This window comes from Fundulus heteroclitus, chromosome 20 (genome assembly GCF_011125445.2).
Source record: "Fundulus heteroclitus isolate FHET01 chromosome 20, MU-UCD_Fhet_4.1, whole genome shotgun sequence".
NCBI lineage: Eukaryota > Metazoa > Chordata > Actinopteri > Cyprinodontiformes > Fundulidae > Fundulus > Fundulus heteroclitus.
The window spans coordinates 35,737,251-35,792,243 of NC_046380.1; the positions used below are offsets into that span (position 1 = coordinate 35,737,251).

The window sequence follows — 54,993 nt, forward strand, 5'->3', positions numbered from 1 at the left end:
GTTGGGCCTGTAAGTTTAGGTGGTCAGCCTTGTCTTGGTAGGTTTACGGTTTCAATTTATGGATGATGGATTGAACAGTTCTCCGTGAAATGTTCAAAGCTTGGGAAATCTGTTTATAGCCTAAGCCTGCTTTAAACTTCTCCACAGCTTTATCCCTGACCTGCCTGCTGTGTTCCTTGGACTTCATGATGCTGTTTACTCCCCAATATTCTCTTATCCAACTTCTGAGGTCGTCACAGAGCAGCTGTATTTGTATTGAGATTAGATTACACACTGGTTCACTCTGTTCAGTCATTAACAATCATCTGGCAACGTCTGAAGGCAACTGGTTGCACTCAGAGAAATAATTTTCTTTCTACTTCACAATTGTATACCACTTTGTGTTGGTCTTTCAGATAAGATTCCAAATAAAAAATACGTTTGTAGTTGTAATAAGACAAAAGATGGAGAAAATTCAACGGGTATGAATACTTTTGCAGGTACAGTAACATAACTTAAAAAATAAAATGTAATTTTCATCCACATGCACATCTGTGAGTGTTTCTCTTTGAGCTGTTATGACAGTAGTGTCAGACATCCTTCATGTTTCTGTGGTGATGATGGGAGGAAGTCCTCTGCTTTGGCAGCAGACCGGTGCTTCGTGCTTTATGACAGCAGAGGGCAGCAATGCCCATACAAACAGTTTTCACCTAAGGCGCTAACTTTCTTCACATTTTCAGGTCTGTTTCACTGACAGACAGCAGACCAGATGACCTTTAACCCCACCCACCTTGTGAGAAAACCTACAATTTGTCTCTGTAAGTTCAGCTTCTCCCTCTCCTCAGCTCTGGTGCCAGTTACAGACAAGAAGTCTCCTCCTGAGACTCTGTCCTCTGATGTTTACACTATTCTGGCACAGCCAATAAGCAGATGACAACAGGCCTCTATCAGATGGTCATATCGTGAGCTAGATCCAGTGTGAGAGAAGAGCAGGAAGGAGACATATACATGGTGCCAGCTGTCCAAGTGCCTGGCCCGCTGCCGGCAAGTAGCACTTCTCCGGATGCCAAGCTGATCCTTCTGTTGCGTCTTCGTGAGTGAAGCAGGAACTCGGAGCTTTCCCCCAGGACCGCCTTCACCTGCTCCCGCTCCGACTTCTTACCGCTCAACATGCTGGGGGCCCCACATACCGCTCAAATGCTGTTAAATGTTGGCAGGATCTCTCAGAGGCCTGCGGAGGAAACTTTGTGTGGGACTGAGTGTGGAACTGAAAATCTAGAGCCCCTCGGCCCATCATGGTTCTTATTGGTGCTGGAATGTGTGAAGTTAAACCGGACCTTCTGAAATACACTCAGGGACTATTGGAAACTTGCCTGATGGACGAAAGCCCCGTCAGTGGAAGCCGGAGAAGTAAATCTTGAGTCTCATTTGGATAAAACTGTTGGCTTTCAGTTTCTAGATGACAGCTATCAGAGTGAATTTTATCTGTGCAGGGAAAAAAATCATTATATATTATCTATTAGAGAATGAAAACATATTGGGGGATATTGTGCAGTGTTGAAAATTAAATGTATTCCCTTACAGATTTCTTCTGGATTAGCCCTTTTTGTTCCTCTTAAATGTTTCAGATCGTCTAATAAAAGTTTGTTTCAAAGATAACCTACATAAGTACAAAATTCAGTTTTCAAATGCTGGTTTGAGAAACAACCTGGCCATGAAAAAGTAACCTAATAACTGGCAGCGCCATCAGTGGCAGCAACAGCTGTCATCAAGTGATTATCATTAGGAGAAGTTTAATTCAGAATCAGCCTCATAGGCCAAGATTGTGTGCTCAAACAAGGAAGTTGACTTTGGTCAACACAAACACAATAGCACTCTCAGGATATCTGACCCTTTCAGTGGGGACTGTAGTTCCAAAATATAAAAAATCCATTGGACCCTCTTGTTTCTCTTTTCAGGCACCCAGACTCTGGAACTCACTCCCCTCCGACCAAAAACTATAAACAGGCGTCAACATCTTCACTAAGGGCCTAAAGCCATGACATAAGTCTGGGCAGACCTGCTCACTTGGAAAAATGTAATGAATGTCTTTTTAATACTGATCTAAGAGATTTCTCTACATTCATTTATTTATTTTATTTTCCTTTTGCTTTCTTCTTTTACCTTTGCTTTTGAATTGAGAAAAGCCTCTTAGGTGTTGGAAATTAGCATGTTTGCTATACTGCTTTTTATGCCAATGCGTTTGTATTGTCCATACTGAATAAATGAAAATGTGTGCTTACAACGGACAGACATTGGGTATGAAACAGTGTCTCACAAAAGTAAGTTCACCCTCACATGATAGAAATATTTTTTCATATCTTTTAATGGGACAACTTTAAAGATATGACACATTGATACAATGTAGTCAGTGTACAGCTTGTATAATGATCTAATTTTGCTGTCCCCACAAAATAACTAAACATACAGCTGCTAATATCTAAACCACTGGAAATAAAAGTGAATACTAAGTGAAAATGGCCAAATTGTGTGTAGTTTGCCATAATGTCCGGTGAATCCTAAGTGTTACAAAATCTCAGGTGTGAACGTGGAGCAGGTGTGTGGCTGTCATCCCAGATAAAAAGCCTCCTCTAAAAATGTTTTTACAAACGAAAACTCGCAAGCAATTTGCTGAAGACAAGCAGACTGAGGATATGAATTACTGGAAGCCTACCCTGTGGTCTAATGAGACCAAGATGATGTCATGTGTGTGTCGCAGCTACCAGGTGAGAATTATAGGCATGTCTTGCCTATAGTAAAGCATGGTGGTGGGAGACTCATGGTTTGGTAGTGCAGGGCTGCTGTCAGCTGGGAAGAGCTTCAGTTCATTGAGGCAAGGCAAGTTTATTTATAAAGCACTTTTCAGTAACAAGACAATTCAAAGTGCTGTACATGAAAAAAGATAACATTACTGAGACAGAGGAAAGCACATTGCAGTGGAATAGTAGCAGCAGGCCAAGCTATAGGACAAGTTGGACTACAAACTTCAACATTAACATTTAGGCGACCCTGAGCAAATAAGTTTTAACCTTGATTTAAAGGAATTCAGGGTTTCAGCAGTTTTACAATCTTCTGGGAGTTTGATCCAGATAAGTGGAGCATTAAAACTAAATGTTCCTTCTCCATGTTTAGTTCTGGTTCTGGGTATACAGAGCAGGCTGGAGCCAGAAGACCTTAGTGGTCTGGAGGGTTGATACACTGATAACAAGTCTGTGGTGTATTTAGGTGCTAAGCCATTTAGGGATTTATAGACTAAAAGAAGTATTTTAAAGTCTATTCTCTGAGATACAGGGAGCCAGTGTAAGGACTTTAGAACTGGGGTTATGTGCTCTACTTTCTTAGTCTTAGTGAGGACGCGGGCAGCAGCGTTCTGGATCAGCTGCAGTTGTCTGATCCACTTTTTAGGCAGGCCTGTGACAACACCGTTGCAGTTATCAATTGTACTAAATATAAATGCACAGATTAGTTTTTCCAGATCCTGCTGAGACATTAGTCCTTTAATCCTGGAAATGTTCTTCTGGTGATAGAAAGCCAACTTTGTAATTTTCTTTAGATGCTTTTGGAGGTTCAGGTCAGAGTCCATCACTACACCCAGATTTCGGGGCTGATAACGGTTCCTAGCTGAAGCAGCTGAAGCTGTGTGCTAACTTTTTATCGCTCATTTATTTGTTCAAAACTAATTATGTCCGTTTTGTCTTTATTCAACTGAAGAAAATTTTGGCACATCCATGCACTGATTTCTTCTAAGCATTTACTCAGCACTTGAATGGGTTCATAGTCACCTGGTGACATGGTGATGTAGAGCTGTGTGTCGTCTGCATATTATGGTAGCTTATGTTGTTGTTTTTTATAATCTGAGCTAGAGGGCACCATGAATGCCATCATACTGACATACTGAATGGCATACTTAATCACAGCGTGATTCTCTCCCTTCAGAAACTGGGACGCAGGGCAGCATTCCAATATGATAACTACTCTAAACACCCCTCCACGACAACCACTGCCTTGCTAAAGAGACTGAGGCTAAAGGTGTTGGACTGGCCAAGCACTGTCTCCAGACCTAAACCCTACTGTGCATCTGTTGGTCATCCCCAAACAGAAGGTGGAGGAGAACAAGGTCTCTAACGTCCACCAGCTCCGTAATGTCACCATGGAGGAGTGGAAGAGGATTCCAGTGGCAACCCCAAAAGCTCTAGTGAACTCCAGGCCTAAGAGACTTAAGGCAGTGCAGGAAAAACAAAGGTAGCCACACAAAATATTGACACTTTAATGACTGTGTGTTTAGAAATTTTGAGGAAAGAGCTAATTTATACTGTTATATAAGCTGAACACTGACTACCCTACATTGTATTGAAAAAACATATCTTTAGTCTTGTCCTGTGAAAAGATGTAATAAAACATTTACAAAAATGTCAGAGATGTAATCACTTTTGTGAGATACTCCATATAAACGTAAAAAAAATAATGGATAAAAGAAACAGTGAATGTATGAGTATGCACAGCTTTGTTAGACAGAAATAAAAGAACAAAAGAAAGGCAGGGTGGGCAGGAGCACATACATGGTATGTTTGTTCTGTTTCACAGCAGGGGAGCTGATTCCTCAGGCTGAGGTGTTCACTGTGTTCATCAGAGACAGAATGGAGGGGGGGGGGGGGGGGGGGGGGATGGGGGGTTTGCAGATATATAACTTGCCCTTTTCCGGCCCCTGACCTGAACTAGTGGTGGATGGAGAGAAGGTCAACCACATTGCAAGGTTTTCAACCATGAACAGACTGCTTTAGGTCTGCCACAGCGTCCCAATCGGAAGCCACCTGAAAACCATCATGTTGCTTTTTGTTTTGTTTTTTTTCAAATCATTGTCCTGCTGAATAAACCCAAATAATCGCCAGACTGAAGTCGGTGACTTTGTTTCTTATCCATTCTTGAATTTCTATGGGTCGGGCCACAATATGTTGCTTTTTGAGATCTTTCAGTTTACCCCATGTTTCCAGGTTCTAGTTATCGGATTTCCAGCCTGTTCGGGTCAAGCTGTACACAAGTCTGGGAGTGTCAAGCAGAAATCAAGTAAGTTTAAAAAAAAAAAAAACAAGAAAACTGGAGAATCCAATTTAATTCATGATTTGTTCATGTATGTATATACAGCCCTTTTTTTAGTTTTGACAACTGACTGTAAACCTCTGTGTTGGATTCCTATACATAAAACATTTTTGAAGACAGTGGTTATTGTTATTTTGAGATTTCCTTAAAATCTCAAAATTCAGATGAAAGCAGAAACCTGGTTGATGAAAGAGAACTGAGTTTTTAGTGTACCTATTTTTTATTTTTATTTTGAGAAGATTTTAATTGTCTGTGAAGATGTCATCCTAAATATATATAAAAAGTCCTTCTAGGCCAGATCTGCTCCAATCCAGCAACGCTGGGAGGTCGTACAAAATCAGCTGGAGTGCCACAAACAGCTCCAGGGCCCTGTTGTAAGAATATAAAGTTGGTTTGTAGTGTAGTTTATTTGTGAAAAAAAGAGAGGAACAAAAAAAATCTTGTTTGTCACGATATTAAAAATAGATTTCAGGAAATTAAAGCAGACCAATCTATTAATGTTACAATTCTACCAAATAATATTTTAAAAGGGAAGCAAGACGGCAAACCATTAGTGGGGAATGTAAGAATGACTGACCCATCTACGTATGAGTGCTTTTTGAACTTAGCAGATTTCTGCTCTCTTCAGAGCTCTTCGGTGAGTTTTGTTTCAGAACTCATTTCTAGCTGTTTTATCCCTTTTTATTCATTCATTGGAGCTGCTCAGTGTTTCATGTTAAAAATCAGCATTTCTACAACTGAGAAAATATTTTGCCCTTTTCACTCTGTAACAGCCACAGCACCCTTTAAAACTTTTGGGTGGATCTTTTTTTTTTTTTCTTTTTTTTTTTGCAGTACCATAATTTACCACAGGAAAAATATGACATGTTACAAAAGCTTACAGTTTTGTACACTGATTCAGAGGGAGAATCATAACTACACAATCCCTGGTGCAGTAGTGTTATTTAAAGGCAAGCCGAGGCAAATTTATTTCTATAGCACATTTCAGTACAAAGACAGTGCAAAGGGCTTTAAATGATTAAAATGTAGGCAAATAAAATAGAATAAAAGCAAGTTGGAATAAAATGTAGAACCAAAATAAAACATGGAAAAATAAAAGCTAAAAGCAAAAAACAGTTTAACTACATAGTTGAACTAATGATGTTTCAGTAAAACAGTTTAACTAGAACAGGCAAAGGCAATCCTAAACAAATATGTTTTTAATCTTGATTTAAAAGAACTCAGGCTTTCAGCACTTTTACAAAAATTAAAGCAATTTTTAAAATCCACTTTTACTTTTCTTAAATTAATCAAAGTGTTGAAGAACTGTTAATTAATAATCCGATAATCTCTTTCCAGTTCTCACTGTTAGACCACAGGGAGAGTTTGTGTTAAAGCTTCAGTACACATTTCTCCCTGGGGTGGGAGGAAATGCAGAGGTCACAAACATGAACTTTCATCTTTCTCTCAAGGTAAGATGATGTTTTTCCCCCTCAGCTGTTTCACTTGAGCTTCCTCTGTCAGTCGAGCGTTTTCCCCTCAAGCTGCTGCTCATGAGTGAAACAGAGGTTTTTATTTTGAGTCTTCACTAGATTATTCCTGCTTGCCTTTGTTCACAAAGCCTTACTTGCTTCCTATTAAACAGCATATAGGGCCTTGCAGAGGTGTGTTTATATCCCATGTAGGAAAAGCATGGCTCTCATTGTTATCCTTCAAATAAAAGAATGAAATGTGTCGTACATTTGTATTCAAAACCAAAATCAGTCTGAACCTTCCTATTCTAGATCATTTTTTTTCTTCAAGATCTTTACAATATTAAACAGAGAGGGAAATATGCTAGCTTAGTTTCTCTTTCTTTTTTTTCTGATTCACTCTAAGAAATCTTTGAATAAAACACAGATGAGATTTACATGTAGGATTTTGTTAGTGGAAAGAATTACTAAGACAACTGGGTTTACTTCAGTTTACTTGGTGGATTATTTTTTTTTTATTATTATTAAAATATTCTGATTTGTCAAAGCTGACTTACTTGAGTTTAGAAGAGGAGGCACAGTTAAAATCAGACGGCCTGGCCAGGACTTCCTCCGCTCTACATGGACTCGAACAAAGCCAGGGCCCCACCTGTTCCAGAGGAGGTGACTCTGGAGTCCGTCTGCTGGCTCCCTGCGTGCCCACAAACGGATCGGACCGAAGCCACGACGTGAGCGTGTGACATGTGTCCTGCGAGCAGTTGCCACATGCGCCAGCGAGGCCGTGTTCTGTGGCAGAGGCCCGATGGCGTTGGTGTGCATCTATGCGCTTTGATGTGAACGTGAACGTGTGTAAGGAGGGAAATGCCGAGGAGCATGGGAGCCTGTGCGGAGCGTGAAGGAGCGGCCGGGCGGCCCGCTCAGATGCTTCTCATTGTGACAGCAGCTCTGTTTAAACAGCAATTAATCGTCAAATGCCGCGCGCCGCCACCTGCATCGCTGGCCGTCTCTAACAGGCCCTCAGAAGTTGCTGACAGTAAATTAGGTGAAGCTATGACGACCCTGACAGTGCCATCCTACGGGTCACTGACTGAAGGTCTCTCCAAGCAGCCACAAGTTTCCCTTCCAGGTCTATTTAAAGTCGAGCAGAGCCGGCGTTTGGAAACGGTGACTTTGCTGAAATCCAAACGAGAGACGGCGTTTTCACCCTGGATTTAGCGTGGACTTCTTCAGACGGTTTTACCCTGAGCTGTCTGACTGTGAAGCAGCAGACATTATCAGCTTTCATCAGGTCAAAGACGCAATCCCGTTTAGCCTTAAAGAAATATCACCATTTGCTTAACAGTGCTATTTAAGATTTAATCCAAAGTTAAATCTACAACTGAAATAAAACGGTGAAATTACATTTTTATTTCCCTTGAACTCTTGCATTGTAACAGCCACAAGCGTTAAAATGTATGATTTTTATGTTTGTCATGTCAGGGAACTGTATGTTGTATCTGGTGACGCCTGTCCGGGAGGAGTTTCTCCCAAAGGAGACAAATAAAGATTCCTTATCTTTATCTTTATTATTGGGTCTTAATGCGATCGACCATCACAAAGCAGCAGAAGTAGAACAACGGTACATGGTTTCCAAAGAAGGAGCCGAATGAATTTTTATTTAGCGCCGCAGGTCTTTTGGGCTTTATGTCCATCAGCTTATCGAGACTGAAATCCTGACAGCTTTCTGCCGAGTCAGACTGGAGACAGGAATCTGTGAACAGGGATTTGTGAGTCAATACAGAGGAGTTTAGGTTCGGACTTTGACTAGGACATTCTGACGCCTGGACGTGTTTAGATGTCTGTCCCATCTGAGCGCAGCGTTTGTTCTCCGTGTTTCCTGCGTCCCCTTCATGGTTCGCAGCTGACTGTAAAGGAGACTTCCCGGGGTTTTCTATCAGGATTTTTTCCTGTATTTAGCTCCTTGAAGAACTGTGACCAGATTCTCTGCCCCTGCTAAGAAGAAGCATCCTCCCAGCATGATGCTGCCACCACCGTGTTTCACGGTGAGGATAGTGTGTTGATGTGCATTGCTAGTTTCCTGCATGCGCAGATTTTTTCCCCCGTAGGACAACAAGTTCAGCTTTGGTCTCATCTGATCAGGGCATGTTTGCTGTTGGTAAACTGTGACAGAGGACAGTTTACCGACAGGACCAACAGTTGTCCCCCGTGAGCAGGTTCTCCCAGCAGAGCGGTGGATTTCTACCTTTTCCTCCAGAATCGCCACGGGCGCGGCTGCCTCTCTAAATCACGGGACGTGCGCCTCATGAGTTGCATGCGTGAGAGAATGCGCGGCCTTGTTAACTCTTTCCCTCATTTTAATTGGACAGGAGAGCTGCTGCGGCGGGGGTGGGGGTTCTGGAGTGCGTCGGATTGTCTGCGGGCCTCTGTTTGGTTAAGGCCGTGTGTCCATTGTCTCTGATGCCCCAGCTGGGCCGAGGTATGCCTCCATGCTCCTGAAATAGACGGACAGCTGAGGGCTGCCATGCATACCGAGGGCAGGGCTGGCCGCGCAGGCCGAGGTCCTCTGACCCGCACCGCAACTTAGCACAATGAGAGATGGGGCATTGTCTGGAGCCAGAGCACAATGTCGGAGGCCCCAGACCCCTAAACTGCTAAAAGACTGATTAACTCTGCTGTGTGTTACCGTCGCCTGTGTGTGTGTGTGTGTGTGTGTGTGTGTTGGGGTGGGGGACTGATGGAGGGGAGAGGGGAGGGGGAGTAATTGGGGCTTTAGAGTGTGTTTGTGCCACGCGTCTGCCCGTCTCCACTGCGCTGAGCTGGCGGCTAAGACCTGAGCCCACACAGTTGCTGCAAGGTATTGTGGGCAGGCATGAAGCGATTACAGAAATATCCACCCGGCGACGAATGCTTTGATCCAAAACGAATCTGCGCTTCACCCCTCCGAGTTTAGGTTACTTGCTACAGCAATAAAACGCCGACCTTTGGGAACCGAAAACAGCCGCTTTACAGGGAAACGCGGCGAGAAATACAGGGGAAACCGTGTTAGAGAGCTGAAGGGCTCTGCGAGGACACGGCAGGAATAAAAAGCACATTTCAGCAGGGGAGGAAATGACCATAGGGTGGGCCCCCTTTTATGTCTTTCTGCTGTAGGAATTACCGATGAGTCTTCACTCATCAGTACTTTTCTCTTTTTACACTGCCGTCAGCTAAAATCAGAAAGCTAACCTTCAAGTTAAGGCGTCAAAAGAGGATAGAAAATTATTATTCACTCAATTATTATTCACTTTTTTTGACTAGTTTTAAGTGGGAAAAGGAGTTTTGATTCAAAAAGCCGTTCATCGTCTCCATTTGGTCCTGCTTTTGTGGTTTACAATGCGATGCAACACGACCCTTGAGCTTTTTGCACATTTTGTGACGTTAAAACCTCAGTCTTCAAACTCTTAAATGTAAAAGTGTCACATTCAGCATCTTTTTTTTTATTCGTGTTTCACCTCTTCATCTTTTGACAAACCACACTGGCAGCATCTTTACCACACTTTAGAGTGCTTCCTCATAGCTCGGGGCCGTTTTTATTCACTGTAAGCCATTTAAACAGTGAGAGATGGAACAGTCTGATACAAACTTTACTACGACCTTTACGGGTCACCTTGCTACTAATAAGACTGAAAACAGCTTATGCAGTGCCTTGTGAAAATGTTAACATCCACTAGGCTTTTCCACGTTGGCTCAAACTAAAACCACCAACCTCCATGGATTTTACTGAGAAGTGAAAGGTAATGAGGTCAAAAACGGTTTCGACGCGCTGTGTGTGCTTTTGCTGTCTTTCGGCCTCTTCCTTTCACTATCTGCTCCCTCCTTTCTCTCCTCTCAGCCTCGCTCGGCCCTTCCCTCCCGTTTCAAACTCTCCTCAGAGACCTACCGGCGTTTGAAGACATGTCGCTTCGGTTTTTTTAAACATGAAAGAAATGTCTTACCATTGACAGAGAAGCTGAAATCTTCTGAATCAGTTTTACTCGTCCAGCTAGTCTTGATTTACACGGCAGACTGTCGGCATGCACCTGAAGCGACGGGGTGGACGGCATGCGGTCTGGTTCCAAATGTAAATGTGTTTGGGCCCAGGGAGAAGTGGAAGTACATAAACGTGTCATGTCTTTAGTGTTAAGCAGCGATTCCCTGCAGGTCAGTGATTTGTGCTTCATAGACACGGCTCCACTGCTGCTCACTCAGACGGCCCTGCTGTGTCTGCTTCCAGGGCTTAGTGTTTGCATTATAATTTTTTAATTGTGTAAATGTGTGCTATAATTTAATAGGGAAGCGGGCAGAGGCTTCAAGTAACTATACAAAAACTTTGTTTGTTTATTTATTTATTTATATTTAAAAGGGGACAGTGTACATTAATCAACATTAAAACAATGTAAATGTACCCGAGTTAGCTAAAGAGTGCTAATTTTCATCGGTAGTTCCCCAGCCAGGTGTAAAAAAGGCAACCTTAAAAATAATCACAAGTATAAAATCACAAGATAAAATTACAATGCCAATGACATAAAAAACATTATGGTTAAGAAATACAATTCATGTAAAATAATTATAAATTATTTAAATACACACAGAAAACCTTAGTGCCCACAAGTTTGGCTCTCTACAAGCCATTTTTTGCATTCTTTTTGAATGAAAAGAATGACAAAGACTCTCTGATGGTTTCTGGCACTGTGTTCCATTGTTGAGATGCTCTTACAGAGCATTACCTTAATTAAGTAGAAATGTTGGTTATTTATATTTTACTGGAGTAATTATTTTTTAGCCTACTTTTTACTTGTACTCCTTCCATTTCCGTGCAGTTATCTGTACTTTCTACTCCTTTACATTTTGAATGTAGTCTCATTACTTCTATTTTATTTCAGCTTGTGTTCGTTCTGGCTTGTCAATAAAAAACAAAAAAAATGTTCAGATAAATAACACTACCTGAACAAAGGGATTTTAATTGTGGTTGCAGGCTGTACTGCACCAAGTTATTTGTCAAATGCCTCAACAAAGATTTACGAAGAACATTTTCCTTTTTTTTTTTTTTCATGTTTTGATCAACCGCCAGGATTAATCATTCATTTTGACAACACTGTCTGCTGTATAGAGACAGCCATACAGGGGTGATTGTTATAAGAGGGTAATGCACTCATTTTCATGTCCAGTTTTCATTTCTGTCGCTACGCTTGGATGTTCATTGACATTCCAATAACAACAAGTAAAAGGTTATTGATAATATGTCTCTGAAGTTTGACTGTTTGCACCAATATTTATAGACAACCAGACGTCAGATTTTCTGCTCTATGAAACCGATTTTGATGCTCTATATTGCACCTATTTAGACCTTTAATATATTTGCATAGTACTAAATGGTTTGTTTTCAATGGACATAGATGTGGTTGAAACAGCAAATCCCATTTTTTTTTAGTATTAACATAATAGTAATATATTAATTCTTTAAGTAGTTTTATATCCCAACTTTTATATTTTTACTTGAGTAAAAGGTTTCAGTTGATTCATCTACTTCTACAGAAGTAATTTTAAATCCTGTTATCTTTACTTCTACTTGAGTAATAGATGTGAAAACCTTTAGGGGTGGAACATCTCTCTGACTTTGCAGACAGCGTGTAGCTTTAAGGTAGTGGTGTGTACGACTGCACCACCATGCAGCTGAGGCACATTTTGAAGGTACTACTTTATTAGCTTTAATTTTAATTTACATTTAAACATAAATGTTATGTCAAAAATTTGTTATATATATATATTTTTTTATCTACAATCAGCCTGTCTTGGCATTACAGCAATAAGATCCTTCTTATAATTTCTGACCAGCTTTTTACCATTCACTGATATTTCTATTTCACCTTTTCTCTTATCTGTCTTATTTAAGTCGGGACTCTGACTGAGCCGCTCCAAAATGTTAGAACTACTTCCAGTCAGAATAAAATTATTAATTGTTTATTTTACAAATTAGTCCAGCTTTTTTTTAAATAAAATAAAATAAAAACAACTTGAGTTTAAAATGACTCTGTCTCAATCTTGCTGCTTATGTGAGAATTAAGATTTGAGATAAGCAAACCCAGTTCTGTGCAGAACGACTAACAGTTAACATCCCGTCTCTGCTCTTGGTGGTAGATGACCTAAAACTCTTGATGCCCAAAAAGGTCAGCTCGCTGCTGGAACATCAGCGAACTGTCAGGGGCCCCAATCTTCAAACCTCTGCCCGGACATTCTGCGTCCGAGGCCTGCTGCATCGCTTTGGTTCATCTCTCCTTGTTCAGCACCATTTACAAAAGAAACTGCGCCAACATCTAGCAGTCACAAGCGATGTAAAGCCGGGCCTCCCCTGATTTTGAGGAGCCGTAAGGAGAGCCGCTGCTCGGAGAGGTCAGCTGTTGCGGGGAGCTGCAGCAGCGCAGAGAGATGTGCAGGGCGGACGATGCAAGCTTTGCATGCACTCCTCTGTCTGTTTGTGTGGGTGTGTGTGATTACGGGGGCCCGCGTTTGTGGACTTATTTAAAGCGAGCAGCTCTGGGGACTTTGGGAATGGTCTCCTCCTCGCCTGTTATCAGCATGCCAGCTTTTTCAAGAGGCGCACCAAGTGACACGGTACACAAACCAGCCTCTGCCGCCATGAAGAGACCCTCGTCCCAGAATAGCTCCCGGCCCGCTCTATCTGACTGATGCCCAAGAAAAGTTGCAGCCATCACGGCAACACCTCTCCGGCTGCCACGGCAACAGATAACGGCTTCAACCGGGATGACCCCCCCTCCCCACGGGAAGACATCGCTCCACAAAGTGTGTCTCTGCAAAACCGGGAACTTTCTCACATTAGTGCTGTTACAAAAAGCAGCATTTAGATTGGCCTTATCGGTCTGTAAACAGGCTGGTGTTTTTCCACTGTTTAACTTGAATATTTAATCTTTTTTTTACCTGAGTATGCAGTGTCATCAATAACTGTGCAATACTTACTTACTCCGGTATTTATTTTTACTTTTATTTCGGCCCGTCCAACAAAGCTCCATTTCAGTTGCTTTAGAGCCAACTTAAGATTAGATTACTATTTTTTCTTTTCTTTGCCATACTTTCTGTGTAACTCCGTCTGTGTTTTTGCCACTGTCACGCCTGAAATTCCCCCACTGTGGAACAAAATAAAAAAAGGAATTTCTCATCTTATCTTTTGTAATGTGACAGAAAGAAGAGAACAGGTGTGAAAAGGAAGGAAAATGATAAAAGGCTTTTCAAACAAATGCTATACAAAGATCTGAAAAGTGCGGCATGGATTTGTATTCATCTTTTATTAAATCACGTGGAATTGATTTTCTGAGTGAAAAAAACAAACAAACAAAAAAACAGCTGTTTTGTGAAGGCCTCGGAGGTTTGTCAGAGGACATTAGTGAACAAAGAACATCAAGAAGACCAAGGTCCCATGCTTTGAACATCTCACAGAGCAAAGTTCAATCCATCACCTGAAATGCACAAAGTGTGGTATACCAAAACAAGCCAAGCTGGACAACAACATTTTTAATCTGGCCTTCATGGAAGATTGACCAGGAAGGAGGAAAGTAGAGTCAAGCCCAGCGTTGTTCAGACACCCGGCAGATTTAGGTGTAAAGTAGTCTTTGATTTGACCAACATGTTTCTTCTGACTGGAAGCAATAGGACCCTTTTGGAGAGGCCAAGCCACCAGATTTCATCAGTCAGACAGAGAATATGTGGCCAGAGGTAAAGATGAGGGTGATGGCATGGAGAGCTTTCGGCCTCACAGACCTGGAGCTCATCGCCGAGGACAAATCGTCAAACTGGAAACGGGCAAAAAGGTGGTGGGAAATTAGAAGACGGGTTTGATTGTTGTAAGGAAAGAAAAAAAATTCCATTCATTGTTTAGAAGGCTATAAATAGTTTTTAGTAAATAAAAAAAATCATTTGAGAGATGACTGTCTCATTTCTAATCACAAGCAAACTTCTTGGCTGAATGAAGATGATCTTAAATGTAAATCTGCCAGGGCTATGTATAATTTAGGGCCTAACTGTCGGCTGACGTCCTTTAGATCAAAGTATATATTCATGTTTTTAGAATGGTCCGCTCACTCTTACTCCGATGGAAAATCTGTCTGACCTTAAAGCTTATGCTCAAAGACGCTCTCCATCCAATTGGGCCATTTTAAACAGAGAATGGGCAAAAGTTTCAGTCTCTAGACATGCAGAGCTTGTAGGAAGCAAAAGCTGGTTCTACACAACGCACCAGGATTAAAGTGTATGCTGCACTTTCCAGCAGCATACACTTTAATCCCGTTTGTAAAATAAAACAGAAACCATATATTTTTTCTCTTCCACGCTTATCCTTCTTTTTGTTGCTTTTGCATTTTATGACGTCCTTATGAAACACGGCGGAGTTTGCGCCTCGTGAGGTGACGCGGTGGGAAAAAATGCTTCCTGCGAGGATCTGTGCGTCTGTGAGGAGTCAAAGCTCGCTTCGGCCCCGGTCTACATGTACGGCCATCAGAACCGAGCTCCCTGTCAGGAATGCTGGACTCTGGCTTTGTCTATTCTGAGAAACTCTGGTCCTCTTCCCTCCCACTCCATGCTGCTCTGTCCCCCTGCTCCCACAGCAGGCACCAACCCCCCGCGTTGAAGGTCAGAGCAAAAAAAAAAAAACGCCACACACACACATTTACAGCGACTATGGCCTAAAACGTAACCCGTGACTTTATCAGAGTAAAGCTTCTTCAGGTTTATCTGTCAGACCGTGGAGCTATATCCTCAGATTTTCTCATCATGGCTCTGCTGGAGCAAAGTAGAACAAATGTGATGTATAATGAGAAGAGTGTTATAATAATCCCCCCCCCCCCACTGATGAGTAGAAAGCGGGTGTTTTATGGCGTTAACTTTACTTCTTGGTGATTCAGGAGCCACGCGCCATCTTTTCTCTCTATTAATAAAACGCTGTGTATTTATAGTAGCCTGTTTAATGCCACGCAGCTCCTGAAATAATCTCTTCTAAGGTTGCAGCCGCACAATAGCACACATCCCTGGCAGCTCCTGACATCACCAACCCGCTGGGCCGACTCTCTGGGGGGCAGGAGCTCCACAGCATCAAAGTCAAACCACAGTGAGCTCATGTTTGTTCAGGAGCTTCGGAGTTTTAGAGCGAACTAAGACTCAAAGTCCAGCTTGGGACACAGAATCCTCGTCCGAAATGAGAATGATGCTCTGTCGGGAGTGAAAAAAAAACAACAACAACAACCACCCGATAAATCCTCCCCCGACAGAGATGCTCCCGGATCAATTCCCAGCTCTCTCCTGCTCCCTCCCCAGTGTGTACAGTGCACGAAATATCTGGGATACAAAAATAGCCGGCTTGGGGTTAGCGCTATGACAAAAACGTAGCTTTCCTTTTGTGTCAATTGAGACAGAGGCTCCGCACCAATGGGCTGCGGAGGAGGTGGCATATGCTAATGAGGGACAGATGTCCACTGATCGTGACCTTGAGGAGCAGACTATAAAGCGGGACACATCTGAGGGAGGTGTCACTGTGCGGTGGCCGGGCTGCGGTCAGCGCACCGCGTCTCCGCGCTGTTTGGACGCTTGGCTTTCAGCCGTTTTTACACGCAGGTCTTCCACACTTTTAAAGATTGGTACAACGCCTCAGTGTCATACTCAGCCTTTTTAAGTAGTAGTTGTTTGTTTTTTTTTTCTTTTAATAGACGTTTACATTTTTATGGCCCAGTTGGTGATGGAGGACATTCGGCGCTCCAGAAATCCAAGGCCTGAACGCAGAGACTTGTTTTCTGACCAAAGGATTTCCACAGCTGGCCCCCGGGCCCCCGGGCCCCCGGGCCTCTCCGCCTGGCCGGCGCGTCTCTCTCCGAGGTGAAGGAGTTTGGGGAAGGCGGCGTTTTTTACGAACAATCTGGAGCGGATCCTCTCACGGTAGGCCTCCTTTGAAGCGAGGCGTCGATAGTTTGGCACGAAATCAATCGTTTAGGTCTGAAGTGCACGCTTTAAAATCCAAGTGAGGATATAACCGTGTTAAAGTTGTGAAAGTTAGAACATAAAAACGGTTACGGTGTGAACAAAATTAAGATTTGTGGTAAAACAAATAAAAACTATGTTTAATGTATTGCCTGTTTTTTGTAAAAAGTAAAACACAATATCATGTGCATTTATATGACACTTGATTTATCGCATCTATGACATTCTATGTAGAATTTATTCTTTTACCTTATTTTGCACATTTTCAATTTAATTTACTTTATTCATTTAATTACGACATTCAATTAGAAACCTGCTAAACTTTCTTGAAAATTCTTAATAAATATATTTAGTCAAAGGCATAATCTGCTGTGAAAACACAGCCCTCTGCTGTGTTTTTTAGGTAGGAAACCCGTAGAGGAAGAAGCCTTAAGGCAGAACCTGAGGAACTCACAGGCTGGGCGTTTATTCTGCCTCCTTCAGTCGTCCAGATCTCCCCGGCCTCTTGGTTGATCCCTTTATCCTTGTTTGCTTCCTCACAGTGATCGACCCGTGGCCGTTCGGACGCAGCCTCATCTGAGCCGTAGACGCTGCACGGCCTGCACGGTGAGCCTGAGCGTCCCTGTAACCCGAGGTGGTAACTCCCCTTCACAGTGTTTCCATGTTTCCCTCAGAAGCAGGATTAAGTGACAAAGATCACGTGGGATCTGGACCCATGTCAGGCTGCGAGATGGCTTTGGGTCACGCATCACAATAACCAAATGTCACGTTTCTCCTCAGACCTCCTCATGGTGAATCCGTACAATCAGGACCCGACATGGAGGCCATCGGTGCTCCGGATCATTTCTGCAACGACTTTATGTTCAGTGAGTTCAAGCACGCACTTAACAAACACACATGTACAGATAAACACACAAAGAACATGTATGTGGAGGCAGGTGCAATCACACGGAGCGTACAGCAACCTGTTCTTATTCCTCAATATGTCAATCACAGAAGTTCTGACATGATGCACGCTGCAAATATTACTGTACGGGTTTTTTAAAAATCAATAAATATTAAACAGTTTAAAGTATTATTATAATTACATTTGCCCTTGCCTAGTGCTTTTTATAATTGCCGCGGCCGCCTAACTCGCCGTCGGAACCAGATGTGGTCTTTGGTAACATTAATTTCATTAAGTCTAATTCTTCTTAAGAGAATTATCTAATTCTTCAACTTTTGAAGAGCAAATCTACCATGACACTGCAGGTCAACCAGACCCACCATTTAGCCGGCCACCTGGTGTATTTTTTTTATGTTGTTAAAATTTAATTTTATCTTTTAGAAATGATAATCCTTTCTCTGTGCATTTCCTTCCTTTAAGAATGCTGTGTGTGACATCATCATTTTATGCACCTGTCATGATCTCTTTTTTTTTTTTTTTATTGACCGTTTTTCAACACACCTCATATTATCAAGATTCTTAAATTGGCACGGGGCTTGTGCCTTTTCACTCTCTAGTCCTTTTTATTATTTTTAATAAGAGTTTTCTTTAAGCTTTTCATGATTTCCACCATGTTTTCGCAGCAGCATTTAGTAACTAAATTATAGATTACATCTATAATTTAGTTACTCTAAGTCTGAAAGGGAAATTATCGTACCAGAATAGAAAACAATAGATATCCTTTATTTCCCCGCGGTGGGGAAACTCAGGTGTACCAGCAGCAAAGTGAAAGACAAATGGAAGCAAGCAGAGCCACACCAAGCTAAAATATAATAAGAACAATAAGGAATAATAAACTATACACTGTAAATTTACAACTCAAAGATACTGTGCTGTTTTAATGTGTTAAACTATTTCATCACTTTTTTTTTTTACATAGAGCAGTTTGGAAGACAAGCTCATTCAAGTAATGAGGCATTTATCAATGACAATATACAAAAGAACCAAATAAGACAAAATATTACATTTTGTCCTGTTCCCTAAAAGGCCGGCTGAAAAAAGGAATATGGTCCCAGGAATCAGAAACCTTCCCATAAAAAAACAAGTTTTATATATATATATATATATATATATATATATATATATATATAAACCCTGAAAAATGTGAATGAGAAACAGATGAAAGTGAGACGTGCCTTTATCAAACACTTTTTCTCACCCAAGTTTTCCTTTCTTTCTTCTTAAGGAGGACGTGACGGACTGGCTTGTTGAGCAGGTGAGGGGTGCACCGTCTGCTTTCTGTGTTCCTTTAGTTCATCGGCTCAGATAATATTCTCTGATTGTAATTTCCTGACGCTCCGGTTTAGTGAAAGCAAACTTCATGTGAGTGACAGCTGTTTAAAAAACTGCACCCAGCGAGACACAAGAGGGCAAATGATTTGGTCTCCCTCCATTTCTTGTTCCTCTCCTTCCTGCTTCATGTGGGCCAGGATGAACGTCTGCTGATGAATGCTTGGGTTAATCTTGATGAGGGCAGCTCTGTCACTGCCATCAGCTCAGGATCTCTGCTCTTTGTCGGCTGCAGCTCTGCAGCTCAGGGCCGCCATGGATCCACTTCACAAAACAGAAACGGCGGAAACAAATAATAATTAAAAAAAAAGAAGCCATGAAACGGACCTTAATAGATTGTGAGCCAGACCTTTCAGCTTTTTCTTCTCATGGGTGAAATTTGTTCAGTGATTTATTGTTGTTTACGATGTTTTTTAGGGAAATGAAATTAATCCCTGCCTTCTTCAGAGAAGAAGTTTTTAAAATAACTGTTTTTAAAAAAAAAACTGGATTTGATCTCGGTTAATTCAACACAGGCTCCAGACAGTTTAAGAGGAATAAACAGAAGTGAGTGTGTGCCTTCCTCTTAGTCCCAAAGACCAGCAGCAGACCAGTGCAGACAGTTTAAATGTGTCGGTGTTGTGGATTTAAACACGGCGAGCATCGGTCAGACGGGCCGGAGGCAGTTAAGACTTGCAGTGATGTTTAGGGCAATGATCACATGAACATCACTTTAAGTCTGTGCTGGCTCCGCTCCCCTTAACCTCATGGAGCTCACACACGGAGAAAAACGGCGAGGATAAAACAGGCCATGAAATGACCTCCTTACAGTTGAAGTGTTTGTTTTCTGGGATAAAGAAGATGTTTATTCACTTTGTTTGATTTTTCTTCATTTCTGATTTTTTCCTCCTCCTTCTTGCAGGACAGATGTGACCGAGATGATTAAACATCTCCGCAGCTGGCCTCCCCGGATGCCGGCATCGGTACTGACCGGACCCACGGGCACGGCAAGGTGAGGTTTGATTCCTCCGGTTCAGCTTAAATACAGGATTACAGAGCTTTAAATGTAGAGCTGCACCGATCAGTGGATCCGTTTCTAGATGGTGCCTATTTTCCATTTTCTCTGAGGTCTGAGCAGCCCAGTCCAATATGGACTGGGTCTGATATAAGGGATGCAGCTTTGAGCAGCCAGGAAATAAAAGAAATTAGATTACAACAATTTATTCATCAACAGGTGTCCCCAACTGTTATCAGATTATTGCTAAAAAAAAAAAAAAAAAGTGCATCAAAGCACCTGCTGTGCATTGGTGCGCAGATACTATTCTCAGTTTTAATGTTTTAAGGAATAAAATCTGATTTCTTAGCATTTGACTCGCTGGTGACTGATGATTGGTGCATGGCTAACTAAATTAAGCAGCAAAATAAAATATAGAGTTCAGTAAATGAAACACCAGTAAACATTTATGACTAAGTTATCCAATAATTAATGCCGATAACTATATTTGAATGCTATTTCTTTTTGCAGCACCAGGGAAAAGCATCATGCTTCAATCCCTTCCGTATAATCTATTTATAAAACTTTTCTTTTTTTTTTAAATCTCCCCGGCAAACATTTGCACAAAATAGTTGACTAAATTCTCACAGTTCATTTAGAGGCTGGATCTAAATCTAATCTAATGACTGGATCTTATATGTCGTCCTGCACACTGCAAAAACAGAACTAAAAATAAGTAAACTTTTTTTGAAATTACTGTATTTGTCCTTGATTTGAGCAGGTAAATAAGATTATTTGCCAATGGAAGGAGTAATTTTACCCCTAGAATAAGATAATTAGATATAATGCACTTGAAATAAATTAATGGAGATGAGTTCTTCCTATTTTAAGTGCAAACATCTTATTCCATTGGCAGATTATCTTACTTACCTGCTCAAATAAAGTAAAAATACACTCATATCAAGAAAAGTTTAACTTATTTTAGTTCTGTTTTTGCAGTGCAATGGTTTCCTGTCAGTGTTATAAAGATCTTCAGGACACCCTGAGGCGCTCCAGGATGGAGTCCTGATGAAACTGGGGGGCCAGACCTTCATGGAGCTATTTGGGGGTGAAAACACGCATCTTTTCACCTCCCTTTGCTTTAAAAGCTCTTGATCGCTGACGTTCCCATGCGTAGGAAAGTCCTTGACCCGCAGCTCCAAGACGCCCCCCCCCCCCCCCCCCCCCCCGCTGCAGTTGCTCCTCTGAACAGGTTTAAAAACACCACGCTCGGCCGCGGGTCCTCCTCCCTGTGATACTCTACACCTTTGCGTTCACTCCCCTGCCGAAGAATGAGCGGCATGCAAGGGCAATGCCATCGTCGTGTGTGAGGCGTGTGCTTGCCCTTGTATGGTTAGCCGGCATGTGTGTGGCCCCGCTGTTAATAAGCCACCCCCCCACCGGCCCCATTCGCCCACGTCACGCTCGCAGGTCTCTGTCCATTCTCTGCCTCCGCTCTTTCTAATTTGAACAATGCCCGACGGCGTCCTCAGAACCAGGAGGTGACATGTGTCAGCGCAGCAGCTGCTCAGGCCCTCCCTAAAAATACTAACCCCTCCCTGGATGCCCGATGGCCCCGGGCCCCTTTTGTCCACGGCACCTGTACTTCTGAGCGGGGCACATTGATGGGATGAGTGCTGGGCGGCGGAGGATTAAAGCTAGCCGTCCGACATGTGGCTCTGGGTCCTAAATAACCGCCAACTCTCACCTTCGAGGGGCGCCCGGTACAGAGCCATGTTAGAAATGCAATCAGCTCCCCCTCCTTCGCTCGCCTCCCTCTCCGGCCCTCAATGGGAGGTTCTCGACCAATAATGCCGCGGGTTCCTATTTAGGGCTGCGAGAGCCCTTCCAGCTGGGACCAAATCAATCTGGCAACCCAGTTTGTCTTCACATAAAACCAGCTATGGGCGTATGACTTCATGTGTAGGATTAGATATGACGGAGCGGGTCGCAGCAGCGTTAGGAGCCAACAATCAGGCACCAAGGAGGGGGCAATAAATAAACGGGGAAGTCCCGGGGAAAACGTCTCTGACCTACTTGCTCCCAGCGCTTCCAAATGGACAGAAAGTTGCCCTGACAGCCTCATTAGATACGATTACCCCGTTTTCACAGAAACGCCTGTCTCTAGTTACAACGCCGGACCGAAGCTCACACCAACCCATCGCTTCCATGCAGGAGAAAAATAATGCCTTTCGTCACATTCGTCCCCTCGCCGCTGTTTGGATGAATGTCCCACAGCCCGGTGCGGTGAAGATCTTTCGTAATTCTGCTCTGGTCGGAGCAGCTAAACATCTTACATCGCTTGCTTCCCTGCTTTTAGGCCTTGTTCCTGCGTTTTTAATCGGGTTGAGGTCGTTATTCTAAAAGCTAAATGTTAGTCGGCTTTTTTTGGGGTGAAGTTGAAGAAGTTTGAGGTGGTTCCTCTCCATCTCTCCACCCAGTACCACCGTCAGCTAAGAAGCCCACAGCATGGTGCCGCCACCACCGTGCTTGACAGTTTGAACTGCGGTATCTGCTTTGAAAGCCTCACAGCCTCTACTTAGTATGCAGATAGTGTGCAGAAAGGTAAATCTCTGACTCCTCTGACCATGAAGTTGTTCTTTCTTACGGTCCTCTCAGAGATGCCGATGATGTTAAATCTACCGGCAGATTAACGGACGGCTCTAGCCTTAATGGTTTCTGGGCTGTTCTTTAACAGCCTAACCAGTTTCTTTATTCTAGGTCGTATTATCCGTCCATCCTGGGAAAATGTCAGTTCAGACGCATCATTAAAATCTCAGAATTAGAGAGTTTTCTTCATTTGTTCCCATCAACAACATAAATTGTTTTTGTTTTTTTAAGTTTTTGTAATGAAACCTAATTGGAGAGGAACAAACCCCAATGGTCTTAGCAATTTTTTTTTTAAATACTTAGTTCGTCAGTTGTTTGGTGAAGATTCTCAGTCATCCAGGTCATGATCAAGCCAAAAAAAAAGGTTAAAAAATAAAACAACTGACGTTTCACCTCCCATCCAGGAAGCTTTCTCATTTCAAAATGTCTGGAGTAATGTGGAGTTCCAACCTTTATCTGCTGGCGAGGCCTTTTTAGAGCTTAGATTCACGTGTAAATTCACCTGGAACTGGACGTTAGACTCATCGTTTGTTAGTTTGTCAACTTATATTTACGCGGGACTGAAAGCTAAAAATGCTCAAGTCCTTTAATTCCTCCCTGCACTTCAAATCCTCCATGAACTCATTTTTATTCCTTTATTTAAAGAGGTGTCCAACAAATTAAACATTTCTGAACCTTCTGCAATGTCTTCAACAGAACAAATTAAACAAAAAAAAATAATGAAAAAGTGAACCGTGTGCTGAGCTCTGTTGCAACTGAGAAAGAGCTAATCCCTCTGAAGGAGGAAGGGAGCGGAGGGCTGGAGGACGCTCCCAAGAAAACAGAGGTCAAGTGGAAAAAGCTGGAGAAGAGGCGGGTCGTCCTGAGAGCTGCTAATCAACACCAACACCCCAGCAGGAAGCAGCAGATATCCATGATAAGAATTCAGTGGATGTGTAGACTTTCAGGCAGATTTAAATCCTTATCGCTAAAAACTTTTTTTTTGGCTGCTCCAACTGGAGACCCCATAGTGATTACTGCAATAAAGCATAGAAACATGCTGACTTTTAAGGAAGCTACTGGAGCAGCTTGGTGAGGGTAGGTGTGACCTGGTGGGGGATGCAGCGCTGGGCGAGGAGATGGAGAACAGAGGCCGCTCTGAAGAACTGGATTCACCATGAGACTGACAGAGGACAAGAAGGAAAGGTTTTCTAGGCGCTTCGGTCCAAGATGTGCTTTCTGTGGGATGTCAACTGACGGCACAGAGCAGAAGTCAAAGTGAAAAGGAGGGAAAAAAGCCTAGAAAAAAAACAACCCAACTTTTAAAAGTGTTATGGTAAACGCTGGGTTCCTATTTAAACCATTTCAGATGATTCTCTTGGCTTAATTTGGCAAACACATCGTCAATTTAGCTTCCAGGGGAAAACATTTTTCAGTTTACTTGAAAAAAAAAACAATGATTTCAAACCTTTAACTCAAAGCTTCATTGTCTTTTTTTCCCCTAGGCACTGACTGGACCAGAGCAGACGTAAGACGCTCTAAACCAGGGACCACCTACCTTTGTGACACTGAGAGCTACTTCACCGGCACTGTGTCATACCAAGGGCTACCTGTACTGACCTTTGAACTACAAGAGTCCAAGCTCATCTTAACTTTACGTACTATAAATATATATTTAATGCTTTTGGCATTTTTAAATCTATGTAAATACAAGTATGATTAAGAAGGAGGAGCAGCTGAATAAAATAGCATTTTTCAAGTGCAGCTCACTGGATGGTTTTTGCTGTTCGATCATTTTTAACTGAGGAGAGGATATTTAAGCTTCAAAGGTAGGCGATTTTGGTTTAGACGGAGCAAAACCCCAGATTCTGTAGAAAAATCTAGCAAATAAAAAAAAAAGATCCAGGATTCCCGCTGTGATCCCCGTGACGCAGAGTATGGGGCTGCTGTGGTTACACCACAAGCAGAGCCAGGCCCGCCGTCTGCAGCGCGGCTCATAATGCTGCAGAACGGAGCGACGTGACCTTTGGAGGAATTGATTAAAATTAGCCAGCAGGCTTATAACAAGAACTAAAATTAGACAAGGCTGGGTGTAATCCTGTGCTGAAAAGGAACTCGCACAGCCATCTCATGTGATGTCTCATGTGGTTCTCAGAGACTGTGGCTGTGTGTAGGCCGCTAATAAACATGTCCGTCCTGCGCATCTGATGCAAAGCCCCGCACCGCAGGCCGACATTACAGCGCTTCAGACACACCAAAATAAAGATTTTAAAGACACCGCTTGGGACTTGACTTTTTTTTGTTTTTTGTTTTTTTGTGGGAGCAAGTTGTTCAGGGAAGACATTCTGAAATTTACATTTTCTTTAAGTTTAGTAGAACCTTAAAAAGCTCTGGAAAAAGTATATTCAAGGTGGAGCCAAGGGATTAGCAGAGAATCGGTTTCAGAGGTGGCTAAAACGCACTCGGATGAAAAACATACGTGCTGTTTCTGTTTCTGTCAGTATTTTCTATGATTGAGACGCTCATCACGCCGTTTAATTGTTGCTTTGTGCAACAATCAGCGGGACCTCGGCGTTTAGCCTGAGAATGAGCAGGAGTCAGACAGCCCAAGTCAAATTCTCTGATTTCCAAATAGAGTTCATTTAGGCTGCAGTGACAGGTTGCCTGTCTGCCTCCATCCTTCCACTGGTAAAAGGAGGCAAACGCTCAAATGAGAATAACTACAGGCACATCTCAAAATGATGCCGTTTGGTGATGGTATTTGGAAAAAACAAACAGGAGTTTTTAAAATCAAACGGCACCTTCAGTCGGGTTTCAAGAGGCTGCGCTGCTACCTCTGTTCTAAATGCTTGAATTTAAATGATGTGCTTAAAGCCTGGGATTCAGATAAATTGACACCATGGATTTTTTTTTTTTTTTTAAATAGCATTTCCAAACAAGCCGTCTCTGAGTCAGCAGAATGCAGCAGGTTTAGGTGGCTGGAGTTAGTCCCACTTTTTCTTGAGGTGCCAACAGGTGAACCCCAATGCTCAGTCTTAGGACAGATCCTGTTAATCTGCATTATCAATCTGTGCCTAAACCAATAAAGTAACTCCTACCACCTTAATGTGAATGCAGAGGCATTTTAATTTCTACAGTCCACCTTTGATGCAGTGTAGATCAATGGAAGCTGAATTTAAACACTTAAAAAAAGCATTTTTTTTTCACATTTATGTTTTCTTGGAGAACATGCCCTTAATCAAAACTCCCCCAAATAAAACTCTCAAGCTGGTCACTGGTTCCAAGAACCAGGGAGCAATGATTGATGTAGACTTTCTGTTAAAGTTGCTCTTAAACATTTGATCTCTAAACTAACAGTGAAGCTCATTTTGTATCACAGAGACAAACCGTGTTTCTGCCTCAGAGCTGAAACGCTGAGACGTATCCCTGGTTGTAGTCGCCTCAGCCACCGCTGTCAGCTGCATCAAACACTTGGTATAGTTGAATGAAAGGCGATGTACACACTGGATGACTGGTTTGATAGGCTCTTAGTGGCTTGGTTCCTACTTTTTTTAAGCTGTTATTCCTTACAAGGAAATACATTTTTTTTATTTCTCTGCTCTTTGTGTTCAAACTGAAACAGGAAAAGGTTTTCAGTTTTTCTGCAATCCCCCTCCAATCTGCACTGAAATCGACAGAACTGCTTTCGGTCTTCTGCTTCATCTTAAGAAATGAACAATGGAAACCCTTCTAACAGACCTATTTTAAGCATTTGTACCATTCAAAATGTTTATATTACTACAACTACTACTGGATTTCATTCATCCAAAAGTTTTGCATTTAAAATATTTTGTCACCAATCCCGTCCACTGTGACGTGTGTGCAGTAGCCTTTTCTTGGCCCCTGTCAAAAAGTTCTTGATCCTAATGAATCTTTGACCTGGTTAAATAAACATTTAATAATTTACAAATATTAAAGATGTTCCTAAAGTTCTCTTTGGAGAAAAATCAATCAACGAAATATAATTGAAAGCTGAGGGGTAACAAAATCCAAGGCAGCCAATGGCCTCCAGCGGTCCATCCGTGGGTAACCTACCCTCAGTACAAAGCCAGCTGTCTGTTAGGGAAGACGGCATCATGGAGGAGGAACTCAGCCGACCGTCTACTGCAGGGTTAGAAAACTATATTCACTGAGCAAAATTCATCCATCCTCTGAGAAACCAGACAAGACGTGGCCGTCCACCTAATCCGACAGAGCGGTTAGCGAGAGCGTTGTTGAAAGGGTGAAGAGACCCGTGGTAACTTTGGAGGAGCAGCAGGAATCTGTAGCTCAGGTGGGAGGATGAGGAAAGCCAGAAGTCGTCCTGTTTACATTTTGCAACATGTGGGGAGGACAGCACACCTGTTCATTAGGATGCTATGGTCAGACGAGACCAAAGTACAACTTTATGGCATTTATATATGACCAGCCTGGACACCTCAGAGTGAAACATAGCAGTGGCTGCATCAGGCTGTGGGGATGTCCTTTTCACCCCCAGCAGGGACAGAAAAGATTGTCAGAGTCAATAGGAAGAGAAACACTTTTGCACCGGAGAGTAGAGGATCGCGTAGCGCTGAAGATAAAAACGTCACATCCTTACCTAACCTCTGCTTCTGGACTGAACTCCCCCAAAAACAGATACACGGTCTGAGTTTCAGTGAGACCAGATGGGAGAAGCGTGGGGGGGGGACAAAGTCTGCTCAGGATAACAGCACCTGCATAGTTTATTATCTTTCTAAAGCATCTCGCACATTGAAACTATTTCTGTTAGAGAAAACACTTTTAATGAAGTGTGTGTGCTTGTGTGTGTGTATATATATATATATTCTTTTTAAACAATAAAAACAAAAATCCTGTGCAACATTTTATTCTACAGTTTATCCAGCGCTAAAAGCAATTCATCGGAGAAAAACAGAAAATAACCTGGAACATAAAATAAAACATGAGTCCCTGGGTGAAGCTTCTGGATGTCGCAACAGAATGAACTTTCTTACGCTAGAGGAAGCCTCCAAGATATAAGGACCAGGTCCATTAGAAACGGGCCGAGCAGAGCCGGACAGCACCGGCCAACAGAGCGGGCCCACAGAACAGGTAAACAGAACAGGCCCCCTGCAAACGCTCAACCCTTAGCATCCGTCGCTCTCAGGCGAGGCAGTGGCGTGGTTTGAGTTCAGAGTTCATAAAAGTAGTGCGAGGGCGAGGCTGCCGACACGCCGCCGTCCTCCACACGTGGCTTCAATCTGCCGAGTTTCAAAAATCAAGCCTGTGTGAAGAGACGGGATTTTTTTGTTTGTTTTTCCACATATAATTTGTTCATTCATACATCTCAATAGAATTCTGTATAGGCTATATAAAAAGCTCTATCTGAATTTCACATAAAGCAAACAACCAAAGCAGGTGTCGTTTCTCCAAAGTCTCTCTTTTTTTTTTTCTGCCAGACCATGTGGGAAGGGCCTACGGGTTTTAGTTCCTTTCAAAAAAAAAAACAAACAACAAAAAGCATTTTAAACTGTGTGAGAAGAGGGCAGCCAGCCAAACTCCATTTCTGCTCCCGACTGTGATGACGGCTTCCATGCGAAGGTACGGACAGCAGACGGCTGAGTCTTTGAGTCCTGACCGCAGTCACAGAAAGGCGTGGAAGGAGCCGCTCAGAGGAGTCTTCAGACGGTCCAGGCTCCCTCTGCCTCCCAGCGCGCCGACGCCTCGCGCTGGACGTCAATCTTCCAGCAAGTCCCTGTCCAGATCCATGAAGGGCTCGTCAATGTAACTCACTATGGTGCAGTGAGAAGTTCTGTCTGAGCCCAGGAGAACCGACACCGTCTCCTTCCAGTAGCTGAACGGGATACAGGAGCTCTGAGGGGACAAACCACACAATATTTCATCACATGTCCTGCATCCGTGCTTAAACTGGCTGCTGCTAAAACCATTTAAGAAGAAACAGTGTTGCTCTTGTTGGGCCCGGCCATGGGAGGGAACCAGGACTGAACTCTACAGAACCAAAGAGAATCTCCATCCCAGAACGGACCGTACAGACACGGTACGGTCCGTTTTTGCTCCTCTCTTCCACCATTGCTGCTTTTGCTTGAAAAATCTGATTGGAGCCGCAGGAATCATGGGATATGGTGGGCCAAGAAGGTACACCAGCCCCATCCTTTAACTCTGGGGAAAAGATGGATGCATTTGTCAGCTGCCCTTAAAAGGGTCCTTCAGATGTGGACCGCAATTGTCGCCTCGCTGTGAAGTAATCGGCCTATAAATGCGTCCTTTGAAGGAAGAATTTCATCCCCTATAAGCCGCCTTCTTGATAGTACATCACCCCTTCACTGCTACCACTGGTTAGCTGAAGCAGCATTTAAAAATCAAGCCTCCAAAATGTTATGTTTCTAATTCAGTAATTTATTTTTGGAACATTGTTTAATTAAGTTTGCCCCCCCACCCAACTGTTCTGCTTTGCATTGTGAAATGGTTGAACACATGGTGTTCTTTGTTACTTTGGTCTCATCTCAAATTCCTCTAAAATAAACCGTGGTTATTAAAAATACAGATTTTTATTGGTCATATTACCTGATCCTTTTCCTTTAGTTCATTTTCCTTATTCTTTTCATTTTTACTTAGTTTAGTTTAGTTGAATGTTACACGTCTAGTTAAATAGTTTGACTAAAGTTTAACTGGAAGTTTTAGTATTTTTCTTAATAAAATCATTTTTAAAATACTAATACTAATATTTTTGTGTTTATTCTGTAGACGTGTGCAGTTATTTGTGTTTTGGATCGCCGGTGTGTGAATTCCCTCCTATTGTATAAAATCACACCTCATCAGACAGGTATTCAGAAAATGAAAACTGACAGAGACTGAGAGCTGATTGGTTGTTAATCATGCGGTGCCCCGATGTGGAAAATTAAAATGACTAACTTTATTATTACCTCCCTTTAGCACTTGTTAATAGCCGGACCAAACCTATTGTTGCACAACGCTTTGAAACAGGCACTGATCATTTTCTACCACTAGGGGGCAGCATTATCATGGAAAGGTCTGCAGGTGCAGGTTTTCTAAGCATCACCATTTTATCACAGCACAAGAAACCAGATAATAAACTACACCGTAGCTATAGTACAAGAAATACTAAGAAATTCACCCGAGCAGTGAAACAAAATCTACATTTTAGGTCACACGTTCAGTTTATTTTCATTTGCTGCTGTAGGACTCCAACGGAAGATAATATTCTCTATAAGCTCAAAAAAACACTCAGGTTTAGTTTTTTTCTTCAGGCCATCCTGCTTGATGGGATGTTGCACAATACACTAGAAAAGGCAAAAATACAAACTGCAAAGACAGATTCAGTGAATCAATATGAATAAAGCTTTGAATTATTCTGCTCAAAACAATAAAAGTGAGATATGACCTGATCTTATTCAATTCTTCCAGGTACCAGCTTTGGTCCTGATCAAAGCGTTATTAACGATCTGAGTCGCCCTATAGTTGTTTTATTTTCCATCTTGGTTTTGTCAGCTCCACTAATTCTGCAATTTGCGAGGCCAATTGAGGCAGAAAAAGAACAATAACTGGAATTGGACTAAATATTTTCAGCCACTTTATTCTCAAATCAGGCCAAAACAGTGAAAATGTAACAGACTATGATTTCTGCAAGACAGGAGTTTATTAGACTGTAGCTGAGTCAGATTTATCTGAAGTGGCTGTGCAGCGGAAACTACCGATGGAACAAAATACCCGTGGCTGTGAAGAAAGAGCGAAACCGCAGAGAGTCTGAGGTGCCAGTGAGGCGTGAGCTGCTCAGAACCAGAACACGAGCCTAATGCGGATCATGGAGCGTGTTTTACTGAGATTTAAAGCAGCTCACGTTACAACTTTATCATGCCAGTGCTTTTGATTAACTATTGGACTGGTAATTAGCATATGCAAATGTGGTTAAAAGTTACTCCAAAACAAAATTTGATTCCTTCTGAGGGCATTTTTCTCAAAAATATATTGTTATTTTTCAGAGCAGGACGTAAAGCATGACGGACGACCAGGACAAAAACAAAGAGGTTGACTCAGAGATCCTCAGCCGCTGTTTAACTGTCAGCAAATTCAATGCAAAGTTGATCAGTCTCGACCCAAACACAGCGCTGCTTAAAGACGCCGCCATGGTTCAGGCTGACATTAGGGGTGGCCGATATATCGAATATTCTCGATGTATCTTAAGTTTTCCTCCGCCCGATGGTTAAAATGACTTTATTGCGACCATTGAGTGTAAATGTTCATGGCAAGATTAAGTCGCTGTATTTAATTCACTGCGAGTTTAGTTTTTCCCACATGCTGTGAACGCATCACTCGCTTCTCCTACAAACCAGAAAGAGTTCTGACGCACAACAAACCCGTGCGCTTACTTACGTTGACTAGAGAGTGAGAACTATGGCGTTAATCGGGTAAATAAGAAAATGAGTCTGAAGAGAAACAGCACTGGTCAATAATATGGCCGTGGTGTGAATTTCACAAGAAGGATGTCAAACAAAATGTGGTAATTAGCAAAACATGCCATAAACACCTATTGCCACATAAGGTAGCAGTAGCACAAATTTGTTCCACCTAAAACGTCATCAGTGCAAAATGAAGACTCTTGTAAACTCTGCGTGTTGAAGAAAATCTTGTGATGGTGAAATATTGTGACGACATCACCTGCCTGTTTTCTTTTTCGCTGTGTTTCCTACAGTCTGTGACATTTAGCCTTCTGGAACGTGTGTGAGCATCTGATGGCACGGGACTACATAATATGACATTGGCATGAAAATGCAAGATCACAGCACTTAGGGCTGTTTGGAGTGCAATAATTGTTGCCTAATATTTTATTTTTGATAAAAATATCACACACTGACATATCGATGACGATGTAGTCATGATATATTGTGCAGCTTTAATACAAACATTTCTAAAGGGATCCGTCTGGATCCAAAAAATGTTTAAACGTTTTGTAAAGAAATGAGAAAAATCCATGCAGACTTTGACAAAACAAAAACATGTCACTGAGGTTAAAAAGGTGAAGTAGGACTTTAGGCACACTGAGCTAAACCAAAGAACCAGTCTGGATAATCAGGTTTTAAAAAGCGGACCCTTGTTTACTAAACAGGTTTTTCTCCAGTAGTGGGTCCCGGCCCAAAAGCAGGACCTTCCCTGGGCTAAAATGTCAGGAGAAAAAACTAAAATAAATATAATAAATGGCGTATGGTTGATTCCCACTCCTCACAGTAAGCAGGAGGCGATAACGTCCCGTAATACGAGCTGAAATCTAAACGTCACCACAGAAGAAGACACGCACTGATTAAACGGACAAGTACGACAGACCAGCTGAAACCATTTCAGTGAGAAACAAAGACGACGTCAGGGAGCGAGGCCTTTGGAAATCCTCCCGTTGGCCCAGGAACAAAGAGCGGTGGCCAGCAGGACCATGATGAGGCTCCAGGCTGATATCTGCAGAGGTAAGCCTCTCTCAGCTGGTGGGTCTGGAGCTGCTCCTCATGGGTGTGGCGTCTCAGCTCTGCTTCAGCCCAACACAAAAACAAGCAGGCTGGACGGAGTCTGACCCCAGAGCTGCTTTGTCCTCTACAACTCAAGACTGACGCTCTCACCATCAGCAAAATCCATTTTCACTACCGCCCTTATGGAGTTATTCTGTTCATTATAAACCCAACAGCTCACGTTTTTCAGTATCTAGCTGTTGACGTAATTTTGTAGACTCGACTGCTTTAGTTTTCCCTCCATTTTGCTGATAAAATCTGCTACTGAAGTAACAGATTTTTCTCTATAACTCAGTGTTGGTGAACTTTCAGCCAGAACATTCTCAGGTAAACCTGAGACGGAAGTAAAAAACAAGGAAGTAAAAAAACTTAACTGGTTGTTACTGATTGGCCCGATCAATGTGTGATTAATGCATAACTAAGAGACTGAATGGTTAAAACTGACATTTCCCTGACTTTGACTCATTAATAAAGTGTTGATCCTAAGTGATAAATTGGCTCTTTCTGCACAGTTTAATCACCATTACAGGTGTTACATGGAGAGGATTTTTTTTTTAAATCAAAATCTGCTTTGTCCGATCAGGACTTACTTCTGGCTATCTGTGATTCTACTGATGCTTTTCCAACCAACCAAAGCTTCTGCTATATTTGAGTTCTGTGCCACGGTATGTTTCCTTCTTGGGGTTTTGTTCTTGTACTTCGGTCAATTTAGGGTTGTTGAAGCAACGTTCAAGATGTGAAACCGTTCTTTGCACAAGGCGGGAAGAGCCTGAGAAAATCAGCCAAAACTGCTGACACAGCCGAAAACCACAGGAGGCTTTCAGTAAATCTAATAAAAACTACGACATCGGTTCGTTTAAAACGGAAAGCTGAACAAAGGTTTCCACTTACACCCTAAACTTTGAGAGCCTGTAGGTTTCTATAGTGTGAGCCTTTTTTTTTTTTTGCCTCTGTCTCACACTCTCAGTGATTCACTTTGAAGGCCTTGACCAACAAGGTTGCGTTTCCCTTTTTCAATGATCGACACGAGGACTACTGCTAAAAAAAAGTGAAGAAGTGAAAGAAGAAACTTTCTACCTGCTGCAAGTGTGACGCAACACTACGTGAAATCACGCTGTTAAGCCGTGATTTGACGGCGATGGCGACTTACGTTCTCCAGACAGGTGCTGTCTTTGTCCTTGTTGAGGTAGTGGCGTTGCCAGAAGCGCAGCAGGTTGTGAAAGTTGTTAAGCAGGCAGCCGGGGTATTTCTCAGTGTACTCCTTCTCCCGCAGGGCGTTCAGATAGAAGGGCAGCTTGGCTTTTCTTCTGGCCAGCATCAAGATCACCAAACTGGTATTTAAACAGCTCACATTCTCCTAAAGAAGAAAAGGGAGGCGGTAACATTGCTCAGTAACAAGCACAGCTAATGAATGTCAGTCCCATTCAGTAGATTAAATTACACTTTTTAAACTAACATCCATTTAGTTGTACACTAAAAAAACAGCAGGAAGAGAGCCGTTAGCTAGATAAGAGAAAACAGCAGCAGATAAAGCAGAACTGCTTCGTGTAAAAGTGTAAATGAAACAGCAGACCGGGCAGAACGCTGTGGAGCTGTCTCACGGTTCTGCCATGAATCCTGCTGTAGTTTTGGCAGCAGTTTCACCAAGATCGATCAGAAAAGGTTGCCTGCTTCTGTCGATACCCTACCTGGGTAAGTGTTTGCACGTTGATAATATTTATTAGTCGGAAGAGGAAGGACAGTCTGTTTTCAACTCTGGCCACGTAGGACAACAGGCAGCACTCGGACAGGACCTCCATCACTGAGGGAAACAGAACATTATTGATTTCTGACTCAAAAAGAGCAAATACTGCTTTTTGCTTATACTGCAGAATCACACCACGGTCTCATAATGTCTTCCTTAAATGCAGCTTTACCTTTGACATCTTCGGTCTGGCTCTCAAAGCGGTCCAGAGAAAGGACGATGCAGCGCACCAGCATGTTGGAGTCCACTAAAGAGCTGTTGATCTGAGTCAGGAAGGCCTGAAACTAAAACAATTTACACTTTGATCAGCTAGCAATCTAAACGTGTTGATTTTTGAGTGTGGAAGCAGAACAGTGAATGTGCAGACCCCCAAAAAAATAAAAAAACAATCACTGTAAACGACAGCCATGACATCATGAGCCAGCGTTTTTACGGTGTAAAACATCAAATTAAAATCAATCTCTTAAAACCAAACAAGAAAAATCATTTAGGATTCATTTTAAGCACTCAGCTAAAGTCAACACCTAGTTACTTCAGGCATAGTCAAATATTTTAAATTTATAGATAAACTGCACGTACCGCAAATGTTTCCTGAATTAATTTTGTAAAAATGTAATAATAACAATCCCAAATGAACTAAAGCTTATTAAATGTTTTTTTAAAGTGCTTAAAAATGTGTATATTTTTTAATTTTGTAATAAATAATGTGTAGCAGTTTATTTATAAGACTGTAAAGAACTCCTTTAGTAAAATAATGAAAATATAAAATGATGAAAACTTTTTATTGCCCATTTTTCTAATGACCTGAGGATGTTTTTGTTTAGTATTTTTACTCAGGATCTTAATTTATTTAGATTATCAGATGGGTGATTTGTGAAGAAGGCTTTTTGAGAAATAAATATTTATGTTCAGAAAATGTATAGAGTGAGTATGAGTGGTTAGACAAATATTGAAGGCGTTTGTATAGTTAATGTATAACTACTTCTTAACCGCTAATAGTGCCTGTATAGGCTGGGCGCAGGTCCATGACACTTAAAAACTCTCATTCATTGACCAGGGTGTTCCAACCATACCTTCATTAACCTGTGTGGCTTGTATTACTTTCTAAAGGACAGCCTGACTTGACACATAACCACCAAATGTTCAGTAAGCACACATCCTCGTCTTCTGAGGACCTCTGCGTGTGGAGCAGGTGGCTAGAAATAGCACGCTAATGCTAGTTTGTGTAACCTTTGGTACGACCTGTCTAAGATTCAGAGGCAACAGGTTTTCTTTGCAGTTCCAGTTGATTCCTCACAGACAAAACGACCCTTAATGTCAAATGAAACATAAATGTGCCGAGGTCTCTCCCATAGAGCTTAGAGAGCCAAACCTCCACACAGTAGGTCACATCAGAGAGAGGCAGGGAGCTACAGCAGCCAATAGAGTCGCTCTCTTACTTTGCAGAGCTGTGTAATGACCAACTGATAGAAAACAGAGAATCACCAGGTCACACATTTAAAATTGATCTTTACGCTGGCTCCCATTTTAACAACAGAACTCAGTGAGACATTTCATCAACAGCAGTCGCGGACGGCATCCCAATCTTTCTGCTCATCCAGATCCTCTGCATGTTTTAAACCTTTACGGTTAAACGTGTCTACATAACAGGAGCGTCGGCATACCTTCTCTGGCGTGTTGACGTATTTGTTGAACCTCTTAAAGGCGTCGATGTTGAACTTCATGAGCTCCCCCAGCAGATCAAAGTAGCTCTGGAGGACATCTCGAGACGTACAGCCGCTCTCTATGATGCAGAACAGGATGTGCTGTTGAGGGACAGAAGCAGAAAGTGAGCAGCGACTCGTTAAAACGACCAAAGCAAAAAAAAAAAAACAAGTTTGTTTTAAACAGGATTGTCTTCCTGTGTGGCGGAAACGTGTCATTAAAGGCTCTACCTCTAACAGCCCCCTCTTTAGGAGGAACATTTGGTCTGCATAAGAGGTCGCTCCTCTGAGAAAACTTTCCACCGCCCTCGCCTGCCAGAACCTGAACAGCCAGAGAAAAAGGAAAAGCATGACAGTTTATCTTTGTGAACACAGAGGAACGTGGTTTAGCTCCACGATACGGACCTGAATGATGAGTCGGGAGGTTCCCTCTTCATGACGGTGAGGAGACGGGTAAGGAGGCCCTTCTTTCCGTCGCAAACTAAGCTTCTGTCTGTGTTGACCAGAGCCTCCACCTCTGGGATGTTGGCCTTCATGGATATGGCACTAAGTTCATTCAGCTCCTGGTTGTTGAGGAGGAGGTACTTGTTCCTGAAAGACAGACACCATGTTGGAGAAACCAGAAACCATGGAGCCAACCAGCAGCGGAAAAGCGGGTGGTTTGAAGGACGCTTACTCGTGATGGTCACTGAAACTCTGAAGTAGCCGCAGGAACTGTATTTTAAAGGATATTTCCTGCACAAAAACAATAACGGTTATTTTTGGAATCTCACACAAATTCAACAAAACATCTCTGCTTTTTATATATCTCGAAGAAGGAAAATGTACAGAGTTCATACCGGACTGCAGTCGCAGTTCTCATTCTGGCCGTGCACTACGTGATTTGAAGCCGTGTATTTTCTCCAGATGAGCTTGTCGAACAGGTTGTTGAGTCCCGGGATGAGACGGAACTCAGCCAGCATCTTATGAACCTACGAAACCAGAGGGGAGGAATAAACCGAGGCCCGGCTTTGCTGCAGGCGCCACGCGGCCAACGCTAAGAGGAGTGGTACCTGGTTCCTCTGTCGGCCCATCAGGAGCACGCAGAGCACGTACAGCACTTCCACCTTGTACATGATCTCATGGACAGTCTTCATGGACTGAGGCAGCCTGTGTCTCAGAGGGCTGGTGGCCAGTGAACTCTCATCTGACGACTCTGGAGGGAGAACAGGTGGGAGTTCAGAGGATTCAGGCACTGAGGGGGGGGACCAGCGGTAGAGATGCTAGGCGTCTCACCTGTGCTACTTTGCTCGGCCTCCTCGGTGGCCATTTGCATGAGGGCATCAAGCACCAGAGCATTGTCCAGCCATGTGTACCAGTCCTCCAGCTCCTGCAGGAAGTTTGCTCCCGTGGCTTCAGACACCTTTCTAGTGGCCAACTTGCACAACCGCTCGATGAAGCCGGGGATGTTCAGAAGAGTAACTGGAGAGAGAACGCTGGGATCAGCGGTCCGCTTTTAGAGCCGTCTGGTACCTGCACGCAATAGACCACCTACCCTGGTTGACTTCAGCTCGAGACGGGCTTGCATTGCGCTTCTGTTGGGCGTTTTTGGCCAGTAAAGTGTGCTTGTCGTCATTTCCTACATCTGGTTCTGAGATGGTGACAGACAGGATGCGGCAGAAGTTGGCCAGCTGTTGCTGGTCAAAGCTTTGGACCAGGCCTGAGAGGTTGGGGATCCCGTCCAACTGGATCATCTCCTTAAAAAGGTACAAACCCACATCAGATTCAAACAGCACACAGGCAGGCCACGTTTTACTGAATGACATCTTATCCTGACTGACAGAAACCACACCAAATAGGTTAATTTTTTTTAACTTCTTGACTCATGTTTTTTCGTTATGATCAACAAAACGTGAGCTTTTTTTTTTTTTTTTTTTTTTTTAATACAGAAATGGAAATCATTCTCATCTTCCTGCTTCGGTAAAGCTCACAATTGAGTGTTTTACAAAGCTGGATTACCATGTGGGCCTACCAAGGCCTCTCTCTGATTTTACCTGTGAGCTTGTTTACATCAAAACAACTATTTATTACAATCATTACCGAATCAACCAAACCTACAATTTCCATTTCTTCAGCTACAAGAATTAGATTCAAAAGGTTCAGGAAGGCTTTTTCTCCCACGTTATCAAAAGGTTTACAGACGAGAGGCGTAAACATATTAGCCGAAATAACCGATCATGTATAAAAAAAAAAAAAAAAACACCTTCTTAAAATCATTTTATGTATACATTTTTGGACTTGATTGTAGTGTTTTACTCTACAACAGATATTTTAAAACTAGCTTTGTTTACACGTACAAAATTTCACCATCGTTTTGAAAATTATTCGGACTCAGAAACAAAACAGTGGATTGTGCCGTTTGTCAGATTGTCGAACAGCATAAAGCAGCCGTCTCAGTCGGATTACAGTTTCATCCCGATCCTACCGAACACGATCAGAAAACGACTGCCGTGTTAACATGACACATTTTTACTCTGATCGCCCGTTTATTCCTATTACTTATGTCCATGTAAACATAGCTACTGATAACATAACAAAAAGTATATTTATGGTTTTATCTGTTTTCCGGGATAAACAATTACAGCCCAACTAGCCCATGTCTACAGTTAACTCACATCATTTTAGAAAAATAAAGTTTGGTTCAGAATGAATAAAATATACAGAACTGCATTTAAAGAACCGATGACAATATAGCAACATTTTCAAGCAGTGATGCAAGCTTTCTCCACATGGTGGGGAGAACCCAATGATTTCATTAATGTTTCAAAGCTAATTTAACCTTTATATGTTTGCTTGTAGGAACCTACTTGATTCATGACGTGATTAAAATAAACTTACTGGATCAAATGAATGTTAATGGTTGTAATTTTTCTTATTAGTAAATAACAAAATACAACGCAAGACAGAAACCCGCTGATTCATAAGCAGTAGCTGATAAAATAGCCTCAGCCTTAGTGCTTTCAGAGTCCCATGGACAAAACTTTCTTCAACCTCAGAGCACTGCTCACCTTTTTTACGCCAAGAATATCTTCAATCAGGGTCGCCGTCTGCAGGAAGGTCTTCTTGTTTGTCATCAAAGTGAAGAGAAACAGGACAAAATCGTCCCTCGCTGCCAGGCTCTTAGTCACCCCCTCTGTCTAGAGTCAGAAGGAAAACATTTGGTTGAAAAATGACGCTTCCATCAGAAAGCAAACATGTAACCCAGAAGAGAAAATAAACTGTATGATGGGACACTTACACATATACAACAGTTGTACAGCACACTAAGGCAGTCTTTGACCAGCTCATCATTCACTGTTGGAAGACAACAACAGATGTTAGCAGGAATATTATCTATTAGTGAAAAAGTTAAAACTGGAAGGAGGGAGGGGATATTTCCACTCTACTGGAAAATAATTTTTTTTTTTACTCACTTTTGGGTTTCTTCTTCTGCATAGTTAGTGTGGGTCTCATTAAAATTTCCACAAGCAGCTTTAAAAAACAAAAAAAAAGAACATTTTTTGAAACTAAGCAAAAAAGTACAGTTTGACTTTAAAGCCAAATGAGACTTTAGGCTCGCCAAGAACAATTCTCAAACTTACATCGACTCCACCGAACAGGTCAAAGGTGTACGTGTTGGGGAAGGTGGATTCCTGAGCCGTCTTCCTGTCCTCTGTGACGAAAGACATGGCCTCCATCGAGAGCTGGGATGATAAGCTCTAGAAAAGAAAAAAAACATCAAAGAAGCAGAACAGGCACAGAGTGAAATTCCCAATAACCAGGTTGTAGACAGCAGAATGTGGCAACAAATGTCTAAGGTCGATAACGCCACTGTGACTTACCTTGAGAAAGCCATGGGCATGGGAGAGGTCACTGTTGGGGTGGCTGCTCTCATGGAGCTTCTGAAGCAAATCAGGGATGCCATGCCACTTGGCAGGTTTATCTCTCTCCTGAAGCAGGCCTCCTGGGAGCTGCAATATACAAGACAGGCGACTTTTAGTGGGTAACCAATGAAACAGATGATCTCCTCCCAGCTTAATGCAAGCCACACAACATCTTCCATCTTTTTAAAAGACACAACACACTGCACATTTACCAAGTAAAACTAATTTGTTGTATTGCAAGGAGGAGTCTTCCTTTAGCAGCAACCTTGTTTCCTCTTGTTCACCGTGAGAGCAAATAACTCCATATTTTTATTACTGGCTCGCACCAATCAACAGGCCAGCAGAGGTCGACGGATGCGTCGGCCGGCTGATATTTGCGTTTTTTTCTTGCATCGGTATCGGCCAATACGTGCATCTGTTTGTCGACCCGTTAGCGCATTCAGCGGCCATGCCTTGAGATCACGTGAAGCGCAAACATTGCTGCTTCCTCCCTGGCAGACAGCAGCTGATAATGTCGTAAGACAGAGTGCCATCAACAACAACAAGGCTACGTAACGAGTTTTTATTGTATATTTAACTGTCTAATAAATCTGCATCTGGCCTTTGAAAGTGTGTCTGTCTCAGGGTGAGCGGGTGGGTACAGCGGTGTGTGTGTGTCCGTTCCCATAGAGAATCATGTATCCACACGTCTGGTGCATCATGTATCACGATGCATAGAGCATCTAACTTTACATAAAATAACGTCCATATGCTGCAGTGGTTTTTCTCTCCACTGAACTAAAGCAGCTCTTTTCTCGCTGTGACACGTTCATTAACTACACGCAAAGCGACGCTGTGAAAGTTGGGACACCTTTTTTTCTCTGTACCTTTAAAACTGTGGTCTGAAGCTGATTAATATTAGCTGGTTTAAACACGTTTTTAGACTTGTGAAAATGTGTTATCATCGTGTCATTTTTATCACGTAAATGGAAGGGGGGGGATCATTAATCAGCCTCCAAAATCTGCCCAAAAAATAAATAAATAAATAAGAACCTGCAGCACATATCTGGTATCGGTTAGACCGCAGTCAGACTAATCGCTATCGACCTTAAAAAACCCGGATCAGTCGATCTCTACAGGCCAGTATACGCTTGATCTGCCCTGACCAAGTTACTAATTCTAGTTTGTATTTTTTAAACTGCCGGTTAACTAAATCTAGACTTAAAACTAAAACATTTTGGCCTCTACATGAACAAACAGATTAGGGCCATGTGCTTTAATACATAAATATAGATGAAATATTTTACTCAGAACCTCCAACTAACCCACTTTAAATTTTACATTACTGTCACGTGTCAAAAGATCAATATTACCATTAAGTTCAAAATAAGAATCTTTTATTTCAATAAGACAATTCATTATTTACAATATTATAGTCTTAACCACGAGTCTCTCTCTCTCTCTCTTTTCAGCTAGTAGGAGATTTTAATCATTTATTTTACATTATGCCTAAAGGTTTTTTTTTTCTCCAACTGGGTGGTTTTTGTGGCAGCTCGCCTCACTGACTGTTCCTCAACTACATTTTTCCAGACTTGGGGAATAGAGTGTAAAAATCAGGCAAAAACAATTGAAACTGTGCCATGCGTCTCCATCTTTAAAACCCAAATGACCCGCTCCTTTTTGTTTGCTTAATACCATCATGGCTGTTGCCTCTGTTGTTGGTCATGTCACCCCTTCACCATGCTGGTCCTCTGCACTGTTGGTTGTTTAGTATCTGATTGTTTTTCCAGTTATAAAATTCTGCCTCCAACTAGTGCAAACATGTTTTTTTGATTTTACAACAAATACTTGGAAACAAGGAGAAGGTAACACACCTAATGCCCCTCTGGCATCTAAACCCTCAGCTTCACAAACTGGCTACTCTCCATCTTGAAATCACTAGGCGGTGACAAAAAAAAGCCTCTGAAATCTTATGGAGGTCCATGTTTATTACATCTAGAAGAATAAATCTGTTGTAATGTTCACAGTTTCATAGATTTAACATCAAATCAAAGTAGCTGCAGATGATGATATCGTCTGTTTCGGCCTTTTATTTCAGTGTTGAGAGATAGAAAAATCATTAAAAGCTTCTGAATATTTATGATTCCTCAATCCGGTATATTATACAATTGTGCTGCAGATTTTAGGAGATTGGCCTGTTCACAGCAGCTCCCAGATCAACCTGGCAGTGGACAGGTTATGGTAGAAACTGATCACATTCGCTGTTCATGCTAGCCAGCTCAACACAGCTCTTCCAAACTCAACATTTCTACCAAATATTTTGGCTTCGAGCCGAAACGTGTCGTTTTGCCGAGGCAGCCACTCTGCCCTGTCCATGTATGGAAACCTTAGTTATTGTGGTTGGTCCGTCGTTACGTAATCACCTGAGCTTCTGGAGCTGCCTAAGCTAACCAGTTAGCCTGTTTGCTAACATTAGCAACCACAACAGCCGTTAGCAACGAGTTTTTAAAAATGAAACTGCAAGCTTTTTTAGCAACAGTGACGTCTTACAGCACGACACAAGAACAACAGCTAAATAGCTGGACTTATTGGGTTATCTCGCGATAAACGCAGCCCTAAATGCTAAGCTAAACGTGGAGCTAACAACAAAAGATGCACTTCATGCGGCGCTTTCCCGTTTACTTCGAGATTAACATTATCCGCCTGTTAGCATTAAAATACTATTCTCGTGTGGTGAGATGTGATCATTTTGCGTTTAAACGCGCTCTAAAATGTCCTGTCTAATTGTAGAAGAACAGCCGCACAGGGGTGAGAACCTGCTCAGCTAACTCTCCGGGACAACGTCTTCATTTTCAGGCAGGACTCCTAGCGCGAGTCCCCGGTCTCACTCGTCTGACTTTCGGATGCCTTCACAGTGAACACAGGCGTCGCCTCTCTTACCTGTGTTCCTCGGCTGAATCCTTTGCCGGTTATTTTACTAGACGTTAACTTTGTGACTATGTTGCTATTACAATTTCTTCTTTTTCTTCCACTTCTAGACACCTCAGACCCCAGAAGCGTCGCCATTATTTCTTCTTCCTGAACCCAACTGTTTGGGCAGGAAGTGGAAGGCTTTAATAAAACGAGAAAAGGAGGAGGCCGCGCCACCTGGTGGTAGACAGTGGGCACTGCATGTTTAGTTTCATCGCAAACGTTTCAGGACTCAAAAACACCTTCTTCGCAAAAGCCGTGAGGACTGTCGCCCCCTAATCTGTTGCACATCACAATAACACTACTGTGAATGCGTATTTGCACAATCCTAATTTATCAGGAATGTTTCATTGCTCAGTTCCATATATGAAGGTATTGCACAGAATTTAATCCAGTCATGAAAGTATCATCAAAGAAATTTCGGGCGATTAATTTGTTACAGTGCGTTACATTAACGCACAGTCTACTATATATATATATATATATATATATATATATATATATATATATATATATATATATATATATATATATATATATATAATATATAGTATAGTAGACTGTGCGTTAATGTAACTAATGTGCGTTAATATATATATATATATATATATATATATATATATATATATATATATATATATATATATATATATAGTTTTTTTTTTTCCGTCTGCACCAGCAACACCCAGTCCAATTCCTTGTAAGTGCAAACCTACTTGGCAATAGACTTGATTCTGATTCTGATTCATGCAACACAGTAAATAGCATAGTTTAAGAAGGACTGAGTCTCAGCAGACCCTAAAGACCATTTTGCATGCTTGGGCTTCTCAGGAAATGTGGTTGGCTGGTGCAGCCAACTCTCTCTCTCTCTGTTGTGTCTACCGGTATACATTGTTTGAGTGCATCCTGAACTGGTGTCTTTCTCTAAAAAAAAAAAATATTCACCACTGTAATACGCAGTGACAGTAAAATATTATTGATTTATGACCAAAACCATTCAGTCCCTTAAAATAAGTTGGGTTAGTAATAGACTATGTGGATAATGAGAGGGAGATAATTTTTTGCAGAATTTGTTATTATTTTCTTCCAATTAGGAAGTCCATGTAAATTTACTGTCTGCTAAATTAATTTAAGATATTCCAGTTAAATAAGGACACAGCTGTTCATTAATTTTAAGACAAGGTGGTTTGAAGACAATGGTTCTGTGGATGAAGACGCAATTACTCCAAAGGTAGTTTGCAGGTTGTGAATGCACTGACTTCAATTTCTGGAAACATGTTCTCTGGTCTGTAACCAAAACAAAAGTGTTTGGCCATTATGACCAACGTTACAATTGTAGGAAAAAAGAGGCAAGCCTGAGGACAGCAGTACCACTGTGAAGTATGGGGGTGGCAGCATCACTTTGTGTGGGGGTTTTGCTGCAAGAGGAACTGGTGCACTCCGCTAAATAGATGGTATCATGAGAAAAACAAAACAGTATGTGCACATATTAAAGCCAGATACTGAAATACCACACAGTTGAAGCTTGTGAACGAATGGGTATGCCAAATGGACAAGGTCTTTAGGCACGTCACCAAATCAGTTACAAAAAGTGACTTAAAGACAACAACTTCAAGGTTTTGGGGTGACCATCAGGAAAGCCCTAATCTTAGCAAGATTGCCTACAAACCTGACTCAGTTAAATCAGTTCTGCCGGGAAGAATGGGCCAAAATTATCCAGCAATCCGTTGTTAGAAGATTATGAAAGGATGGCCAAATAGCCCCGACAAAGTCATACAGTTTGAAAAGCAATTCCACCAAATTCTAAGGAAATGTCTAAGGGTCTAATAACCCATTTTTTCATTAAGGATTAAAAGCTACTTACAAGATTTTATAAATCTACAAATGTTACTCGTTAAGCATAAAGCTGGAAAGAAAACATCACTCAGAAAAACACATCTGATCTCAGTTTGGAGGGGGGGTGTATCACGCTGGATAGCCACACTGATATGAGTAACGTGTCGGGGAAAAAAACAATGCCACATCATTTTAAAACAATCAACCCACAGAGGGCCTAATCCAAAGTCCCAGAGAAAATTAAAATGAAAAGCTGATGGGGCGGGCTGGTCCAGTTTGATTAAATGCCATTGCAGCAACTCAAAATGCTACTCAGTAGTTTTTTATAGTCCCCACCTGCCTGCTTGCTTGCATGCATGCCTGACAATGTCAGGGCATGCTCCTTATGGGATGACGGGAGGTCTCCTGGGGTTTATCCACCCAGATTCTGACCAGGACATCACTGAGCTACTGGACAGTCTGAGAGTGACACCCTGAACAGGGTGTCAGTGCCCTTGTTGCTCCTTTAGTGCTACTGTTGTTAGTTTCCTTAGCACCAGAACAGCAACACTGATTAACAACCCGCTCCACTACTGAGCTGACCAGATCAATACTCTAGATGTTTAACTGACTTGATATTACATTCTGATAAAGTCCCTTTAATCTTTTAAATTTTATTTATTTAATTTTTTTGCAGTATATTAACATCCAGTGAAGACAATCACAGGACAAAAAAAAAAAAACACTGCCCATGCATGAATTCTAGTAAAGTAGAGGTGTATTTAATTTTACAGAGGACATTTATGGATTAATTTGGATGATGATTTAAAAACATTTGAATTTGTCCTTCTGAAGAATTAGTAAGATTTAATGTAAGATTTCAGAAAATTCACAGAAATTCATGAAATACTTTAAATTTATGGAGTAACGTTGTGTACAGTTTCTTGTTCTGGGTTTCTTCATTTTTGTAAATACATTCAATTGGAGTCATTTTTCTGTATATATTCTGCTGTATTTTAACATAAAATAGTGTAAGCAGGCTTTAGAAGTTTCTTCTCTGCTTCCCACTCCTAGTTATGGACTTTTGCGTGTATATATATATATATATATATATATATATATATATATATATATATATATATATATATATATATATATATATATATATATATAAATAAAACAGTTTTTAATTGGCTTGAGTTTCAGTTGGTTAAGAAATACCAATATATTGAAATTGAGTAAAATAACAATGAGCTAGTCAAAGGTGGTTTTTGTTTTTGAACCTCAATTCCCCGTGTTTATTGAATCGTGAATCTCTATGTGATCATAAAAACATGCCTTCTGGAGCTTCCCTTCTAAATAGCATTCATAAAAAAGCTCCAAACTCTTGTGAGCATGTGTAGATTATTTATTAGTAGCGTGTTGATTATATTGCATTCCAATAACATGACAACCATGACAACACTCATATACAATCATATTGCTGTAAAGTTAACCGACAACGTTGGGTAAAACAGACATAAATTAGGAGAAACATTCATTGTCTCTTTGCCTTGCACTTTGCAGCACACATCATCTTCTGCTTATGTGCATCATCCACCTTCCATGAAGAAGGTCAACAGTTTGACTCGTCTCTGAGCAGTGTAGTGTCTCAGCCTCACATCTGTTCCTGGACAATCCTCGAGGACTACGTTTGGGCGTGCAGAGGACCTCCTGCGGTGCTTTGCTCAAACTGCAGCACCCCCCACAGGGCAGTATTTCTCTCCACTTTTCCTGTCGCACTTCATTCCTTCAACCGGCCCAGCAGTCTTTCCTTCATGTGTCCCAGCTGTGATCGTTGCACTCTGTCAACTGGAGGTAGGAGCTGATGGCCTCCCTCAGCCCATCGCTCACCAGAGAGTTGTCCGACTCGGTTCTCTTCCTCCTGAGGATCACAGACCTTTAGCAGAACATAACAGAAAGAAAAAAAAAAGGTTAGAGATTGGAATCTGTATAATCACAAGAAAACGTTGCAAGCAATGTGTCACCAATAAAGTAGAATTTCGCAGAGTCAAACAGAGCCTAGAGGAGCAAACATTTTTCAGAAACAACACAAATGGCAACTAGTCAGTGCAACCACAGCCTTATCTGCTGATCTTGTTTCCGAGAAGCTCAGCATCTGTTTACCCAGCTCTAAATCACGCACTAGCAACAGACCCAATAAACCTAAAGCAGTGTCAACAACAACAGAGTGGAAACCGCAAGCCAGCTATAGAGGGACACCTTGTGGCCATCTTCAGTAGTTCTAACCTGCTAATGTCCCTCCAGTTCATCGTTGGTCTCCTGACCGTGATGGGAACAGGTCTAGGGTCGTCCAGGCCCTGGATGAAGCAAGGGGCCGACAGCCGACAGCACAGCCCGTCTGGAGTCTCTGTGGGAGGAAGAACCGCAGGAACGTCAGCCAGGCGGATTTTGCCGCGGCGATGAGAGAAAGACAGGGCGGAGGATCTGAGGACAAACCTGCATAGTGTTCCACCAGGTAATGCAGGGAGGGGAACGTGAGTCCTGGAGATATGTAGACCCAGGAGTTTTCCAGCTGAGTGATGCGATAGTGCTTGACAGGATTCATGTCCAAGGAGCTGGTCCTCCTCAAGACGGAGAGCGAATAGCTGTCTAAATGCAGAAAGCACACAGATGCAGGTGTTAAGATACACCGCTTTGGATTTTTTTACTTTGCAGATAAAGAACTGACATACTGTCCCCTTTTTCCCTGGAGATCATATCTGTATGTCACACTTTTAAATTAGGGCTGAACAATTAATCGCATTTTCAATATAATCGCAATTTTAAAAAACGCAATTTCCAAATAGCAGAGGTCAGCAATTTTTGGCTATGTAACAATTAGTGAATCAGACGCGTCCTTTAGGTGTTGGTAAAATGTTTAAAGTGGGTTTGCCTCCACATGGAAGGGAAGACAGTTGCAGCAGTGAGATAATCTAACTATATTACTTGTTTTAGAGTTTATATAATCATACATAGCATTAAGTACAGGTCAATCAGTTTAATACATAGACTTGCTTGTTGGTTGCACTTTATGTTCAACAAGGATTGATGTCCAAATCAACTAAAAGCTGTTCTCTTGAGTAATATTCTGATCAATAGAAACATTAAACGTTCTTGTTTTAAATAGTCCTTGTTTACAAACATCTTTATTTAGAGGCCATTTTTGTTGCTTGTGGTTAATGTGGAGAAAAGTCAAAATGGCAATTTTGGTTGAAATATATCGTAGGCAGAACGCAATCATTTCTGCACCGAGTTTAGATGCTGTGGGTCTTTTAGCAACTAATCCACACGGCGAGGAAACAAATTGATTTGTTGTTTATATATGTTTAAAAAGACATGATAAATTAAACTGGGGGGGGGGGGGGGGTTGCATTAAATCGCAATATTAAGAAAAAAAAATCACAATTAGATTATTTTCCAAAATCGTTCAGCCCTATTTTATATATGCCGTCAAGGACTTTTTGCACATACCTACTAAGTTTAGCGGTATGAAACATTCATGAATATTCTGTTCCACCAATAAGCAGATGTTATGATCCCAGCAGAGCTGGCCCCAGGTTTTATGGAGCCCTGGACAGACTTTATGTTGGAGGCCACTTCCAGTTAAGCTTTTTATCCAGCAGCCACCACAACACCAATAAAAACTCCTTTATGTTGTCTACACTTCCGCTTTCACCAAGTAATTAGCTAACATTTAATCCCTTAAAGGGGAAGTTCTGAATTTTTGAAAATGGGGTTCTGTTAAAAAGTCATTAGAGGTAAATATCTGACCTGAATTTAAGTCTCTCAGCATTTTCTTATTTTGAATGAACAGATCAGGTATTGCTGGAGGGTGAAACTAATCACACCTGGGCTAACAGACAAAATTTCCTAGAGGTTTATCAAAGAGAGAAAGGTGTCATATTTGCATTGTGCCTTTAGAAACTGTACAATTTGCCGCCTCAGCTATGAAATTTTGATTGCTCTTGGGGCCCAAGGCCAACAAGGAGCTCATATATATAGGTCATATATAGCAAAGGCCAACGTTTACACTTTAACCAAAGAGTTGCTATTAAGCTCAGTTTAGTCAGCCAATATTTTATGGTGTTATATTGAGCATGAATTTCATCCAGTGTTGTCAGCAAAGGCTTTGTTTGGACATGATTGGACCGCCTTTAGTTTTTTTACTTTGATCGCTTGCATTGCAGAGTTATATAAAAAATAATTTTTTGTGCTCCAAATTTTACTTCATATTCCCGTTTATTTTTTCAAGCCCCTCTTTTGACTCTTTAACGTTAGCATTTAGCAAAAGCTATTGCTAGCTCAGTTCAACATTTAGTTTGCCATCTAAATACAGTTTTTTTTCTTAAGGTTTTTACAACACTAGTGGTTTGTTTTTCGTACAGTGGGCTGACAGGAAAGGGGGTACGAGAGAAATGTGAAACTGTTTTCAGTATGAATGTTGCCATATAAATACATCTTTTTTTTGTTGTTGTTGAGGTTTTACAGCACTACTGTAACGTTTTTCGTACAGTGGGCTGACAGGAAAGGGTTTACGAGAGAGGGGGAGAGATATGTGGCAAAGGACCACAGGTCGGAGTCGAACCCGGGTCGGCCGCGTCGAGGACTAAAAGGCCTCCATACGTGGGTCGTGCGCGCTAACCACTGCGCCACTGACGCATCTAAATACAGTTTTAATAAAATAATAATAAAAGTAAATGCAGGAATAAACTAAAAACATAACGTATTTTTTCAGCCACCCCCCAACCAAAATAAATCTTAGTAAACCATTTGCATAAAAGCCACTCTATGGCAGCTTGAACATAAGACACGAGGAGATTTAACCCATTTTCAGAGTTGAAACCCAGTGTGCTTGTCTCAACCCGGACACATAGATCAACTCAGACCTGCCTCGTTCCCTACTTGCCTCACCACCTGATTAGCAAAATAACCCAAACTGGGTTTGACCCATGAATTTCTAACATGTATTTTAAAGTGAGATACGTCACAGCCCAGGTTAAGTTTGAATAAAATGCGCCAATCATTCAGATTAGGACAAAAACTCTCTCCAACCTGCGTTTGTCTCCGATTCCCGGATCAGGAAGGCCCCGGTCTGGTTGCTGGGATGTTTAAGGAGTTCCTCTGCTTGATACCTGCTGATCCCCGTGTACAGCCACCTGTCGCCAAAAAAAAAGAAGCAAAAACTGTTACCCACATGTTCAGCACGGAGAGACAGTAGCCTACGATGCAACGTATAAAAAAATAAATTAAAAAAAAGTCATCTTGCTAATGTTTTCAGGTCTGGAAAATACGCAGGAACAACATGAGAGCAGATTCCCACCCCCAAAGGAGGAGGTGGAGTGAAACTGCTACATGCTGCTCATGTCACTGCAGAGAATAAATGTCTTGTTCCAAACATCAATCTCCAACCGAGTTCACCTACACGAGAACTCCTCCCACTTCTCCTGGAACTCCCCTCTTCTCGCTCCCACGGCGATTAAAAAAAAAAAAAAAAAAAAGGGCCACTCACCTGTCTGTCACCTTTGCCGTGTAGTTGGTTGGGATGTAGCTCTCGCGGCCGGTGCTTGTGGACCTCACCATCATGAAATCACCATCACTGTGTGATGGAAGCAAAAAAAAAAAAAAAAAAAAAAAAAAAAGGCAGCCGTCACTAATCTGCCCTTCGGTGCACAGGAGATGCTTAATAAAGCGGACGCGACGCTTACTCTGACACAATGCTCAGTCTTTCCCCCATGCGCATGGTCAGCTCTGTGCGCTCGAACTCCGGGTAGTCGTACAGCGCCACAATCACGCTTTCCTGTGGTCCTGCAGAGAGGAGAGTCAGAGAGGAGAGTCAGAGATGCTCGATGCTGACCTTTTCCTCACTTCCATCCTGCTGCCATACGTTTTAGACCGGTGCTTACCTGGCGTCAGAGGCTCGGGCTGATTTTCGAGGACCGTCCGGTTACAACGACATCTGGTGAAGCAGGTGCCCATGCTCTTTCTGGTTTGAGAGTTTCTGAGAAAAAAAACACAAAAAAAATAAAAAAAAACAGACTCAGTGAGACATGCTGGGAACCACGGCGAAGCCTTTAATTTCTCTCATCCTACAGATCATTACATTATGACTGTGCAGCAAGTGTGGCATCAAAAGCGAGGTGATACAGGAAGGCGTCTATAAACCACAACAAGAAGCCTTGACATCCTGTGTTAAATTTCCATGCAACATGTGAGCGAGGGATACAGCCTGCTGCTCACTGGCTAGGCATAGGCAGGTTTTCTTCTTGTGACACTCACTGCAAAATGCATGAAGACAATGCATTTCTTGGTAAAAGAATCTGTTTTTTCATGCTACTACGGTTTAACGATGCAAGCAATTAAGGGAGTTTAATTAACACGACACAGAGCTTAGAGGGAGCAAAAAGGTACAATATGTAACTTACCTAGTTTTTAATTCTTGCACAAGTAATTTTTTTTTTATCAAATCTTCCAAGAAGTTGCTTAAACCCCAAGCCTGGTTGCAGATGATAAATAAAAATCCTTTAAAGTGTGAATAATCCTGAGCTCAGGTCCGATCAATCCTTCCGCCTTGTTCCTGGCTTCTGCTCTGCTCTCATAAAGGCTGCCGTGTTCTTTGCAGCTGTTTCTGACAGAGGCTGAATGAGGAGAGGAGGTCTCCCGCTCGCCTTTATGTATGACACCGGGCTTCCTGTGACGCGCGGCACTCATCTGACATCTGACTCAGAACGCTCTATGACGGCCTATCCAAGCAGACACTTCAGCATAATCGTACATCTTGTTTACGGAACCAACGGGCTATTTGCATGTACAGTTTGTCTTGTGGGCAGAGTTGATGACACGATTTTGCAGAGACAATTAATCTGCAATTTAGGAAATAGCGATACGTGGCCGGTTTCTCCGTCAACCCACTTCTACCCACCGTTGTGTAAATGGGAACATCTGATAAGAGCCAGAGTTCTGCAGATTTCAGCTTCCTACTCCGCTCCAGCGATCATTTCTCACAGGTCAAATGTTCATTTTAAACGACGAGGCCACAAAAGTAGGCAGTGTGACACAACAGTCACTGGTGGGTAACGGCAGCAGAGCTTTCAGCCACAGATGAGTGAAACGTCAAAGAATATTAAAACTAATCTGTAAAAATGATTTATACGGGAAAACAGAAAATGAGTTTATAAAAAATAAAGGAAACTACATTGAAAAAAACATTTATTTCTAATTTACTACTACTTTTTGTTCTCCTTGTCAATATAAACCCAGTTGTATGGATAAACGTGTCATCAACTTGTGATCTATTTGTTAAAGTAACGCAGAAACATTCATAAAAATCAACAGAGGGGAGGACAGGAAAGCTTTACCTGCTTTGCAACACTGAAAATCCGTATTTAACATTCTGGCTGGGTCTGGGTTTAGGGTCCTGCTTTTCACCCGATGGCTGGAGTCCTGTTTGGGTTTCTTGTCTGCTCTGAGGAAAGCCCAGGTGGGATAATCACATTGCTCTAGGTCTTGTGTGTGATTTCTCCTTCTCCCAGGCTCCTGAGCTTGTGGGGACGTTGTCTGCTCTGCACAGAGTCCTGAGGACTCCTAACTTGTGCTCCTGTGGGGGGATGGGAGTCAAACCACAGGTACTGGTCTGTGTGGGTGGGTTTGAGGATCAAAGTCAGCTTCTAACTGTCCTCCGTATGACGTGGACATCCTGACAGGCCCTAGAGAAATGTGGTTATCCCATCTCGATTTTCCTCAAAGACCAGAAACTACAGACAGCCATCGGATATAAAGGAGGACCCTGAACCCAAACCCAGACCAGTAGCCATCTATGTTGTGGGAGCATCAGAGAAAATGAGACGATTATTTTCTAAACGCCCCGGTGCCTTTCAAACCCAAAAACACATCAAGACTGGTTCACCCCAAAAATCTGATCCCCCCCCGGCACAAACAAAGCAGTGTTGTGTATGCCCACAACCAAACATGGAGGAGCAACATTTAGCGCTTATTCTCCACTGATCTGGAACAAACTTCTGGAAGACTGTAAAAGTTCCTTTAAATCAAGGTTAAAACCTGTTAAGAGTTGCCGTTAAATGTTAATGTTCAGTTCACACTGTTGTAGTTCACTGAAACGTCATTAGATTTGTAGTCCAACCTATCTTGACCTGCTGCTACTATTCAACTGCAATGTGCTTTCCTCTGAAATGTATTCTATTCTGATGTGGATTTCATGCATTGCCTCTTCATTTTATTTAAAACAAATGACTGTTTACATATATATATATATATATATATATATATATATATATATACATACATATACACATACATATATATATATATATATATATATATATATATATATATATATATATATATATATATATATATATATATATATATATATATAAATAAACTTCCAATGTGAACGTAATGCCAGTTTAAAGCTTCATAAAAATGCATCTGCAACAAACTGTTGAAATACTTTTGAGATTAGAGTTAAAAGGAGGTCAGCCTTGACCCCTCTTTAACAAGCCGTTATCTTTAGCCTCTAATCTGAATTATGACAAAAAGAATTCCTCTTTTTCTTCAGATTTCTACCAGACACCTGGAGACAATGAACCAAAATGGACTTTATGTTGAAAAAAAAAAAAAACCCTGTCTCATCTGAACAGAGGGTAACCCCAGAACATGAGGCTGACACCACCATATCTTTCACCATGGTGTTCTTTTGGTCATTTTTGTTGTTGTTTTTTTGCACCAAATAAACCATTTGAACCTTTAGACCAGGGCCCCGCTCTTCGTACGTCGCTAACTCAGTTAGCCGGATTTGATTGTTGACGATTTGGCATTATCTTGGATCGTTTGGTTCTTCAAAACTCATCCTGCACTTGTTGTCATAGCAACATGTGCGCCATCTTAAATCTGCTCACGAGCAGGCTTATTTCATGTAAACAGGATTAATTGCGGCTTTATAAGCGGAGGAGATAGGGAAGTCTGTCCAGCCAGCGCACTTGGACCAACCTAGTTGCAGAGCTGCACGGGACAGAATTGTGGAACACCATTTTTGAATGTTTAATAAAAGACAAGACAAAGATGCTTAGTTCCTGTCTTTTTATTTAAACAATTCTTTATTGAAAAGCTAGCAAGTCATCTTTTGCCTGCAATAAGAGATAGTTATGTAAAGTCAGCAATACCACATTTTGTCAAATGGTGAATTATCACATACTCTGAAGGTCCTTTTCCTCTAGTGCAATTTCTCTTTTTCAAGTTGTCAAGTTCAATTTCTCCTCTTAATTTGCGTTTTTTCAGGTCAAAATACAATTTTTTTGTTGAAGATGCCGTTTAATATAGGGAACGCATGTCACACTGTGTCATTTTGTGAAAGAAAAAGAAAGGGTCAAAACATGCCTCATGCAACAAAAGTAAAAAGTAAAAGTGCAACACTGTCCACCTCTGTATCACTTCTTTGTGCAGACTCTTCTTAAAGCCTTTCTGTAGGTCTTTCTCTACTATGGACTCCTGCAACTCACATTGCAGACAGAAAGAATAGGTACACAAGTATATACAAATTAGTGTAAAGTTATTTATGCTCTTACAGGTTCTTCCTCCAAAGGACAGTCATCTGAGAGTTTTTCTTCACTGTTCTGTGCAGTGGAAATAAATGGCAATTACAAAGTGTTAAAGTTTCTTCCCTTTATGCAAGTCAGAAAAAGTACAAAACTTACTGCATATGCCTCAGCCACCACTTGCTTGGGAATAGGTAAAAGTGTTGGTGTATTATGTAAAACTGCACAAACAAGGGGAGGGGGGGGATTGTCATTCCAATTAACTACACTGTAAAAAGTATAATTTGATCATTAATTAATAGCAACATATTTTATATTAACAAAAAGTTTAGAAATTTGCACTTTCACAAATGGTTGAAATTACTGTAACAGCCATTTGGATTATACTTCATTTAATGCAGCAACAAACAATGTTACAGTGTACTAAGAGAATTAAAAGCTCATTTAGCCTAGCAGTAATGAAGGTGTTGCTGCTACTGGTCCCTGGCCTTGGGTCTGAGGAGGAGCTGCCCCCAGGTATGCCCTCCACAATGGTTCGGTTTTTATTTAACCCAAAGGCCAGCTCCTCTGCTGGAGTATGGTGTGGTGGTGCAGGGCCACCGCTTGTTTTTTGGGTTTTTTTGTTCAGGCTTTTTCTTGGTTGCTGTTATAAACAGACAAACACATCATTTAACAGTGGCTTTTAAAAATAGGAAAAAGTGGCTTTTTAAAATATAGTATAATAATTAAAGGCTACCATTTTGTAGAATATTCTTGTATTTCACTTTTTTCCCCATGTTCTAGTGGGTCCCGTGGAGGCTCTGACATTAAAGAACAAAATAAATATGAAATTATTAAAATGCAAAAATTCATACTGTAGAAAGTGATAGAAACATCTACCATGGACATTACTTACGCATTAATTTGTCTGCTACTTTATGCCAGCCCTCTCTCCTGGCTTTAGCAGACTTTAAGGTGTTACCTGTCGTTTTAATGAATGACTCAAATTCGGCATAACCTTCCATTAAAAGCTCGTGTTCTGCTTGAGAGAAAAACTGTGGGCGTTCTTTGGCCATGCTGAACAGCCAATAGCAGCGCTGCAGATCATTGTTTCTACTATCACATATCTCCTTTTAAACCGATAAACACCGAATTATCTCAGATAACTCAATCCAGCCATACTAATCATAAATAACAGGTGTGTTCGAAGAACCCAATTAGCCCGATCATGATTAGCCGGATTAATATATCTTGGATGTCTCATTTGATCTCAGATGTTTTAAGCAACGTACGAAGAACGGACCCCCAGAACACAGTTTTTTTATATATATTTTAGCAAC

The 54,993-nt window shown here is 41.7% G+C and overlaps 2 protein-coding genes and 1 long non-coding RNA gene across 5 annotated transcripts; 1 reads left to right on the forward strand and 2 right to left on the reverse strand.

Annotated features, from left to right (window-relative positions):
- The first annotated feature begins 16,087 nt into the window (after positions 1 to 16,087).
- Positions 16,088 to 24,715, forward strand: LOC110367695. Of its 3 annotated transcripts, XR_002427649.2 has the most exons (7): positions 16,089 to 16,520; positions 17,105 to 17,196; positions 17,343 to 17,428; positions 18,734 to 18,763; positions 19,739 to 19,828; positions 20,810 to 20,918; positions 23,944 to 24,715. It is a non-coding gene; the product is annotated as an uncharacterized LOC110367695 (long non-coding RNA). The 3 variants fall into 3 exon arrangements; XR_004933564.1 differs by having other exon boundaries at positions 16,088 to 16,520; positions 17,105 to 17,428; XR_004933565.1 differs by lacking the exon at positions 20,810 to 20,918 and having other exon boundaries at positions 16,088 to 16,520; positions 17,105 to 17,428; positions 23,944 to 24,079.
- Positions 24,716 to 27,307: 2,592 nt separating this feature from the next.
- On the reverse strand, positions 27,308 to 42,362 carry trpc4apa (transient receptor potential cation channel, subfamily C, member 4 associated protein a). The gene is made up of 18 exons (XM_012858480.3): positions 42,237 to 42,362; positions 39,276 to 39,404; positions 39,036 to 39,152; positions 38,868 to 38,925; positions 38,693 to 38,748; positions 38,463 to 38,591; positions 36,950 to 37,151; positions 36,691 to 36,876; positions 36,468 to 36,610; positions 36,255 to 36,386; positions 36,092 to 36,150; positions 35,821 to 36,006; positions 35,647 to 35,737; positions 35,377 to 35,517; positions 33,885 to 33,996; positions 33,657 to 33,769; positions 33,119 to 33,325; positions 27,308 to 28,309 (listed from the first exon to the last, which is right to left on the reverse strand). Exons 1-18 carry the CDS (start codon positions 42,360 to 42,362, stop codon positions 28,172 to 28,174), a joined length of 2,325 nt encoding a protein of 774 aa, XP_012713934.2. The 3' UTR covers positions 27,308 to 28,171.
- Positions 42,363 to 45,474: 3,112 nt separating this feature from the next.
- On the reverse strand, positions 45,475 to 53,909 carry si:ch211-25d12.7 (src-like-adapter 2). Its single transcript, XM_036124741.1, has 8 exons — positions 53,705 to 53,909; positions 50,027 to 50,121; positions 49,829 to 49,928; positions 49,633 to 49,719; positions 49,176 to 49,279; positions 46,581 to 46,733; positions 46,371 to 46,491; positions 45,475 to 46,020 (listed from the first exon to the last, which is right to left on the reverse strand). Exons 1-8 carry the CDS (start codon positions 53,728 to 53,730, stop codon positions 45,897 to 45,899), a joined length of 810 nt encoding a protein of 269 aa, XP_035980634.1. The 5' UTR covers positions 53,731 to 53,909; the 3' UTR covers positions 45,475 to 45,896.
- Positions 53,910 to 54,993: the final 1,084 nt, after the last annotated feature.

What these genes read in the sequence shown, in the direction of transcription:
- si:ch211-25d12.7 (XM_036124741.1), bottom strand. Translation starts at nt 53,730, where the DNA reads ATGACTGTCCTTTGGAGGAAGAACCT. An exon ending in GTCCTTTGGAGGAAGAACCT is followed by an intron (nt 50,122 to 53,704) that starts GTAAGAGCATAA and finishes TTTTTTTCTCAG; the next exon opens with AAACTCTCAAACCAGAAAGA. An exon ending in ACGGCAAAGGTGACAGACAG is followed by an intron (nt 49,280 to 49,632) that starts GTGAGTGGCCCT and finishes TTTTGGCGACAG; the next exon opens with GTGGCTGTACACGGGGATCA.
- trpc4apa (XM_012858480.3), bottom strand. Translation starts at nt 42,362, where the DNA reads ATGGCGACGCTTCTGGGGTCTGAGGTGTCTAGAAGTGGAAGAAAAAGA. An exon ending in ACCTGTTCGGTGGAGTCGAT is followed by an intron (nt 38,926 to 39,035) that starts GTAAGTTTGAGA and finishes TGTTTTTTAAAG; the next exon opens with CTGCTTGTGGAAATTTTAAT. An exon ending in TGGGCCGACAGAGGAACCAG is followed by an intron (nt 36,387 to 36,467) that starts GTACCACTCCTC and finishes CTGGTTTCGTAG; the next exon opens with GTTCATAAGATGCTGGCTGA.